Source organism: Physella acuta, unplaced genomic scaffold (genome assembly GCF_028476545.2).
Source record: "Physella acuta isolate Inbredline_101_S28 unplaced genomic scaffold, ASM2847654v3 ptg001137l, whole genome shotgun sequence".
NCBI lineage: Eukaryota > Metazoa > Mollusca > Gastropoda > Physidae > Physella > Physella acuta.
Window position 1 is genome coordinate 4,341 of NW_026732654.1, and position 65,301 is coordinate 69,641.

Below are 65,301 nucleotides of genomic sequence, written 5' to 3' on the forward strand. Positions count from 1 at the left end.
ACACTATATACACATTTAAAAATGAAATATTTGTTGATTTATTGAAAGAAACTCTCATAACAAGGAAACTTGATATGTATTTTATTATTTTGTTAAGGGGTGGTGGTGATTGTCCGAGGGGTGGGAGGGGCAGACACCTATCAAAAGCCACGCCCCTGAGTAAAAATAAACAGCTGACGTTTTAATTTATTTTAAACTTTCATTAAAAAAAAAACGAAACCCCAACCCAACACAACCCAGTTAAATGACAGCATTGAAATAGACCACCACATCGGCGAGGCTATTTTTAGAACCCTGCTCAGCCAATAAACTCAGCTTAAATGTCAGCCAGCCGAGCCGCAGCCCGTCGCTTCATTAGCCTCGACGTAACATTTTATTTAAATGCTGGGGGCTGCATATCAACCCCCCACCCACCCCTCGCCTTCCCACATACTTTCACTCCCTACCTTTCCCCATACCTACCCTCCACATACTATCCATGTAATCCCCTACCCCACCCTCACATCTCCCCCTTCATACCCCCGTCCCACTCCCACCCCTCTTCCCGTTACAATCCCCCTCCAAAACTCACCAACTACTCCACTAACCCTCTTATCCCCTCAGCCACCCACCTACTTATCCATAATATATCCACCAACTTCCTTAGTAAAGCCAAATTCATCCACTAACATCTTCCACCTACCATCCATCCACCTGTCCACCTTCCATCCACACATCCACCTACCATCCACCCAACTATCCACCTACCATCCACCCACCTATCCCCCTACCATCCACCCACCTATCCTCCTACCATCCACCCACCTATCCACCTACCATCCACCCTACTATCCTCCTACCATCCACACACATATCCACCTACCATCCACCCACCTATCCACCTACCATCCACCCACCTATCCTCCTACCATCCACCCACCTATCCTCCTACCATCCACCCACCTATCCTCCTACCATCCACACACCTATCCACCTACCATCCACCCACCTATCCTCCTACCATCCACCCACCTATCCACCTACCATCCACCCACCTATCCACCTACCATCCACCCACCTATCCTCCTACCATCCACCCACCTATCCTCCTACCATCCACCCACCTATCCACCTACCATCCACCCACCTATCCACCTACCATCCACCCACCTATCCTCCTACCATCCACCCACCTATCCTCCTACCATCCACCCACCTATCCACCTACCATCCACCCACCTATCCACCTACCATCCACCCACCTATCCACCTACCATCCACCCACCTATCCACCTACCATCCACCCACCTATCCACCTACCATCCACCCACCTATCCTCCTACCATCCACCCACCTATCCACCTACCATCCACCCACCTATCCACCTATCATCCACCCACCTATCCTCCTACCATCCACCCACCTATCCACCTACCATCCACCCACCTATCCACCTACCATCCACCCACCTATCCTCCTACCATCCACCCACCTATCCACCTACCATCCACCCACCTATCCTCCTACCATCCACCCACCTATCCTCCTACCATCCACCCACCTATCCTCCTACCATCCACCCACCTATCCACCTACCATCCACCCACCTATCCACCTACCATCCACCCACCTATCCACCTACCATCCACCCACCTATCCACCTACCATCCACCCACCTATCCACCTACCATCCACCCACCTATCCTCCTACCATCCACCCACCTATCCTCCTACCATCCACCCACCTATCCACCTACCATCCACCCACCTATCCTCCTACCATCCACCCACCTATCCTCCTACCATCCACACATCTATCCACCTACCATCCACCCACCTATCCACCTACCATCCACTCACCTATCCACCTACCATTCACTCACCTATCCACCTACCATCCACTCACCTATCCACCTACCATCCACCCACCTATCCTCCTACCATCCTCACATCTAAGCACCCACCACCCATCCACCTACAATCCACATACTTTCCACCGGCATCCACTGACCAATCACCCACTTTTCTCCTTACAATCCACCTACCTATCCACCCAACATCTACCCATTTATCCACCTACCCCCACCCACCTTTCCACCCATATATCCACTCATCAATCACTGACCTATCCATCTACCATGCATCAACCTACAACTCACCCACATATCCACATACCAAATACCCATCTATCAATCTACCATCCAGCCACCTATCCACCGACTTATCTAATCACAATCCACTCCACCACTCATCACTAAATTTAAATCCCCACAAAGCGGATGCAAAAAAAAAAATTAATTAAAAAAAAAAAAACGAAAATAATGTATACCCCCCCCCCCCGGGGGCTGAGACTATATGTTGCAGGCAGAAGCAATGATTGGATATGAGTTTTTTCCTTTGTGTCGAAGTCTCGCGACAGACTACACTACACCTACGTGTCTAATGGTGTCTGGAGCGGTGTCCCAACAATAACGTCGACAGTCTAATGAAAAAATAGAAGTTATCTAACAGGGGAGATTGTCTTTAAGATTACATGTGTTATTTACTCTTTAAATAGGGGGGTGGGGCGAATATTATATATATATATATATATATATCGTTATATATAACGTCCAAACAATACTCATGAACAATATTCCCGTCCATGATCCGTTACAAATATTGTTCATTTCTATGTTCCCCAAATGACGACCCTAAAGAGTAGTGCCTATAACTAACCAATATATCTAACAATATTCCCGAATAATATGGCCGAACAATGTTCCTGAGCATTGAAACCAACTTATGTTCCGGAACATCGAACCTAAATTATGTTCCCGAATAATGTTCCTGAACCTAAATTATGTTCCCGAATATGTTCCCGAACAATGTTCCCGAACCTGATTTTTTCCCCGAACATTGTTTCAGAACCTAAATTTTTTCCCCGAACAATGTTCCTGAACATTGAACCTAAATTATGTTCTCGAATAATGTTCCTGAACATTGAACCTAAACTATGTTCCCGAATAATGTTCCTGAACATTGAACCTAAATTATGTTCCCGAAGAATGTTCCTGAACCTAATTATGTTCCCCAACAATGTTCCCGAACAATGTTGCTGAACCTAAATATGTTCCCGAACAATGTTCCCGAACAATGTTGCCGTACAATGTTGCTGAACCTAATTTTTTCCCCGAACAATGTTCCCGCACATTGAACCTAAATTATGTTCCCGAACAATGTTCCAGAACAATGTTCCCCCGGGGGTTATGACGGCGACGAGGCGGAGGAATGTTCCCTCGAGTTCTGACACTTCCGCCGTGCCGGTGCCAGCGACATAGTGCATGTCATAGCGCGAGACAGCCTGTCAGATTTACTCATCATAGAGAGACTGGAACTTTTTTTCTTAGGGGCGGGGCGGTGGGGGGGGGGGGGGGGAGAGTATCTGCTTAATAGGGAGTGGAGGGGGAGTTACTAGTAGATGAAGTGTAGAGGCGGAGGAGGGATAGTTGCATTATATCGGGGGGGGGGGGGGGGGGGGGGGGGGGAAGGGCAATGGGCGGCGTTGTGGATCACGTAGGGAAAGTTTGGGCAAGGTGGATCACGTAGGGAAAGTTTGGGAAAGGCGGATCACGTAGGGAAAGTTTGGGAAAGGTGGATCACGTAGGGAAAGTTTGGGAAAGGTGGATCACGTAGGGAAAGTTTGGAAAAGGTGGATCACGTAGGGAAAGTTTGGGAAAGGTGGATCACGTAAGGAAAGTTTGGGAAAGGTGGATCACGTAGGGAAAGTTTGGGAAAGGTGGATCACGTAGGGAAAGTTTGGGAAAGGTGGATCACGTAGGGAAAGCTTGGGCAAGGTGTATCACGTAGGGAAAATTTGGGAAAGGGGGATCACGTAGGGAAAGTTTGGGCAAGGTGGATCACGTAGGGAAAGTTTGGAAAAGGTGGATCACGTAGGGAAAGTTTGGGCAAGGTGGATCACGTAGGGAAAGTAGGGGAAAGGTAGATCACGCAAGGAAAGTTTGGGAAAGGGGGATCACGTAGGGAAAGTTTGGGCAAGGTGGATCACGTAGGGAAAGTTTGGGAAAGGTGGATCACGTAGGGAAAGTAGGGGAAAGGTGGATCACGTAGGGAAAGTTTGGGCAAGGTGGATCACGTAGGGAAACTTTGGGAAAGGGGGAACACGTAGGGAAAGTTTGGGTGAGGTGGATCACGTAGGGAAAGTTAGGATAAGGTGGATCACGTAGGGAAAGTTTGGGAAAGGTGGATCACGTAGGGAAAGTTAGGATAAGGTGGATCACGTAGGGAAAGTTTGGGAAAGGTGGATCACGTAGGGAAAGTTTGGGAAAGGTGGATCACGTAGGGAAAGTTAGGATAAGGTGGATCACGTAGGGAAAGTTTGGGAAAGGTGGATCACGTAGGGAAAGTTTGGGAAAGGTGGATCACGTAGGGAAAGTTTGGGAAAGGTGGATCACGTAGGGAAAGTTTGGGAAAGGGGGATCACGTAGGGAAAGTTTGGGCAAGGTGGATCACGTAGGGAAAGTTTGGGAAAGGTGGATCACGTAGGGAAAGTTTGGGCAAGGTGGATCACGTAGGGAAAGTTAGGATAAGGTGGATCACGTAGGGAAAGTTTGGGATAAGGTGGATCACGCAGGGAAAGTTTGGGAAAGGTGGATCACGTAGAGAAAGTTTGGGCAAGGTGGATCACGTAGGGAAAGTTTGGGCAAGGTGGATCACGTAGGGAAAGTTTGGGAAAGGTGGATCACGTAGGGAAAGTTTGGGAAAGGTGGATCACGTAGGGAAAGTTTGGGAACGGTGGATCACGTAGGGAAAGTTTGGGAAAGGGGGATCACGTAGGGAAAGTTTGGGAAAGGGGGATCACGTAGGGAAAGTTTGGGCAATGGGTGGCGTTGTGGATCACGAGGCTGAATCTTAAAACCAACAATATTTTCTTCTGTGCGAAAATTATGGTCAAACATTTCAAATGTTGTTTTCGCTTGTAAAAATAGGCGTATTCACAATCACCGATTTACATTTCAAGTAGGCTGTGTCTATCATATGGGCGGCGTTGTGGATCACGTAGGGAAAGTTTGGGCAAGGTGGATCACGTAGGGAAAGTTTGGGAAAGGCGGATCACGTAGGGAAAGTTTGGGAAAGGTGGATCACGTAGGGAAAGTTTGGGAAAGGTGGATCACGTAGGGAAAGTTTGGGCAATGGGTGGCGTTGTGGATCACGAGGCTGAATCTTAAAACCAACAATATTTTCTTCTGTGCGAAAATTATGGTCAAACATTTCAAATGTTGTTTTCGCTTGTAAAAATAGGCGTATTCACAATCACCGATTTACATTTCAAGTAGGCTATGTCTATCTTCGGCATTGTAATAATACTCTGTTTACAGTTGTAATGTGTATGTGTGTTGGAGGGGGGGGGGTGGACTTCGACCAACGAAACACGCGCAGCACATCCCGTCTAGACCTCAAGTCTTCGTTAGAAAACCATGTTACTGAAGTGATACATTTGAGGTGGAATTGTCTGTGTAAGACAGAGGTAGAAATTTTATTTCGTCAGATGTGTGTAGCTTTATGAACATGATTCTAGCATTCACCCCTCTCCCCTTTCTCCCCCCCCCCCCCCTGGCCACACTAACACACACACACACACACGCACGCACACCTCTTTTGGATTTAGTAAAAACAAATAAACAACTACGTTTTTAGCGCAATTTCCATTCTGGAGAATTGCGTTTATTAACTCGTCATTTCTGGGAATGGATGGATGAATGTATGGATGAATGTGTGTCCGGGCTTTAAGTCGTATCTCCTCCTCAACGAAGCAATATAGATGACTAGTTCCAAAAGCAATTATGTTAAGCAAGTTACGAGAATGAGCATAGGCCATAAAAATTCCGGGTTTCTTTCATGTATTTCCCGGAAAAGCCAAAAAACCTCGAAAAAATTCAGTTTTTGGCCCATATCTCGGCAACCAGACCACTTAGCGACTTGAAACATGTACCAATCGATTCCTGCCATAATTTAGAATAATGTTGCCGAAGAAAGTTTTCAAAAATATCCTCTCGTTCGGTCACAAATTTTAAAATTACATAAACACCTACAAACCGATCGTTTTTCTAGCTTGAACGCACCTCAGCATTATACGTCAGAGCTATTTTTAGATAACATAAGGAAATTGCGCATAAATGTCACTAGACTTTTTTAATTAACTTGTTTTTTTCAGTTTTCAATAAGGAGCGAATCACTATAGTTTGACAAAATCGAAGTTGATCCGAGTATGATTGGCTGGTTTAGAAGTGGGGGGTGGGTGGGGGGGGGGGGGTGAAGATGGGACGACATGGAAGACACCAGCAGTCACCACCGGGGACCGGACGACCCCGCGCAACTTCCCGACGATACCCGTCTAGTGCAGCTCCGAATACCGGAGATTCCCGGAGCGTTTGTTTAGGTTTCACGTCTTCATCAGTTACATCTTTGGCGCCGCCTCGCGCGCACAGCGCCCTCTAGTATCCGTAACGTTGGACGCTGGAGCTCTTCTTTAAAAAAAAATACAGGAAACTTGTTATGAAAATAAGCGGGGAGGAGGGAGGGGGCTGTGGGATTGCTAGATAATTAGCAACATAATTCTTGTTTAGCGGAAGAAAAACGGAAGCGTAGGTTCAGTGAGGGTTGATCAGCCAGAACGACGACGTCAAGTACGGTTACAAAACAAACATTAAGATCTAGACTATACACAGTGGTGTTTGTATGGGGCTCAGGATGATAGAGTTGATTGTCTAGTATGAGTTAAAAAGAAAAATTAAGATCTTGACTATACACAGCGGGGTTTATACGGAGCTAAGGATGATAGAGAGGGACGGAGTGGTCTAGCGGTAGAGAGCTTGTCAGTAGACCGTCCCTGAGTCCGAACAACTCTGATGGGTACCTAACTCACGTTAGGAAAAGTAAAGGCGGCTGGGCATAGTGCTGACCACACTATCTCTTCATATACCGAGGTCACAGAAACAAGTGAACTCTACTTCACCTGCCCCATAGACCTTCATGGTTTGAAAGGGAAACTTTACTTTTACTTTACTAAGGATGATAGAGTTGATGGTGTTTGTATGGAGCTAAGGATGATAAATTGATAGGTAATGGATTTGTATGAGTTAAAAAAACCCATTAAGGTCTAGACTCTAGACTATACACAGCGGTGTTTGTATGGAGCTAATGGTGTTAGGGTTGATGGTCTAGTATGAGTTAAAAACAAGCATTAAGATCTAGATTCTAGATTATACACAGCGTTGTTTATATGGAGCTAAGGATGATACAGGCTATAGTGAGTTAAAAAATATTCCTAACAATCTAAACTGCATAGTAATGCAGTTCAGAATGTCATTTATAATCTTTTCCTATTTCGTTTGACGCCCTCGCAGAGTCGGCACCCATGGTGGCGGACCCACCTACACCGTCCCATTGCTACGCTTATGCTGTATTTTACCTTTTCGAAACTTAACATTTAATAAAACACTGGTTAAAAATATATTTTATATATAAATTACTTATTTTCCTATTGTGTTGATGCTTGCAATCTACGCTCTAAAATATGTATGTCTCTGCATTTGTATTTTCCTCCTCAAATATATTTAAATATTTAAAATTTTGTGTCAAACCACAATTTTATTTATAATATTTTTTTTTTACATATTCTTAAGGTTTTAGTATTTAAGAAACGGTTTCTTTTATTATAATGAATTTCAAGCTGCTCAATTTAATAATATTTACTTTCTCGTATATACGAAGTATAGAGAAAGTATTGTAATCGTGCACAAAAATCACTTGAAATTTTAACAATTTTCACCGTATTACACCTCAGTCCTTCATCACATCCGAAGTATAGAGGACTTATTTTAATCGGGCAAAAATTATCAATCCAGATTTATCAAAATTTAGAGGTTTTATGCGTAATCCAGTTTGAAAAACTGGGCTTTGCAATTCTGTCCGTATGTCTGTGTGTCTGTGTGTGTGTGTGTCCGTGTGTAAACACGATAACTTGAGTACCGTTACAGCTAGGTTGATGAAATTTCATATATAAGTATTATATCAAAATCGTAGATCCGTATCAACTTTTGAGCGATTTCCGACAACCGGAAGTGGTACTTTTTCTACTTTGAATTTTTCAAAAGCCTATAACTTGAGTACTATTTCAGATAGATAAATGAAATTTCACATGTAAGTAAAAGATCTAATTCTCTACCTTCTGTTAAATTTTGAGTTATTTCCGTTGACCGGAAGTAGTAATTTACGCTACTTCCGATTTCTCAAAAACTAATGTAAATTTATTAAGTACTAATACTATTGCGCACTATTATACACACCTTTATTAGGCGTTCGCTTGGTGCGCAATTGTTTTTTACTGAGATTCTATTCTATTTTTAAAAGTTTCAGTATTTAAAATGGATTAAAAATCATAACTATATCCCCAGTTACCATCCCCTGTTGTTTTATATAAGAATATTCGAGAAAGTTTAGGGGAGATCACTACCGGTTTATTTTATATGGTGGGGGGTTTGTATTGACCCCAAACCTGAAAAAAATACGGAAAAAAAATTCTAAGGGAGACAACGAGTTTTTAACACAGTTGATTAACAAGGTTATTTCCCTTCTATTTGGTTTCAGATAGCGAGGACGACAAAAAGAGCGACAGTGAGAGTAGGCGTAAAAGGAAACAGAGGCGAAACAGGACGACGTTCAATAGCACGCAGCTGGCCGCCCTCGAGAGGGTGTTTGAGAGGACGCACTACCCGGATGCCTTCGTCAGGGAGGAACTGGCCAGGAGGGTGAGCCTCAGTGAGGCTAGAGTACAGGTGAGGTGGACAGGTGTTGGTTAGGTGAGGTGGACAGGTGAGGTGGACAGGTGTTGGTTAGGTGAGGTGGACAGGTGAGGTGGACAGGTGTTGGTTAGGTGAGGTGGACAGGTGAGGTGGACAGGTGTTGGTTAGGTGAGGTGGACAGGTGATGTGAACATGTGTTTGGTTAGAGTACAGGTGAGGTGGGCAGTGTTTGGTTAGGTGAGGTGGACAGGTGGTTGGTTAGAGTTCAGGTGAGGTGGACAGGTTTTTGGTTAGAGTACAGGTGAGGTAGACAGGTGTTTGGTTAGGTGAGATGGACAGGTGTTTGGTTAGAGTACAGGTGAGGTGGACAGATGAGATGCCGTTAGAGAAATAGGTCTCAAACATAGACAGCACAAAAACTATCAGATCGAGCGTACACTGCAGACTTGTAGATCTAGCCACTAATGGAAATTGGTAGAAATGAAACACACCAGGTAGCCACTAAATGCTACCTGTTTATTATCTGGATATGGCAAAGTAATTTGGTAATTTCCCGACATAGCTACAATCATGGGGCAGCATTTTCCCTCCCCCCCCCCTGAATTATGTTGATCAAAATTTGCTTATTGATGCCATTCTTTTCTTTTACCTTTAAAGGTTTGGTTTCAAAACCGGCGAGCGAAATTTAGAAGAAACGAAAGAAATCTGATGGCACAGCGTCAGACGATCTACGGACGTAGCAGCGTGGAGGGCACCCCCATCGAACAACCAATCACCCCCAGGGCCACGCCCATGTCATCCGATTACATCCCCTGGGCCGGCACATCCGGTTATTCCGGTCAGCCGTCGGGGCCCGGCTCGAGCTGCGCCCTGGCCTCCCCGCACTCGTTCCCGGGCTCGGCGTCAGTGGGGTCGAGCCTGGCGTGTTTGAGACTCAAGGCCCACGAGTACAACTCCAGCCTGCAGCCGTCGCCATACTCGCATCACCAGATGCCTCAGTGACACGTTGACCAGGTTTTTGTGGTGCGATAAGTCAAAATGGATTTTCTTGTACGTGTGTTAAATTTTTTTTCCAGATGATAATTTGTAAAAAAAATTTGCTTGGTTAGCAAAGTTTAAAAGTAAAAGTTGATTCATCCGAAGTTTTAAAAATCATTTCATTGTTCATGAAATTATCTATCTGTGTTTCTCATATGTGTTTTTAAAACACTACAAGGCAAGCAGTTCTCAAACTGTTCAATAAAACTTATCAGCATTTATAAAATGTCCATTAATGGAATTCAAACCAAGAGACCGGATTCCTTAAAAAGTTAAACTGTTGAGATCCGCATTCTTAAACTGTTCATTAGTTGCGTTCTCAGCCAGTTTAAAGAGTCCAGCCTTCTCACGCAGTTTATCGTCTGCATTCTCAGACAGTTCAAATCGAGACCAACATTCTCAAACTATTCGGAGACGAAGACCATCATTTTTAACAGTTTACATAATGATGACTTAAATTTTCGCTTTAACTGACTGGAATTGGTGACCCCATTACCTGTGGTGTGTCCACTCTTGTTATGTGCCGACAGTGTGTAGGCTTCGGCAACACAGCAACATATTACCAGAGGAGCACAATTTGAAGCCACCGGTCAAAGAGCTGTTCTAAAATTTTATTTTGAAAAAAAAAACAACGGAATAACGTTTGTATAATTTTTTTCATAGAAATTGCTTTTATTTTTTCCCACGTTTTCTTTAACTTGCTTTCTCTGTTTGTTTGTTTGTTTTTCTAATCAAATCTTGCGATCGAAATTTCTGGCACTTCCCAGTTAGCTAGCGCGCTGAAATTTTCAGGGAAGCTTTCTTTTGGATGACCATAGAATATTCAATTGTTATTATTACTAAATTGATCAATGGAAACATTTTATTGAGCATTTTAGACCGCTATATAATCTATATATATAATTCTCCTCTGCGAGCCATTAGAAAAAAAAAACGAGCGACGCGTAGCTCGCCTCTCTCTTGCCGCGCGCAGTGAAGCGAACGATCCCACGTCGCGACAGGCTTAGGGGCAGATAATTTAGTTTGAACCGACTTTAAACTTACAGGAGGTAACTATTACCACTGGTGGCCAGTTTGGGGGAGACGATATGGTCGAGTGGTTGGGCACACGATTGCTATCCCACTCGACACGGGTTCAAATCTATGTGTTCTAGTCAGTAACCAGCCCTCGTCCTAACCGCTATCAACTAACCTCTGACAATCATTCACTTGCGATTGAGACCGAAGAAGAAAGGGTCTCTCGTTTTTTACGAGTTGTCTTTTTACGAGTTGTCTTCGTTTACCCAAAAAAAAGTGAAAAGATAAAATCGATAGCAAGATTTCAATGCAAACAAACAGACAAAGACTAAAAAGTAGAAAATAATAATCATTAAAAAAGTTTTAAAAAACCCACGTTTTCTGATTGAACTAAAAAGTAGAAAATAAATACTATACATCACAATAATGCAAGCGATCACTCTACTATAAGCGATGAAAAACGTGGGGCGCCGTGATTTTCTTACAGTTTCTAATACTGTTGACTCTCTACAAGCTCCCTAATAAAAGTCAATAGTATTATCTAATCCAGGGGTCTCCAAACTACGGCCCGCGGGCCGGATGCGGCCCGCGAGGTCCTCTCATCCGGCCCGCGGAGTTCTTTTTGTCCACGGAAAAAAACGTTTGTTGGTGATGGCTGAGGAACTTTGCCCAGAAAAATCAAAGACATGCCTGGAAGAAACTGGCCCCCGAACTGAAATTTGATAGTTAATGCGGCCCTCGGACTGAAAAGTTTGGAGACCCCTGATCTAATCAATAGTAATATAACTTTTACTTCGGCGCCCCACGTTTTTCATCGCTTATAGTAGAGTGATCGCTTGCATTATTGTGATGTATAGTATTTATTTTCTACTTTTTAGTTCAATCAGAAAACGTGGGTTTTTTAAAACTTTTTTAATGATTATTATTAAAGTGTAGGTTTATTCATTATTGCAATCAGGTTGGTGTCTTCGCTGAAATATTTTTAACCAATCAAAGGGAGATTAATGAAAATTTTTGTGCTTGGTTGTGTCCCTTTGTTGTTTCCTAAGCGCCTTTGAAAAATATGCAAAAAAATGTTACGGAAAATGATAGCATTATAATGTAAAAATGTCGGTCTGTTAATCTATTAAAAAAACGAAAGTTTTATCAATGTTGTTACATTATGGTGTCATGAAGATTCCATTTACCTGTATAGAAATTTACAATGTCAACGTTTTAATTCGCATGCCTCGTATTACAAAGTTTTCCCGTCCATATTTTTTAAACAAAATGTACAGTTATGCCTTATGTCCCACTACACATCGTCACGTCTGCTTACTTAAGCAACTCAAGTTTTCGGTAAGAATGTAAACAAGTGTATGGTTGTCTGTCTCAGTACACCATCCAGAATTTTAAAAAGCGAACATATATATATATATATATATATATATATATATATATATATATATATATATATATATATATATGTATATATATGTATATATATGTATATATATGTATATATATATATATATATATATATATATATATATACATATATATATATATATATATATATATATATATATATATATATATATATATATATATATATATATATATATATATATGAAGCTTATTTATCTACATACCTGCATTTTACTCATTTGTCTGTGTGTTGCACATATGTACATGCTAATGCAAATATGTGTGTGTAAATAGGTTTATATATTTTTGTGCTAGTGCTAGCCTGGAGGACATGTTTCATCAATATGATTTTTTGGTCTTTTAATAACTATCTTTCATATGTTAAGTTAAACAGATTTTATTTTCCATGTAAAAGGAATTTTTAAAATGTATTCGTTTACCAGCTTAACAATAGACCTGAAATTATTGTACTACATCGTTGTGTGCAATGGAACTTAATCTTTTTCATCAGATCTTTTGACATCAATGATGAAAATTATTAATGATGTATTGGTGTGTTGTGAGGTGAGATAAGCATTTAGTGCCAACAGACAAGAGGAAGGAATTTTTAACATGAATGTTTTTATATCAGTAAAAGTGTTAACATTTTTTACACTCTCAATCATGCAAAAGTTTAAAGGCTTGAAACAGTTTGGGAATAAATTTGAGATGTTAAAAAAATATTTGAAGCGCCAGTGCCTATTCACCCCACCTTCCAAAAAAGAATGGTTTCAATTGATCAAATGTATTTATATAAAAGACATAAATTTAGAGAAAATTTAAAAGCGTAATTTTAGTATTTTCTCGATCTACTTTAAAACAGTGATTTTCATGCTTTTATAAAAATCCTTGTTCTTTTTTAACATTTGAAGGAACAATTATGTATATTGGCTACTAAATGAACATGTTTAATTATGCCATCATATTCAGCATTTTGTGTGTGTGTGTATATTTATAGAACTTTTCCAAGAACTGTCTGTGGTGAAGCCTAAAGGAAAAAACAAGGGCTTTTTTAAAAAAAAAAAAAATAAGATCACAGAAAATCCGAACAGCTCAAATAATTTATTTGTAACTTTAAAACAAACCGTTTTTAGTTTTTATAGTTGTGTATTTGTTTTAATTTTTACTATCTTTATTAAAAAAATTATGGTTTCAATTTAAAGAGAACATATTGATAAAAAGCTAGAACTTACTGTATTTCTTATTTTAAAAGCAAACAAATTTGTGATTATTTTTTTAAGAATTTTATTTACAGAAATATTAGTCAGAAGTTTTAATTTTTCTTCATATTTTTAATGAATTAAATTGTTTTGTGCATTTGGTCTATTATTTATTTTTTGAAATTTTCAGCAATTATTTTCCAAATGCCAGTTTTGTCTAGGTCATTTAAACAGTAGATATGTTCTTGAATGACCACAACATTTCTTCAAGGTTTAGAATTTTTAAAACAATCCTAGCAAATCCTCATAAAGTTGAACTATCAAAACTCACCTAATGTTGTGTAATAATTAAATTAAAGGCAAATTCTTGTGGCTACATCCCACATAATAAACAAGACGGTGAGACAACATTAATGCAGACATCGACACACACATATAAATAAAATCCAGAAACTATTGGTTCATCAAAATTATATATATTTATATATACGATGTCAATCTTTTAACATCATAATGTCAAATGAATTTAATTAGATTTACATTTCTTAAAAGAAAATAACAGATTTCTTTCTTAATCTCTGAGATATTTTTTTTTAACTGACCAATGTCTTTTGGTCAGCTTAACAACATACACATTTAAATATTTTAAAACTGCATGTATCTGAAAGAGAAAACATAGCAAACCTTTTTCTGATCAGAAAAACAATTTAAAAAAAAATTAAAAACAAAAATAACTTAAGTACAACAATGTGGTTTGGTTGTAGTGAATTATTTAAATAATTTTTTTTTTCAAATTACAGGAACAAAACAAAACTAACATACCAGATTAACTAGACCCAATAATATAAAATAAGCAATTGAAAATATTAAATGACATTAATAATAATTTTTGTGTGAATTTTTAAAAAAAAGTCAGAACAGCTAGGCCACATCTGTCTAGTTTTACTGCAAGAGTTAAGTCTATTTATATAACCAGCTGTGTATACTTATAAAACATCAGACACAGATGGTGCTCTAGACTGACTGAAACAAGATTGGTAAGTGACAAGGGGAAAAAAAAACATGCATAAATTACACATGTATTTACAGAGTGAAAGACAGAACCTTGAGAGTAAAAAATTTGATCATTTGGCTCATTAGAAGTAATTGTACAGTAACAGATAATACAGTTGCGGAATTTTTCATTTTGGGGAAATATAAGAAAAAAAAACATGAATTATTAAAGGCACATTTTAAAAAGTATTTTTTAAAATGAATATAAATAAGATAAAACTAGTTTTTAAAGAATAATACATTTGGTCAAAACATGTGAAAACAGTAACAAGTGAATATCAACAGAAATGTTTGATAAAGCCTGATACATTGTATCTAGTTAAAGTTAAATATATTTGTTGAATGCATTAAAAAATTTAACTTCAGTTTGTGTGTATTCCCTCCAATACATTTAGTTACATTACTTGATTAATTAGGTACACGACCGGGCAAGCTCAACAGGACAAGAACAAGAATTAGAACTGAGGAATAGTGACTTAGGAACACATTAGTTTATAATACATTACACAATCTATATTAGTAAAAGTCACTTGGCATGAGGAAATAACTTTGGTAAAAACACAAAATGATTTGAGGTGGATAAACAGCCACCAAAGTTGTTGAAATCTGGCCAAAATGTGACTAAGGTAAAATGCAACAGGTGAAGTGGATAAATAAATGGCAACCAGACTGTTTAAATCTGGCCAAATAAATGTATTGCCTTTTGATAGCAAAAGTTATCAAAAGTAAAATAAGCAAGGAAATATTAAATAGACCTAAACAAGTGCAATATTTACAGTTGTGCTATGGTAAAACAAGAACATACAAATGTTTATTCTTATAAATAAAAACAATGTGATATAAAATATAATATTGTAATACAAGATGGCAATGACTACCTTCTACTGCATGATATGATCTTTTCCTTAGACATAAACATCAAATGGCATTCCACCAAATACTTTGCAAGCTGTATCTAACACCTCAACAACAAAAACGAACACATACTTTCTTTAAAAATATATGAACTCAGGTAAAAAACAAAACAAATATCCAGTGCTTAAATGGGAAAATAATTTAACCAGATCACCAAATTAATTTATTACTAACACTAGACCAACCCATCTTGAGACAGAGCTATTTGGGTAGCTGAAAAAAATACATAAATATCTAATTTTCCATTTTAACAAAAATAATCCAGCCACCACAGTGAAACAGTAAAAATAACATTTTTATTCCAAACAAAACCTATCCTACCTAAACACATTACTTTACAAAATATCCGATTAGGTCTCAAGACCTTAATTTTTACTTTGGATACTAAGGAAAACTTCTCATAACTCTGAGACACGAACGAAAAAGTTGCTTTACAAACTTAATAAAGACAAGTTAAAGACAATCACTATTTTTCAAAAAATAAAATACTAATTATAATTCCCTATTCCCTCTATAAATATATGTGCTAAAACATTTGCTTTCGTACAGGAATTACCGGTAGCAAACTAATAATTAAAAATTGTCCATAAACTACAAACTGATCTGGCAGTAAGTACTATTTTTGTGATTCAGCAAGCTTTAATATTCTCTTTGAATTCAACTTACTCATGTGCGCAGTGCTCAAAGCTGGGGTAACCACCATTTTTTCCAGAGACTGGGATCGCTTTGAGTGAGGGGTCGCTGCCTCCTGGCTCCAGGTTTTGTTTAGGTATTCTGTAAATAAAGCCATCGCCATGGAAACCTCCTGGGCAGCAGAGTCCAGCTGTCCAAGCTGGGATTCTGACAGCAGGGTGACGTCAGTCAGGTCGGATATGTTGGTGGAGTTGTCGACATTTTGGGATGCCGTGGACGACAGGTCACTCTGGGAGGGGTCTGATGAAACCGAGGACTGAGAGGTGGTGGACGATGAGGTAGACAGGGTAGAGGTGAGGCTGGACTCCTTCAAGGGCTGAGATATGCTTGACATGAAGGCTGGGGGTATGGTGTAGGTCAGCGAGGAGACCGCCAGGAGGTTGTGACAGCTCTGACGAATTATGTCAACAACTTTCTCTAAACGTTTTCCATTCTGAACTTTGACTGAAATTAAAAATGTTCCTGTTAGTTGTTATTGAACAAAAAATTTGTCTTTGAAGAGATGGAGACCTACAAGGATTATAGAGTTATAGTAATATAAATATAATTTATTTCAAATGTAAAAAAATAAAAATAATTACAATACAATAAGAAATAAAAAGAAGTTACAAGATAAATTAAAATTATTTTTGTCAAAGCAAAAAATTAAAGCAATTTTAGCTAAGAAATTAAAGGATTATACAAAAAAAAAAAACACTACATTTTAAAGTATAGTTTTTAGACTCCATCTGCTCAAATTTAAAAAAATCAAGTGTTAAAAACAAAGTGCATCATTGTTAGATAAAATTGTGAAGATTCAAAACCAAACAAGCAGAACTAAGATGCTATGTAAGCTGGTTGGACTTACCATGAACTAGGGACTCTGCTAGCTCAACTAAGAGTGTGCTGGAGTCTACCACAGACGACACGCTAGACACAATTCCCTGCAGACGTTTGTAGTTGGCACTGTAGTACTGGGGAGGCCTGGTCCCACTGGTCAGTCCCTCGTCCATGGCAATCTGTTGCTGGACAAGCAAGGTTTTCTCAACCAGGGCACGCACACAGGATAAGACATGCTTTACTCTCTGGGACATGTTGCAGGAACTCTGAAATAATGGAAATATTAGAACATGTTACTAAAGTTACATAAACATTGCATTTATAACTATGGCACATGTTGCAAGAACTCTGAAATAACTTGAATGTTAGGACATGTTACTGTAGTTAGATAACTATTGGGACATATATAAAATTTGGAACAATGGGACATGGTTAATATAATAACTATATAAATTAAATATAACTATAAAGTTACTTAAAATGTTATAGGTCAACATTTAAGTTTTTAAAAGAAGGTACTATGATTATTTTTAATGAAACGGGCCACACTTGCTTTAATAAGATTAAACCACTAACCCACTTGTAAAATTTCTGTAAAAATCACAACTTACAATTTTGTCAGAGTCTGACCAGGCCGAGCACCTGGTCTCACACTTGGTGAGGGAGCCTAGACCACCTTCTAACGCAAGGTTGACAAAACTGTTGCAGCCACTTAAAAACTGTTGGTTGATCTCTGAGCTTATCTGTCAAGTAGGGTTAGATAATGTGAAATTGAACAAAGTGAAACTTATCCGAGGGTCAACTTTTTAAATAAAAATTTAGCATGACTATTTATTAGTTGTAAAACTATTTATTTACTTAGAAAAAAAAATGAGGGAAATGTATTTTATGGATACTTTCCACATCTTTTTTAAGGACGTCTTTTTAAATAAAAATTAAGCATGCTCATTTATAATTTGGAAAACAATTTATTTCCAAATATTATTTGGAAAAGAAAGTATTTTATCGATATGCTCCACATCTTTAAAATAAAAACAAACAAACATGGCTATTGAAGGTGGGTGTAAAACTGTTTCTTAAGGAAAAATGTTTTACCTTGAGTTGTTCACTATCCATGGCTTGTTGGTCAAGCTGAATGACCTGTGAGTTAGTGGCCATGGCCAGCTCACCACTTGTGACACAAAAAGACAACAGTGCCGTGGTCAGCTTGTGTCCACTCTCTGACACCAAACTTGTTAGTTTACCTTCACAGCCCTGGATAGAAAATTTAAATTTCAATGCACAACACAATTTGTTTACCATTAGTTTGACATCAAGTTCAATTATCTAAGTAAATATGTAGCCTATAAAAGGCTTGTTTTAAAACATAGGCTACCATACTAGGTGTTGTAATGTTGTGCTCTCCCCCATCCCCTCCCCACAGCCAACAAAATAAGTCGTCTGCTCAAGTTTATATGGTAGACTTTAAGTGTGGCTTATTTAGAAAGATTATTTTTTTATGAATCTATATTAAACTTTCCTATATTTTTTTATTGATCAAAATTAGATGGAAATCAAGAGACAACTTTTTGTAAACATAAAATGTTTTGGTTGAATGCATAAATTAATGTTTAGAGTATTTAATATGTAATTTTTTTTAACAAACACTAAATATCCATTATTATAATCCTATAAGAATTATTTGAAGATTTAGAAAATACATCTAATTGAAGTAGATCTATATCTTGATGAAATGACCTTGAAAATTCTTAAATAAATTCTTAGTTTAAAAAGCAAACAAAGAATAAAGGCAGAATAAAGGCAGAATAGAGCAATTCACACCAGGCTATAATTTTGCAAGGGAGATAACAAACCTAACAAATCTCTAACCTACCTGCAGCAGTGAAGTAGCAAGCAGCCCTATAGTTTTGACCTGTTCTGTTGATCTGTCCACGAGGTCCAGCAGTAAACTAGAGCCCAGGTCACCACATATACTTGGCCACAGGGTAGTGTGTGAGGCCAGCAGATACACATCAGTCACCAGTTGAAGCATGGGGCGGGACCAGCCAGTGTCCATTGCTGAAGGAAGTTTCAGTTTATAAATACTGACATTTGTCTTTCTTTTAATTGGACTTTTTTCTTTAATATAACATAATGATTAATTGGACTTTGACAATACTTTGGACCAGCCAGTGTCCATTGCTGAAGGAAGTTTCAGTTTATAAATACTGACATTTGTCTTTCTTTTAATTGGGCTTTTTTCTTTTATATAACATGACAACAATGAGGATATATTGACTTATGACTATACTATGGCAATTTGACTTAGGAATAAGGAACAAAACAACTATACAAAACAGAATCTCTAAATTATGATACATGAATAATAGTTTAAAGTAAAGTACTTTTGCTAGGAGAGATTTGTCATTTTATATTAGGGAGATTAAACGATTAATTTAGTGCTAGAAGTGATTTGTAATTAATTGTTTGGCTGTTTGCTCGTTTGGCTCTTGGTACAGACTTGTGACTGTAGGATGTCCTGGAGTCCACCCAACTGTGATGGGTACCTGACTCATGTTAGTAAGGGAAAGTAAAGGCGGGCGGACATAGTGCTGACCACACCATCCCTTCATCTTTACTTTTTTTTTTTAATCGCAATGATAACAGAATTAATTACAGCTAAAACAAATTGTTATTCCCAAACTAATTAATTAAAAGATCCACTTACTGCTAGAAGAAGTCTTCTTGTCAGTTCCTATCACACTTATTAAAGATTCTTTGATTCTGTAACAAGTGGACAACACTTTGTCAACAACAGTTTCTTCAAAACTTCGAGCTGAAATAAAAATGATTTGAAACAATGTTATAAAAACGATTATTGTTACAAAAACATTAAAGCAACAGAACCCTTATGGGTGAAAACTATTTTTGAAGGACATGAGACAAAGCAGACACCTCTCCCTCATCAGCATGGAATATATAGAGTTATAAATTGCAATACCACAACATAAAATGGTAAGAAGTTGATTCAGCACATATTCTACACTACTAAAAAACCAGTTAGAACACAATGCCACAAACACCAGATTGACCCACCTGTGAGTTGGTCTCCAATGGAGGACAACAAATTCTTACAAGCCCTCACCATGGAGATGTCAACATCTTGACAGGACCTGGGGCTGTACATGTTGAACGAGCCCACTGGGAGAAGGATTTAAAAAATAACACAATTTAGTCGCGCACTCATTGGTGACTCAACTTGAAACATTTTCTCGATAAATTAATAACTAATATTTTTATCAATTTGTGGTGGCACCTTGGCTAATGGTTAATAACCCAGCTTGATAAAATTATGTTGGTTTATTAAGCAGCTAAATTACATGTTTAATATTTCAGTCTACCTCTTCTTAATCCAGACAAGGGAGTACGACACAGCACACTTTGTTTTAAAACATCTGCATCTCTGGGGAAATTATTTTTTTTTTTTTAAATTGCAAATTTAATTAACAACAAACCAGTAAATTCAGGTTTGAGATATAAATATAAAAGGATAACACTTTGTTGACAGAAATACATATATCAGCAAAATATAGAGGCTTGTGAACTAAGATATGTTACCTATTTTTAAACACAACAGTCTCATACACATTACATTCTGCACAACAAAGCCCCTTGCACTAAATTACCATTTTGAACTTAGTTCACTTGTTCCTGTGATGGTATATGGCAGAATATTGTGGTCAGCACTAGGCCTTTACTTTCCCTTATGTGAGTCAGGTACCCATCAGAGCTAGGTGGACTCAGGGACATTCTATTGACTCAAGCTCAAGATTTAAACTTGTGACTTTCGGGTTAGCAACCACACGCTCTAACATCCAACCACACCTTCCCCAACAACCACTAAAACATGTTACCTATTGAGATTGACAGCTGGAGAGCTGAGTGATAAATCTTTCTCCCAAACATCATCTGGGTCAGTGAACACCTCATCATCAGCAGGCTTCTCCCCTTCATTCTTAAAGAGAAAGATGAACAATATGATTTGAAAGGTACCTTACAGATAAGTATGCCCTTGCTCATAGTAGATAATCATGTATGAATTGATTATGTCAAGTAAGTTATCTAACAGCATACTAGATAAAACTACAGTTCAGTTTCAGATTAGCAACATGATTCAAATTATTTTTTAAACACAAATTTTTTTTTTGAAAGTGCCTCTATCCATACTGTAATGAGTCAATAAAGATACACAACTCTCTCTATCTCACACCATTTGAAGTCAATGTTTTGATATTTTTCTCAACAGTGAAAAAAATATTCTAAAATGCCTTTCACAGTACATCTGTTAGTAGTGTGCAATGTCAGCCTACCTGGTACAAATCTCTCATCTGAACCAGCTTCTCTTCAAACTTTGGCACAGACCACAAGGTGTACATTCTGTGGTGAGCGTTGACCACACGAATAAGGGTTGTCACAGAGCCACTTCCATCCTCTGTAGTGTGGTCATCTCTTGTAAAGACCTAATCAAGGGGAAATTAAATTAAATTTATTGTAAAAAAAAAAAGATGGATAATAAAAAAAATTGTATTGTCATAATAAAATAAATGTTTCTTAAATTCATAATCCAATAATCAAACTTTTAAAAGTATATCAATACACACAATTTAAAAAAAAAAAAAAGGAACATCTATGGTAATATACACACGATATGGTAGTTAGTAGTAATAAAACAAAAGTTGATAATTTTATTCATATTCATGCCTGAGACACAGGGAGCAGATGAATTAGTGTTCAACTATTTCAATCACCTCAGCCGCCTTTGTTTCCCCTAACTCCAGTCAGATTACCTCTGCATACAACAGGATAGCTAGCATAGTCAGCATTATGACCAGCCACTTTTGTTTCCCCTAACGCCAGTCAGATTGCCTCAGCTTACAAGGGGATAGCGTAGTCAGCACTATGACCCGCCGCCTTTGTGTCCCCTAATGCCAGTCAGGTCCCAATCATTGCATGCTGGGTGGACTCATGGACCATTCAGTCCCCAAAACAAAAGCTAGTGGTCTAAAATCATAAGATGAGATTGTACATCTTCCAGAAAACAACCTACCAGATTAGTCTTCAAGTCATGGTTTATCTTGCTGGCCTCTCTAAGCAGCAAAACCTACCAGATTAGTCTTCAAGTCATGGTTTATCTTGTTGGCCTCTCTAAGCAGCAAAACCTACCAGATTAGTCTTCAAGTCATGGTTTATCTTGTTGGCCTCTCTAAGCAGCAAAACCTACCAGATTAGTCTTCAAGTCATGGTTTATCTCAGCACAACCTACCAGATTAGTCTTCAAGTCATGGTTTATCTTGGCCTCTCTAAGCAGCACAACCTACCAGATTAGTCTTCAAGTCATGGTTTATCTCAGCACAACCTACCAGATTAGTCTTCAAGTCATGGTTTATCTTGTTGGCCTCTCTAAGCAGCAGCTCCACCTTGTAGAGATCTCTCCGTGTCCCTGGACTCCCCAACAGCCCAGGCTGGTCTTGTGCAGCACCCCGCAGCTTCTTTGTCAGGGACTTGCTTTCTGTTTTCCATTGTCTCAGCTTCTCAAGCTGTGCTATTATTTTTTTACTCTCCGCCTCACCCTGTGCTAGTACCTTCTCTAGTATAGCATTGCTCGGACAAGGCGCCTATCAATTTATGGGGGAAAACAAACTTATTAGCATTTTTATAATGCTGATAATACCTCTTAACTTATTTAAAGATTTTTTTAGACCTGAAATATTTTTTTCTCTACTTAAGATGTCATTTATAATCCTTTAAAAAGTATCCTTGTTCTAGGATCAAAGTTCTTATATATAATATTTATTATTTATGTGTAAATATAGCTAAAAGGTAAAAAGGTAATTGAAGTAGCTTAAAAAAGTCCTCACCACTATATCAGACTTGTCCTCATATTTTTTTCGGTTTCTACCTGCATTTACTTCCTCTTCCAGGATCTGTTAAAAAAATTGTAATAATGATTTAAAAACAAAACAATTTTCAAGTTGTAAGCTAAGTATCTGTAAGGACTAGGCGGCTAGTCTGTCATTTTAATTTGTAGTAGTTTTAAAAATTGAATATGTTTAAGATAATTGGATTTTCAGAATAAACAGGTTCTAAACCACCTTTATAATAATAATAATAAAAAAAAATCAAACACTCTTCAACTTTGTTCACAGGACACTCATTTAGGGATGAAGAACCTCATGGAAGTATAAACCAATTATGTATATAAATATATATAAATGTGGGGATAGATATAAATACTCACCATATTTTGTTGTTTGAGATTTTTTATGGTACTTTGTGCCTCTTTCTGTGACAACTCTGCTTGGGTCTGGTCAGAAAGACATTTGAATATTGGAATTAGAACAAAGGGGAATTACTCAGTGATACTTGGTGAGTATGCTAATTCCTGTGTTCTTGAGTAGTTTCAGGCTATTAATTATTTCATTTTATTGAAATAGAATTCAAATAATTGTAAACTTTAAAGCTTTTTCTGAATAACACACATTGCGAAAATATATTTGCTTAGGCAGTATGTTGGAAAAATAAAAATTAGTAATAGACTTACCAATTCTTTTTCCAACCCCTTTAATTTATTCTCATATCCATTTTTCTGTTGGTTGAGTTCTTGCCTAGTTTTTTCTAACTCCACTTCCAAAAGAGCTTGTAACCTATAAGTAAATTAAATGTTTTACTATAAGAATGAGCTTTGACTTTACTGAGGAAAATAGCATTGTTTAAAACATTTAAACCAACAGAGGTGCTTGCTGCAACAAACCTAGATGCAATTATTGCTCACACACGATGAGAAAAATAAAGGGGTAATTCTGGGATAACAAAAACTTTTAAGGCAACTTACCTCGCCTCCTGCACTTTGTGCAGTTCTTGCTTGGCAAATTCATAATCTTTAACAACATCTGAGTGACGTATATCACCACTTTTGTTTTTTTGCACTTGCATGGGATGATTGAACCTGTAATTTGCGCCTAAAAGTTAACATTACAAATTCAAAACACACAAAAAAAAGATAAATGAAAAGAATGAGCACACAAAATTAGTTCTTTTATGCCACATAAAACCCCTTAATAAATTACCTGAAATAATGGTCGCCACCTAAAATTACTCTGTCACCCTAAAAGAAAAAAAAAAAGAAGAAATTTATAACAGAAGAAATATTTATTTAATTTTTATTGACAATGTGATCATGCTTATAAAACAAGGTCCTATGCAAATAACTAATTAATAAAAGTATAAAACTAATTTAATTCAAAATGTTGGTTTCGATATGAATATTCAACACCAAATGTGATTTTTAAAAAGAGAAAAAAACTTACATGATAAAGCATAGTTTTCTCAGAGATTAGATTTCCATTAACATAAGTGGGAGCATCACCAATTGGTTTGATTTCCACTATTCCCTTTTTGCTATTGATAACACTGTAGATAAGTATTTGTAATTAATGGAAATTTCAATAGTCCCATCAAGCAAGGAAAATGAAGAATTGTATGAGTTTCATTTATGTAAAGTAGAAAACAAAAACTGCACATAAATATTGTCAGAAAAATAAAAATCCTATAATCTTCATTGCCTTGTAGAATAAAACAGGGTTCGTACTGCTTTTTGAAAATGAAATTCCAGACTTTTTCCAGACATTTTTCAGACTTTTTTGGAAAAATTCCAGACTTTAGACAGATAATGTGTTAGAAAATAATTTTTTTAAAATGATGCACTATTTGTACTCTCATTATAATTACTTATACTAAATTGACATTTATTTTAGGCAATTGAGCTATATTTGCATTGAACTTTCTCTAGCCTAATTGACAGAAAATCATTTTTCTAAGTTTGCCTACTCCACCCTATCTAAAATTTTAACAATTAAAATAATGGATTAAAATGATGCAACTATTTTGTTTCCAACATTAGACTTATGTAATCTGTTCCTGATCTAATTGCTTATGTTTTCAATTAAACTATCATTAAAATGGTATTGCATAATAGTGAGAGTTAATTACTTTAAAGAATAATAATGTAATGTATTAACTTAGGTCTGCTCTTGTTAAGTAGCCTATAGGCTACTTGTAAAAAAAAAATGTGGAGCAAAAAAAAAAAAAAAAAAACATCATTCACTGTTTGTGCTTATAGTAATAGCTGAGAAACGGGTCTGCAATAAAAAAAAAATTGCAGGTATTCTCCCCCCCCCCCCCCTCACACACACAAGACACGGTGAAAGGGTCACTGTGAGTTCATAGAAGTCTAGACTTCAGTATGCCTGTTAAATACGCCATAGCATGAACTGTGATGTGACTTATACCCCACCACCCCCACCCTCCTTACCCAGCAGTACCATCTACGTACTTGGGGTCACGGTGAGTTCACACAAGTGACCGTAGTTACAAGGAGGGGCGGGGTAGTCTAGCTTTAATCGTTAGCATTTGCAAAGATTTCATAAACAGTTTAATGGAAGGTGGATTAAAATTAAAGGGGTCATCCATTTATGACGTACACATGGAGGGGGGAAGGGGTCGGAAGATTTTGTGATTACATTCTAAAACAAACATAAAACTTGTATCCTGCGAGTAGAAAGTAAAATTAAGATGACTGTGCTAGTGTTTTAAAAACCTCCACAGCGTGTAAACAAAACACGGTATTTATATCTGCCCTAACATTATTGCAAAAGCGTGTCGTCACACTTTATTTTTATAAAACCATCCTCGAGATTTTCCGGAATGCGACGTCATTTATGGACGACTCCTAAATAAAAATAGTACCTCTTTGGTAAGCGACCGCTGAAGAAAAAAAGACTTATTAATCTTATAAATGCTAATACTAATCCAAAGTACGTGAACGCGCGCGGACAGAGGGAGGGGGGGGGTCTAAAATCCGAAAAAATGTGTAAGTCATAAACGGATGACCCCTTACAGTAAGTTTACAGACGGATAAATTATATTTTAACTACCACTCACACATCTCCCCCATAATTTTTTGTTATGACTGCCTGCATGCAAACTCAAACGAGGAAAAAATAGCGGGTAAAATCGAGAGCCTAACAATTCTGAGGGCGATCATTCTTTCATTAAATGGCAATTTTAAATACTCGTAACACATTCACACGGTCAGTCGCGCCACAAAATATCTCTGCCCTCCCCTTCCCCGCCCAATGACGCAGTAACCGAGCATCCGTTTTTTTTTCTACGAACCAGCGAAAAAAGTCAGAACACAGTGTAAACCCGCGCGATAGCTCGTGGAAAAAAATGGAGTAAATTCACTTTAAAATAGCAATTTTTTATTTGGAAAATATGGACTTCGAAGTTTTGTTTCTAAAACTAGATTCCAGACTTTTTCCAGACTTTAAAAAAATCCAGCCCAAATTCGAAGTTTTGTTTCTAAAACTAGATTCCAGCCTTTTTCCAGACTTTTAAAAAATCCAGCCCAAAATCTAGCGATTTTCCAGACTTTTTTAAGTCTTAAATTCACTTTTCTAAATTCAAGACTTTTTCCAGACTTTCCAAACTGCGTACGAACCCTGATAAAAGCATCATTACATTATCTTAACATAAAAATTAATTTTCAACTTTTAAAAAAATGTTGAAATAATGATTAAAAGTATGATCTAAATTTCCCCAACCAATGATTCTCCTGAATGTATGACTAAACATGATCCAAGTTTCACCTACCAATGATTGTCTGCTATCAAAGCTCCAATCAGCTTTATGTCATGCTTGGACTCATCAATCTTCCTCCCCACTCTTGTCTCCCCTTCTTTGATAACATACAGCAACATTTCAGACAGCTGGGGGTCTTCATTCAAGTTCACCAGGTTTGGGAGGGTGTTGTCAATTTTGAATGTAATTCCAGTGCTCTGGAAAATATCACACAAAAAATAATAAAGAAACTGAGAAAGTAAATCAGAAAGAAAAATAAAGCGAATATGGTTAAAAAGCTAAAACAAAAGACGACAAAAACAAAACAACAACCAATTACTCTTATAGGTAACCACAAACTGAGGATGGAGATTTGGGTGATTAAATTTATAAAAGATTTGAACAGTGACAAGGTATTCTGATAAGCATGGAATGAGAGGGAATTCTAGGCAGCATAGTAAAATCAAAGATTCTTTTCCAATCAAATACCAGAGACAGGTCTACCACACAAGGCATGAAAGAGTTTAAAGGAGACAATTAAGGTAGCTATAAAATAGTTCCCCTAAAATTCAATAAAGGATAAAAAAAATTTGGACACAGAATAATCATATCAAAGGTATTTTCAAAATTTTTAAGGTGAAAAGTAATATCACTGCACATATAAAATTTAAAACTAATTCTTTAACATTTTAAGTGGAAATATTTTTTCCCTCAAAGTGGAAAAATAGTTTTTCCTCCAAAATAAAAAAAAACTGCAGTTCTGTTTATTAATTTAATTTAAAACCCATGTTTATCAAGCTCATTCAGAAAAAAGGATAGCAAAAGTAAATACCTCCATCTGCTGCAGCTCCTCAGCCTTCTTGGCCTCGGCCTGTTTAAGACGCTCCTGCCAAGATCGACTCAAATCCTCCATCTCTGCCTTCAGGCGAGCGATCTCAGCTAAACTCACAGCCAAAGCTTCTTCATTCATGGTGCCTCCTTGCTCTGCTCTAAGCCGATCAATTTCTGCACGAAGCTCTAAAAAAAATATAATAGAACAATAAAGAGAAATTTGATGAAAACAATACATGTCTTTATCTTATAAAAACAAATGTACAATATATATATATATATATATTTAATAGAACAATAAAGAGAAATTTGATGAAAATACATAAGCAAAGATTGTAAGATACATCATAAAAAAAATAGACACTCACGTCTGATAATCTTAGCCTTAGGATCTTCATTAATTCTGACAATATTTACAATAGATCGAGCTTGCTGTGCATATCGTAAAGTACTCAGTGTTTCTTCAATGTGAGCATTAGATGGGGAAACTGTTGCTATCATGGCTGTTTTAGAATTGCCACCTAGTGACTCTTTTAGAAGCCTGTGAAGAAAAAATGGGTTTAAATTATTCATGATGGCATTAAAAATGACAGCGATATTGTGAGGAGATTGTTAGAGTACAAGTCTTGAGTTTGTTGATTGACCTGTCAAAATAACCCTGCATACACTCAGACCTTGAATAGACGAATGCATGGTTATTTTGATATTCAAGTGGCTAGCTTAGAATTCCTTTCATATGTTTCAACACAGATTAAATCTACTTCATCTTTGGTATTGACACTCAGGCAAAAACAGCATTAAACTTTCCCTTCATAATACCCAGTTTAACAAGAGCTATACATCTTAACATTAAAACAGGAAAATTTACCATGTAAGTACAGAGTCTCTATAAGGGATGAATATTTTCCTCTTCTTGCTAACTTGGGACCTCTCAGACAGAAGGGCAATAACTTTACCCAATGTCAATAGAGATTTATTAATATTTGCCCCTTCCTGAAACAACAACAAAAAAGATTATAATATAATTCTGTAGAACAACAGAAACCTTTCCTAAATGATACTAAATTAAAAAAAAACAACAAACGTTTGCAAGTTATTTAAATACAACAATACTGTGAGAAAATTAATGGAACAGAATTTAAATGACTAAATTATAGATGAAACTAAATCATCTAAAACTGCTCCTTGATGATGAGCGTGTGGCCTGGATACTCACTCGCAGTCTCTCTCCTGTAGTATTAGCCAGGGACTGTCTTTCACTTCCTGCTAGGTCAACAAGGTTAATCTTACTGTTGACACTGTGGTCATGGTCATGGCCTTCAACATGTTCTGTCTGAATAAAGTATTGTATCTTGGTTAAAACACACAACTATTAGAGAACACTCCAAAAATCAAACAACTGCTGCCTTGTAGTCTTTTCTTGGGTCAGAAAAAGGCTATTGGAGTCAACTGCCTATATGACACATAACAAACTGACACGTAATATTTAATTGTGTTGGAGTAAATCTCATTCAACATTACATTAAGAACGAAGAAGACACAACTATTCACATTTGTGTTTCTTGATGATATTAAGGCAAGGTAAATTGCGGCTAAGTGTACTGATAAATAACTAAATCCAGTTCTTTAACTATTCAAGATGATTTGACATCACACGAGAGTGAAAAATTCATTGCTTGGTGAAAATGTTCTACGCATATTGGAATGAATGAGAAAAAATGCAACATCAACAACACAAAAAGAACATACCTTGGTTTGTGTCAGCACAATTGTAAATACTGAATGAGAACGGCTGCTCTTATCATTCATGCCTGTTGCAGCAGTTGCTCTGTTCTTGTTTCCTAGAGTTATCCAGCTCTACAACAGAAAACATTTTAAACTACAATAAATTTAGCTTACCATAGTGGTTTAAAATAAAAATATGTATAAAAATACCAACACTTGTCTGCCTTTCTTTGCTTAATGATTTTATTTCTATTCTTACTTCTAGTTTTAATCAGTGTTAATCATGTTACAACAAATGCAAGTCGATGAAACTCACAGTACAACATATAGAAAAACTAAGAGAAAAAAATATGTTACAAATAAATTTTTGAGGAGAAAAAACAAAACAATGTGCAAAAAAAAAATTATGGTGCCCTCACCTCTACATCTTCAAAAGAGTTGACAACAAAGGTAGATAATCCTTCAACATAAGGGCCAAGAACTGGGTGTTCTCTCACTTTGAGCTAAATGATGAAGAAATAAAGAATTTATGTAAAATTCACAATTTTTATACGTTTGTTATACAATTCTAAATGCAAAACATTGTTTAACATTTTAATCACTGACTTCCAAAAAAAAAACAAAAAAAAAAAAAACAACATTCAAATAAAACATGTAACTATATAGTTTTGACAAATGCAATTTTTATAATAAAAATATTTTTTATTATTTTGACTGTATATTTAAAATAGATTGAAAACAGCATATTCCACATTTACTAAACTAACTAATAACTATAGTGTAGTACATATGTATTTAGTTCAAAGTCACTTTTGTTCATAATAAAGCATAGTTTGCTAAGTGATTCTGCCTTGGAATGAACTACTGCTCTAGTTCTATTTTTAGGAAATGCCACCATTAGACTCAATATTCCTGAAACAAACATACATTACAGAACCAACAAACTGTCTTGTATGAGTGAGAACTTTAAAGGGATATAATACTTACAGTGACCTTTTTAGCTCCCTTCTCTTTAGTGCTGGCCAGCAAGTCATGGATCTTCTCATTGTAGATTTCAAAGAAGCTGATCTCAACATTCACCTTCACCTTGATACCACAATAAAAGTTGACAAAATTCTGATCTTACTAATGCAATGTAACACAAAAAAAAATTACAACAGCTAATATAATTTCAAGGTTGATTTTAAATAATTCTTCAGTTTAAAATTATATATTAAATTTAAATTATATATAAAATTGTTATTTTAGTTTGCATGGGGAAAACCACCTAAACATCATGTGGCTATGCCACTCATATACACTTAAAGACAAAAAATAGATTTCTAAGATTTGTAACATAATAAAAACAAAATATAGGGAAATCAAAAGTTAAAAAAAATAATTTAAAACTGTTTAGTATGGTTTAACAAAAATACAAGGTTTTTATTATTTGTGTGAAATCAACTAAATAAAACCCTAACTTAATTATGCCTACCTGTTTCTTTCTTGTCAAATTTTCAGCTCTAGAAAATAAGTCAGCACAAAATCTTGGGATGATTCCTACATCATTTGTGTGTCCCATTATACTGAAGATTGAAAAAAATATAATAATGTATACATATTTTTTTGACTAACACTGTACATTTAAAGTTGAATTATAAATTATAATCAAATTTGTATTGAGAAATTTTGATGAGGTCTTATTTTGTCATAAAGCTTTAATATGAACTGACAACAATTGGAATTCTTATACTTGTAGTTTTGATTTACAAATGCTATCTATTTATGCATAATACCTTCACTTACCTGTAACTTTTACCACTTCCTGTTTGACCATAGGCAAAGAGACAGGTGTTGTAGCCTTCAAAAGCTTTACCTAATAGAGGCTGCGCAAGTCGGGAATAAACATTTTCCTGATCGCAGAAATCAGAGGAAGAGTTGTCATGTGACCAGAATGAAAAGTCATAGGCAAACTGATGTTTGGCACCATTATCTGATGTTACAGTTGTTTCATTTCCTTGCATGGAGACAGCACATCTTGCATTGGAGTCTGCCAGTTCTCTGAGATTCAAAGGTGAAAGTAGATAAGGAAAACTTTTTTGTGTCACAATATTTTTTAAGGCAATGCATTTGTAACCCACCGCCAAGATACTTTCATTTCACTATCATTAAGTGTAATTAATTCATATATTTGCTTCTTCCTATTCTTCCAGAAAGGAATGTGTCAATGTTAAAGAATGTAAATTAATCAAAGTGCCTTTGAACTTGAATATTAACTATTATTAAAAAAGAGAAAATTTTAAGTTTAGGCCTAATAAATTATTTAAAATAATTGAATTCCCATTGACAAAAGCAAACATGAAAATTAAAATGTAATTTGTGCTACACATGAAATGGCATCTAGTAGATTCAACGTTGAGAACTTAGCATTATATACAGAATAAATAGTTTCATTGTACACCAAACAGATCACACAAATTCCTTTACCTTTGATTGAATGGCCTTACTCTAACAGCCACCATGATACTGCAGCTGTCTTGTCCATCTTCAACTGCATCAGTGGACTCATCGTGATCTGTTATAGTAGGTAGCATACGTCTCGGGGTTCCGAAGTTGACATCCCTGTAGCAGTCTGGGGTAGCATACAACTTGCTTTCCAGGGTGTGCCTGCGTGCTTGTCTATTGTCTGGTGTGCGGAATGGACTTTGGGAAACAGATTCTATGAGCTCTACAGACGAAGACGACACCTTTTTGTTACTAGTGATATCGAATGACACCTTCAAACTTTCACCCTTGACATTTGAGTTATCATTTTTCACTGGAGTCTGGGGTGTAATTGATGGTCGGGAATCTTCCTTGCATATTTTTATTGAAACAGTATTACTGTTACTATTATTTGAATCTGAAGATATAGTCAAAGTATTCTCAGTATGTATTTCAGTGCTGGATCTTTGAGACTGAGTTTCTTGCTTGTTTTCTTTACCGTTACCACCAGGTGTTAACGCACTAGATTTCCCGTTACTTAACGGTGTGCCCGTGGTCGAGCCACTGCTTCTATTTTTATTTGATAACTTTGATGAGATGCTGCTAATGGTCACTGGAGTATCAAAATGTAGAAGAACATCTCTTTTGATTTTACCCACCCGCTGTGTGCCACCAATGGATGTTTCAATTATTTCATCATTGAACGTGACCGACTTTAAGAGGGGGCTCTCTGGTTGTGAGTTTGGTAGAATTCGCTTTGCTCTCACAACTTTCCGGGGAGAAAGGTTTGCCATGCTTGATTCTGAAATTTATTTAAAAAAAAAGATAGCTTGTGTCACTTAGGCCCTAGTTAGTAGTTAGGCCTTAGCCCTTAGGCTACTCAGTACTCATTCAGAAATTCATGCATGAGTCATTACTACTGAAAGAATGAAGAATGAGTGAGTATGAATGAGGATTGAATGTGTTAGATTCTAGATCTAGACCAAGATTCGTAAATTTAGATTTTTAAGTATTAGATCTAATACTATTAGGGTACTTATTAAAAAACTTTCTTCTCGGTGTAGTCTACAATCTCTAGACCTCTAGTTAGGCAGATCTAGACTAGAAATCTAGATTTTCTACGTACCGCATCTACTTTAGTGTATTATCTTGTTAAGCCTAGTGTTACAAAAGCGCTCCTGGGTTATTCGAAGAATCACGCCTTTTGATTTCATTGGTTGTTTTTAATAACGATTCTATTTTTAGCACTACATTTTTAAAAAGTAACAATATTAAGGAAATAAATATGATACAGTAAATATTATAGATGGGAATAAATTAACCTTTAGTTCATTTTTTATTTTATTCACTGGATTTTTTCTCTTAATATTATCTTTAATTCGTATACATTTTTGGGTCAAACATGGGGTATTCTTGCATCAAAATTAAAGCAGGGGAGGTCATTATTAAAATGTTAATTTTTATAAATTGCTAAAGTTATCTGCTCTTATCTGCCTACACTTTGTTTCAAAAAATCAATAACATAACCTTTCAACTTTAAGAAACGTGCGATTTCATTGGTTAGCTACTTTGCGTTGACACAGACGTAAGGTCTGTAGGCCCTACAGTACACACATCATATTCACTTCGTTGTGTAAAGTTGTACAATCAAAGGCCGACCCGGCGACATCTTTTACTTTTTTAACGTTGAGTGTGCTCATTATTTGTCATTATAAAGCAACATTAGATCCTACCTTTCAAATGTCTGGGCTTAAACTCGGAATTCTTAGACTTGGCAGAGTTGCAGGAAAGGTTGGAATAATTTTGTAGTTTTTACGGTAAAAAAAATATTCTGTTACTGTTCTAACAGACTGGACGGGAACGATGATTTCATTACAAATATGAAATAATGAACACTGATGTGGGGAGAACAGCCTCAATTATTCAATTAAATCTGTTTATAGAGTGTACACTCTATGATCTGGATTCTATTAAAATCTAGTTCTAGAATTAAGAATAGAGTTTTTACACGTAGATCTAGATTCTAGTAGATCTATGTGACTTTAGTTTAGGTAGGTACTCATTTAATTTAACACTCAGCAGCCCCATTTTCAATTAATTTGACTAGATCTAGAAATCTAGATAGATCTACTAGAGTCTAGTAGATAAGAGATAAAAGAAAGTAGGCCTAACTAAAGATAATAAAGAAAGGTCATAAAACTTTAAATATTAAATCTAGATGGGGGGGGGGGGGGGGTCAGCGTGGTAGAGTCGGTAAAGCTCACGGTTGCGAAACCGAAAAGTCTCGAGTTCGAACCCTCGGGCAGATGAGGCTCGTTAGCTGGGGACAGCCACTCTTCTAGGAGAGACATCTCTAAAATCAAACAACTGCTGCCTTGTAGTTTGTTCTTGGTTGGACAAAGGCTGGAAGCAAATCCAAAAAGAAAAGCAGGCTGAAACCTGAGTCAATGGCCTCAATGCCGCATAACCAGTTGACATGTATACTTATTTGTGTTAGAGGCGTGGTCGAGTCAGCAAAAAGCTCATGGTTGTTAAAATTCGAAAAAGTCTCGAGTTCGAACCCTCTGGCAGATAAGGCTCGATCCCTTCCAACACTAAAAATTAAGAACGAAGAAGAAGAAATCTAGATCTATCTATGTATGTGTATTCTATCTAGCTAGATCTAGAATATAGATAAAAATCTTTCTAGTGTATCTAGAGTAGAGATTCTAGGCCTCTCCTAGATTGCTAGAAGAGTCTTTTTCTATTCTAGATCTAGATTATCTTCATTTAGCCTAGTGAGTATAATGATTCTAGATCTAGAATCTATATTTTTCATCATTTCTTACTAAGAATTCTTCATTGTCCTACCATCCAATCCTGTCATATAGGCCAATATAATCTGTAGGCCCTGCCCTATTATAGGCCTATTTAAAAAAAATGTTTTTATTTTACAGCCCCTATAATATAAATGCAAAATACTTTGAAAATTCACAATTGATTTTTATCATTGTCAACAATTATGATGGAAGGATTCTTATTAACTCGTTGATGTCCAATAGACTAAATTATTAGACTAGAATCTAGTTGCAAAATTAGATTCTATCAAGGCCCTAGGCCTAACTGTCTAATTAACCAACCTAATGTAAGTTTCCACTACCACCATCTTGCCTCCTTTGTCAATTTTACCTTCACAGCAGTTGTAAAAAATAAACTAACTCAAGCTTGAAAAATTTCAGAATTGTAATATTTGAAGAATCAATGATGTAAGCTAGATCTAAAAGTTGCAAATGTAGAGAACTTGAAAATAATTTGTTGTGTTTAAGGCTACATTTCTATTTATTTTCATCAAGCCTAAATTATAACAGAAGTTTCACTTTTGTAAGACAAGCAATTATTGGCTGTATGGAATCTCTGTGGTTGATCTTCTAAAACCCCGCTTTCTAGTAATTTGTACTCAAAACCTTGCAGATTTTCAGTGACAAATTGAAAACACCCAAATTTGTTTAGGCTTTTTTTTTGTTCAAATTTTGTATTGTTATCAAAAATACTAAAAACATAAATACATCCAATCTTTAGTAAAGTCTGATAAAAACCAAATAGTCAGGTTTTTATATGTATCATATTTTAATAACATCGTACATGATTTTAAAAATATTTAATGATCAGCTTTTCGACTAATTTTGAGACTAGACTCATTGGTGTAGATTGGATAGATGAAAAAACACACTGTGCATTGTTACAATCTAGAGTCTAGTAGAATCTGGTCGTAGTGACTGAAAAATAACTACTTCAACAATTCATTCATAATCACAAATACAAATAAAGAAGTTAATTTAGTACTGGCAGCATTCATATTTAAAGCTTGGGCATTGCATTCTGCTTAATTAACCTTTCAGTATATGTTAAGGGAAGTAACCCAAAATATTTTCTCATTCCCTTGTTTTCCACACAAAATTACTTTTTCTCTCTTTCAATATTGATTTAGTCGAAGTATGCCTTGTTGGATGAGAGGGATATTAGCATTGTTCAACAACATGCCATTGAGGTATATGCATTTTTAGTGTAACTGTCCATAACATTTTAGTTTTAAAAAAAAACATAGACAAATAAAAAGTTTAAGATTGTTTAATTATTAATGTTCCTGAAACCTATTATAACCATTTTGAAAAATCCTTCTTTATTAAAAAGTTTTGATATTTGTTACAAAAATATATTTTTAAACACATCACAGAAAAATATATTTTATAGAATAAAATTTAAATTCCTTTTTTTCTGCTACAAATTTCTTCTAGCCAAGAGTAGAAGTGGACAAAAATGGCAATGGAGCACGGATATATGCCATTGCACATGATATTGGAAAGAGTCGAAACTACGGGAAATATCTTCACGAGCTGCTTTGGTAAGTGTTTATCAATTCTGAATAGCATTAGCTAGCATGCTGGCTTCTGAAATAATGTATACATTTTCAATGGCTGACTTTCTGTTTTTTTTTTATTTTTTAAATATACTGTAAGTAATTTGGTATACAGGAGTTTTAAAAAAAATCCATTTGGCTTTCTGCTGAGCCTAGGGGTTGAGATGACGCTTTGCCAACAACTCAATAGGTGTCTCTTTTCTAACCCCCAGCTCTGAAAATCCATCTTCCATCTTGTTTCTTTTGAAAGATCTTCATGACTTTTGTGACCTCCCTTGCATCCTCTTGACCCTTGAATTCCACTCCTACTCCTATCTATTCTAGTAGCTTTTGACAGTTTAAATTTACTAGTAACCAGTATTATCTGGTTTTATAAAAAAAAAACAGCATATTAATGCTGCTTTGTTGGTTCTTTTTAAAACCTTTTGTTATAGCTATAATATTCACAATTATGGAGGGAAAGTCAATGAATAATTTTGTTGTCACTGTTGAGTGTACAAAAGTTATCTATTCAAACATTCCTAAGCCTCTACAAACCATAGTGTTAGAGGGCTTTACCACATTCTTTCACTTAGACTTATCTGTTTTGCTCTTCTGTGTCTAGAATCCAAGCTACTTTAAATATGTCTCTATACTAACTTCTATCTATTTGATGTCCACTGTTATGTTAAATGTTTCAAATTTTCAGGGAGAGGCATAAAGGTGGGATCGCACCAGGTTGGAGGGTGGTCCACAAAAATCATGTCACAGTGGATAACCGCCTGGATAACTTGGAGCTGGTGAAAGAGGATGGGATGGATATGTCGTCCCATCACCAGGACGAGGGGTCGGGTGGTCAGACCAAAAACCGGGAAAACAGTTTGTACTGGATTACTGTAACACAGCTGCTTGGTGACCCACTGGAAATGGTGAGTTGTTTCGATATCACCAGTTGTGTAGAATTTTTAAACTTGTTTTAATCGTTTAAATATGACCAATTGTGTCACATTTTAAAAATATTTAATCGTTTTGATATAATCAGTTGCTTAGAATTTCTATATTATGTCAGTTGGTCAGAATTTCTGTGTTTGGTAATTGTAATTATCTACATGTGGTCAGATGTTAAAATTGTCATCCGATCATAAATGGTTTAGAATTTTTAGATGGTCATTTACTTTTAAAAAATTGACCTTTTATTATATTCTTTTATATTTTTGTTATCTTTTATGAAAAAATGTGTATTTGTTAAATAATATAAAAATAATAGCTGGTTCTATTTACAGTTCTAATAAGTTTTTTTTTAAATTTATTTTTTTAGAACTACCACCATTTGAACAAGTGGTATGATTTCAATGGAGACATTGTAGATCCTGCAGGTAAATTAAAATTTAGAACACTAGAGCCAAATACTAAGATACACGAGCAACAACTTTAGTGCCTTAGTATGGTGGGTGGTTAGGCAGTTTTTTTCTACCTCTTCCCAGGTGAGAGCTACATCTATTATGAGTGTCACTACCCACCATGCACTAGGATGGAGAGAGAGCTGCGAGAGTTCAGTATATGTGGGCGGTGCCAGGAAGTTAGGTTGGTCACTTACAGTTTTCATTAGAAATTAACTGTGACTTAATTATCTTTAACCATTAATGTCCCATACATTCTACCAAAACTCCACCCGTGACGGCCCAATGTAAGGAGCATAACTCTGTATGATCAAGTGAATAGTTTCACAAAATATTTGTTTTTGTCTAAATGAAATTGAAAATTAAGATAAAAAGTACTGCTTAATAATGGGAATAAACCTGGCTTTCCAACAGTATTAAATAGAATATATTATATTCGGTACAAGTACAGTATAAAAATAAAAAATGTCGGAGAAAATTCAAAACAGGTCATTTTCGGTAGTCAACTATTTATTTTTGTCTAAACAACTATGCATCGAATTTAACAGTTAAATATCAATTTGGTTATGTTTAAGATATATAATTCATAAAATACATGCCTAGATATGTTTAGAGGCATTATTTTATTTTATTTTTAATATTAAATCTACTAAAAATAGGACAGATGAGTCTAAAATTTCGAGATATTATTATTTTTTATCTTTCAAAAGCGCCATTGAAATTAGAAGACCGGAAAAGGATGCTGAAACTATCCGACTTCCTGTTTAGTTAAAAATTAGGATTTGTAGGCCAAATTTTAATGAAACAAATTTAATTTTTCTATGCGTATTGTAAGCGGGCGGCAGCGGGCGTTACGGGACATGAACGGTGTCGGGCGGCAGCGGGCGTTACGGGACATTAATGGTTAATTATATAATTATCTTTAATTATATAATACAATTTTGAATAATTTTTTTTTTTTGGTGCTGTTTACATCGAGGCTAGAATCATGGGATTAGGATACTGATTTTAAAAAAACGTTACCTTTAATTAGCACAGCTTAAATACAATGAAGTACTGTTTAATATTTTAATCATAAGTTGTCAGACACTTTAGTACTTATCCAATATGATTTTGTAATAATTTAAAATACAAGTAGAGTAGTAATCATTCATATACATTATAAATATTATGGAGTTAAATATTGTATTACTTATCCAATATGATTTGTAAAAATTAAGATATTTGTAGAATAAAAATCATATAAAATATAACAGGCTTCCAACCCCCAAATATCCAGAGAGACAGGTTTAGATTATTGTGTAGCCACTTCATATAAAGGGGTTTGTATACAAAAATAGTCATCCTTTTTAGCCCAGGGCAGTTGATCTAGAGTTCACCTTCGGTAACCTGAGCTGATAAATGGATAGTTTGATCAACTCTAAACCCCTAAACTTGTCAGGTATCCATAAGTGCCGGGTGTACAGGGATATCTTATATTAGTCATTGAACCAAATTTAAAGTTTTGGAGAGAGGTGTTATGTGTCAAACATACTCTCCCTTGAAGAGTTGTTGTGGTCAGGACCTCTAAGGGAAAAAAACTAGTGTACAACATGTATTTTATGTGGTCAGTGTTCTTAAAGTCTTTACAATATAAGCGTTTTACAAAATGACTGCGGCATAGTTTTAAACTACTCTGCAACTGAGCAGCGTAAAGAGAACATTGGTCAGGACAAAGCCTGGTTGTATTAATTGTTTCTGGAGACCTATCAGATCTAGACACTACTGTCACAATCACTTGACAAGTTCATTCCTTTTTCTTATAGTGCTATCAAAAAGGTCGCATAAATTTTAAAAAAACAACTTGTGCCTCAACAGATACTGTGGTACTTCTTGCCAAGAAAGAGATTGGCCCTCCCACAAAAGATTCTGCTGTTCATTCCTTTTTCTTATAGTGCTATTAAAAGGTTTCGTAAATTAAAAAAAACAACTTTTGCCTCAACAGATACTGTGGTACTTCTTGCCAAGAAAGAGATTGGCCCTCCCACAAAAGATTCTGCAGAGAGCGCAGAAGACACACAAGGGAGAGTACACCGGATCGGTGATAGCCAGCCATTGGATAACATGTGAAAACGATCCTTCCATTTGACATCCTGTCTAGTCTTTTAATATATTCATTGGTTGAGTCTTAGTCCCACTTTGCCCCAAGTTAACCTAGTCATTTCATCCACCCAGATCATTTTAATCTACTACCATCTGTTTTTATGCATTTTTGATCATATGTCATAATACAGTTCATAAATCAGAAGGATTAGAATATGTGATATAATTGTGATATAATATGAAGCGACGACAGTCACAACGCCTACATTTCTCAAAATTAAGGGATAGGAAAACATTTGTGATAACTTTAACTTGTAAGTTAAATCCATCTGTACTATATTTTTAGAAAAAATTTGTGACTAACGTTGAAATTGAATATGGTAGCATTACTAAACTACACATAGGCCTACTTGGTTGTATACTGACGTTTATTATTTCCCTTTTTTTGTTAGTGCAATTATGTAAGACTGTCATTTTCCCCCTCAAGTATAATGAAATGCATTCCAATGTTTTTTTTTAAATAATTTTTTTTAATGATCCAAATCCTAACAAGATGGGTTATGGTTTAGCTAGCTTTAATTACCTTTGTATTACTGCTTACTGTTCTGATATTAGAATCTCGTATTGAACCTGTCTCATCTTTAACTGTTATGTTGTATTGATTGACTTTTTAAAATCAATAACTGACACCAGATCAGATTGCTTGCAGGTGAACCCATTGTTCTGTTTACTTTATTGACAGTATCTAGTCTGAGTTGTAAAGGGAGATAAGATGTATGACATAATATCAACAATTGTACATTTTTTATAGTAATAGATCTTACCTAAACCCTGAGTTATGCAAGTTCATAATTTGGCTGGCCACTCCACGCTACCTGATTTATGATACAACTTTTTGTACTTAATTAAGGAAAATACCTGATCAAAATGATGTAAAGTTAATTAAGAAATATAATTATTTACTATAGTAGGTAACATAATGATGGTAAGGCAAACTGTAAAGTACATTCGATTTATTCCAAAGAAAATAATTCATTTTAATATTGCATGAAACTAAATTAAATTGCTTATGAATAAATTCTGCACTTGCATGATGAACTTATTTAAAACCATGATTATGACAGTTTGTCTGGTTATTTATCTAATGTAAACTTATTTTAATATATTCCTGTATGAAAGCTGTTTTCTATTTAAATTTTCATATTTTTAATTGATCATTTATCTCACCAATCAATAAGCATTTAAACATGAAGTTCAGTTATTTAGTACTTGAATATTGTATTATCTATTTACGGCTCATCTTGGTTGGGAGATGTTCGTGCCCCTACCAAAGCTTTGGATGCATGATTAGATATTTTTAGATGTGCCATAAAGGCTGCCATTAGAGATTTTTAGGAGTGCCTCTGAGGCTGCCATTAGCTATTTTTAGAGGTCTTTAGAAATACCATACATTAAATAATTATGACCTGGCTAAATTTAAACAGTACGTGTGTAATGTTATTTTTTTTTTCAACTAAAAAATGTCTACTGTTTTTAAATGACTGTTGTGTCAAGATAGTTTTAGATCATTTTTAAAACCTTCCTGTGTTTGATTTGTGTGCAATATTCAATGGCTGATTACAATATTTGTAATTTTTTAAACACATTTTTAAATCTGCTTTAAAAGAAGTCATTTTGACTGATTAAAATCTTTTCTCGTATTAGTTTTATTTCATACTAAATCCACTAATGTGCTGTGGTGTTGTCCATTCCATAACTAACATCATACAGTTCAGGTCCCTTTTCAACTTCAACAGCGCTCCTCCCCCAGTATTGTCATGTCAAAAAGTCAGACTCCGCCTCTCAGGTGCTCTATGTCATTATAAAAATCTATGTATAAAATATACATATGGAATTTTGCAATTGATTCTAAGTAAACAATACTTCATTCTCTAAAACGTATTGTAGATATTGTCTACTTTGCAGGTGTTAATAAGATAACTTTATGTACATAATACATGTTTCCAATCAGAATTCCTAAATTTGCTTTATCATGTTCTATAATCCTGTCACAATTTTTTGTTTATCACATTCCTGTAAGTTGAATCCCTAGGATTAAATATGTTTATTAATAAATTGCTACAAAGAACTGAAGCATAAACACAAATTATTTCAACAATGATGTGTGATCAACTTTATGACAAGTTAGAAAAAAATGTGCAAATATTTCAGAACTACTCATTATATTTCCTTTTGAATATATATGTAGTTAACTACCAATACTTGCAACTGATTTTTTGTTATTGTTTGTTAACCTTTTAACATGGAGAGCATTCCATTTGTAATCATAATTTTTAAATTTACGTACTAATTTTGTAATGAGAGTATTTTTTTTTATTAACACAAATTATTTATAAATGGTGTCATCATTAATTTTATTATGGTATTCAATTTAAAAAAATTGGTTTCAGCATATTTGTCCATATTAAAAAAGAATTTTAAATGTTTTAATCATTTGTTAATTGTGTGTATTTTAAAAAATGTTAATCTGAATTTTTTTTTTATCATGCATTTACATACACTTTCCTTTATAATTGGCAAACCAGACACAATGAATCTTCTTAAAAAATCAACAAATAAAAAAATACTCTTAACTACAAGAAAATTTAAAATGTTTTATTTTTTTTTATGCAATGAATAAATAAAAAAAAAAATACAGATAAAAGAAAAAAAACAGTAGGCCTACATTCATAAAGGTGAAATAATATTTAAAAGAACAAAACAAAATATGGTAAAAATAATGTTACAGTAAAAACTTGGAATTCTTAAGGTGGTAGATGATTAAAAAGAACTTTCACTCCCAAAGAAAAAAATTACTGAGTCACACCATAGAAATTAATTTAGTTAATGTAGATCCTGAAATATTTACAATTTTTCAATTGCGGTAATTGCAAAGTTAAAAACAAAATTATCATGCATGCACATTGGTTTATTTTAAAAAAGAGAAAATGCTGTCACATGATACATGATTTTGGCTTTATAACAAAAGTGAAATGAGTATGATGTAAATTGAGTATCATTTCTGTTGCTTTTAGTATATATAAAAAAAACTAAAAAAAAACAAACAACAAGCACTTGTTTGACTGAGCTGAGGTTCCATATAGCGAGCAGAAAAATTATTTCGGAATTTACCAATGTGTCATGTCCACAACACACATATTGTGCAAGAAAAAAATATTTGTAAGTTATAAAAAATTAATAATTTTTCTAAATATAAAAAAAAATGACCCACTAAATATTATAATTATAATTTAATGGCTACTGCCAAATTACATGTTAGGTGAAGGAAAAAAAAAAGTTTTTATATGTTGGTTGTTATAGGTCTGAAACATCTATAAAAAGACACAAATACTATTTAGAAGAGATCATATCTTTAATCTCATGAATAAATAAAATTGTTTATAACGAAAGGAAAATTAAAAACATGTCAAATCACAAAAAATTGTGGAATGAGAAATAGTAAGAATAACAATTACTTCCAAGAAAACATTTCAAACAGATTGAGTGATTAGTCCACAGCTGAAGAGACAACTCTTGACAAGGGAGAAAATCATAAAAAAAGCAAGGCAAGAACATAAAATAAACATAACTTATCAGTTTGGAAGTATGTTTTCAGTATTTAATCTACATAACTGTTTTATGCACAGTGTACATGAACAAAACAAGTTTAGAAACCTATGTAATTAATTAAATACTAGTATGCCATTTTTTTGCACTGAGCAACAAGTAAAACAAAAGGCACTAGGTGATACCATTCTCTAGGAACAAAGGAAAAGTTAATAAATTTTTAAAATATCAAAACAACTCATTTTTATGCTCATGTATTTTTAAAACAGAATTTTTTGAGGTAATCAAATCACAATGGAAAAAAAAAAATATAAATAGTGCACTACAAGTTAAAGCTGGTGAACACCCAATAAATAAATAGCAGCATGAATGTAAGAAAGTCAAAACTCTTAATCCTGTTGTAGAACGGCTGGCTTATGAACATTACTTAGATGGTTATGCCCATATAGAGAAAGAGAAAAATTTAATTATCTACAAAATAATTTGTTTGAAAGGTGGTTGAAACATTTAAAATAAATTAGTTTTACATAATAAGTTCAACAGTATCAGAATCACAGAATGTTGTCAATTACAGAAATAAATAATGATTTCAAAGAACTAATAGATCAAAATCACGGAAATCTCACTCACTGAGCATCACAGACCTTTGCCATTTGATTGCAAATATCTATATCAACATTGCTACTTGTTAAAAAAAATTTTAAACCCGGCTTTTCAATGTATGCATGGCCAGCCATGAAGACATACAATGTGTGTGAGTAAAGCTGTAATATCAATTTGCATTTATTATGTCAAGTTTAATAAAGAAATATTTTTAAGGATTTTTTTCATTTATTTTCACATGCAAGAAAAATTATGCAACCTTTTGTATTTGTTGAATTAGTTTAAAAGTGTAGGACATTATAAAAAAAGTGAATAGCCATTTCAGTTTTTAAAGATTTTATTATAAACTGACTTTTTAAATTGAAAATTCATTGAACTATCATGAGAGGGCCCATACCTAGGCAGCATATACTACAATTCTTTAGGTTAAGATTTTTTTCAAATTCAAGACTATAACACTTTAATTTGTATCTTAACTCTTTAATTACTTAAATGAAATTTTAAAAATAATATTTCAGAAAGAAAGCATAAAAAATTTAAGAGTTTACTTCATTAAAATTTTCTATTAAATCTACACAACATTTAAAAGCTTACATCTAGCAAGCTTGTTAAAATGCTTAGAAACAGCTGAAAAGTTCTGGAATTTAAAGTAAAGACCAAGTTGTAACTTTGTAAAGATAATTTGGAGTAAAAAAATTTACAATAAATTTGTGCACAATTGCCCAAGTAAAAAAACACCAATCAAAATTACAAATCTATCTACTTGTATTTGAATTGAATAAAACAATACACATCTATTATCACATTTTTGTAATAACAAAAAAACAGATAAAATAAAAGTATAATTTATAACAAAAAGAAACACCAATAAAATAAGATGGATTAAAAGAAATATTATTTGATGACACAGAAACAGTTATATCAATAGTAAAAAATATGAGATAAGCTGGTACCTAAAGAGGATGGCTAAGACAAAGTTACATAGTATACTGTTAAATAATTAAAAATCGATGTAGACCTATAACAGTTTCTTATTTCGAAGAGTTAATTATCTTTTGTTTTATTGTATATTTTTAACAAGCAACAAACAAGGTCCATTTTAAATTATGAATCAGAAAAAAAAGGTGGTAAATGAGAAGATGCTGACAACAGCTGACAACATGCAAACCAGTGAGGTGTAGAACAGATCCTACTACAGACCTGGCCATTCATGCAAGTTAACCCTTTAACAGATGACTTCACCCACACATTTTATGACTTCACATATACAGTAATCAAACAAAACACATGACACAGAATGCACACACCAACCTGAATTAATTTTATCTAGATTTATAAATATTTTAATGATATGATCTTTATGGTCTGGTAGGGTTTGATCAGCCATACCTTGAAAAGAGCCAGTTTTAAAAAATCAGCTATAAGTGACAGCTAGTCCCACTTACCTCAGATCCTGTTTAGTCTTACAAGTGTATTTGGGCTATTTTTGTATTTCAAGCAATCAACATTCAAACTTGTTAGTTTTCAAGCAATCAACCTTTCAGTATTTTGCTTACAAGCCATCATCAGACCTATCATACATCTACTTATCATTACAGTTCTATTTGTTTAAAACACTAGTTATGAACTACCTTTAATTTCAAACCATTAAGAACGTATCTATAAACAATAGTATTTATATAAACTGCCAGTAATATTGGATATTAGCCTATAATAAATTTAAGAAAATATACTGAATATAAAATGATGATGATATACAGATCATATCTCTAAGGTATAATGTCTGAATTGTTTTATAACATTTATGTTAATCTTCCTAATGAAAAACCCCTAAATTTTTAAATGCTCCAAGTGAAACATGTTTCAAGACAATGCTACAGCTAAAATGCCAGCCTGATCAGGATGTAGTACACCCAATTCATACATATATAATGATAAATATAGGAAATGTATACATCTATTTTTGTGGTAATCATATCTGAAAAAAACATATTACTAGAAATGGAATATTAAAATGGAATTAGTTGCGGCAAAAGGGGATATATTTTTTTTTAATCAGAATTGGAATTTACAAAAAAAAAAAAGATTCAAATTTTGTAAAAGGAAATAATGAACTTGCTGATAATAATTGTTTTTATTAGTTTACTCATTTGTGCATATCAATTTATGAAATTTATCATGTATTAAAATTATTTCATTTAAAAAGAGATTCTATACAATGCAAAAAATACAGCTTTTTAAAAAGATGTTTTTTTTACACAGTTTACTAACAACAGACATTCAGGACAAATGCAAGTTATTTTTTTAAAATAAAAATAATCAAACACAAGATAAAAGGGGGATAATTAAAAATAAACATGTTGGTTACATCTAAGTGAATGAAATATTAATTATCACAAGAATTGGAAGGGTATTATGTACAGTTATTAATATTGCAGTTATGGAAATTAAATGGTATGGTTTCATTGTCTTAAATGAAACATTAAAGACAAGAGGTTTACATTTTAGCACAAAAGACAATATGAAACAGATTACATTTTAATAACGGTGATGTTAGCTCATGTATGCTAATTTATTCTTAATTACAGTTTTTGAAATTACCTTGAAGTTGCTTTTTTTAAAATTTGTCTGAACGTGTTTTTTTTTTGCTTAGCTTTCAGTTTAGATCCAAACACCTGGCTAGAGTATAATTAAAAATTATCAATAAAAAATGTAACAAATATCATTTTTTAAAAACAGTTTGCCTAGTTTAGTCAAACTCTCTTTAATGTAATGTATATCAAATCATCAGAATAAGTTGTTAAAATGAATTTCATATAATTTATTTATAGATTCAAATGCTTTGGTCTACAAATAGACATTATAAATATTCATTTTAATAAACCTAACTACACAATAACTAGAATAATATTTATGACACCTCGTTTTAAAAACAAAACCCAAATATTTTTATAAAGATTAACAATTTAGCTACCTATTAATGAATTTTGAGTTCATATCAAATACTTTTTAGAATGGTTTAAAAATAATTACAGACTTTTTTAAGTAAGCTGTCTCTTATTCCAAAATTATTAAAAACCTCGAGTAACAAAATAAACATATATCTTTATCACAAAACAATCCACTCTTATTCCACAATAAATTTAGTTAAATACATACAAATCACAATATGTTTTAACACCCCATGCGTATTGTCTCAACGACAAAAACGTTGAGTTTCTCTCCAATAGTGTTGATGAGAATAAGACCCTTCCAATCGTTCTCAAACGAGACTGTCGTAGAGAATTAATAAAAAACTCAAAACTCCGAAGACTCTATATTTTATGGTTAAAAAAAAGAAACGAAACGAGAAATGTAGCTGAAGATTCCAGCCATTTTGTTTTGACGAGAGCAAGTCCAGATCTAGATCCTCTAGATCTACTGGATCAACGATTTACACTGATGTATAACCTACGTAAATCTGCAAGATCTAGATTTAAATTTAGATCTAGAAATCTACATTATTGACTAGAGAGAAAAGTTAAAAGTATGCCTAGTGCCTCGTAAGTAAATGATAGATCTGGCTAGATCTAGAATCTAGTTCTAGATCTAGATCTAGTAATTTTTCAGTAACACTAGAGATCTAGATCTAATAGATTCTAGATCTAGAATAGAAAGATAATTATTTCCGTGGCATAGCTGTCCTTTTGGATCTATTCAATTTTAAATCTCTTCTATTTCAAATTGTTTGTAGATCTAGATCTAGACCTGTATCATGTATGTACAAGCTTAGGCTTAGGTCTAAAAATTACTAAAGCTACACATTAGGCCTACACATTATTCCTAAACTTAATGGAACATGGCTAAAATTCACTGAGCATTGTTGCACTTGGCGCTTAAGACTTAACACGTAAGGCCTAAATACTAATACTAAATAAAATTATTACGTCTACGTTAGCTTAAGTAAGACCTAGATTCTCTAATTTTCGTGACAGCTTTTTCTTCTTTTTTTGCCCTGCTTTATTTAAGTCACTTTTATGTGCTGGTAGCTTAAAATAAAACTTGTTCAGGAAGTTAATTTCTTTCTCCCTTTCATAATGCTGCAAATATGAGTAAGACGCATATTATTAAAATTAAATAGCTGCGATGAATAATCATTTGCATCTTTTTGGGGGTATTTCTTTTCCATGAACTGTGAAAGCCACAGAATTTGGTATCTCAAATTTTGCTTGTAACTCAAAGCGATTACTCACTCAACTGCGCGTATTTAAAAAATCTCGTATGTCGAGGCACTAGAATGTTGATGTACCACAGGATCTACTATATATTGAAAGAAAATATAAATTAATTATAGAATAATAGGCCTATAATATAGGCCAATATAGTAATAAAGGATAGCTTTAGATTTTATTCAGCCTACTAATAAATAATTAAATAGGCCTAAAGTAGTACTAGATATTAGATAAATCACTAGTTCAGACTGAGAATCATGAGCAATGAACAAAAATGTAATGTGTGTATTGTATAGGCTTATTTTTATTAAAAAAACAGATCATATCTTATACATTAAGGGCTCAATAAAATAAAAATAATTTATTTAGGACCTAGGCCTATGTATTGGAGATCTAAAATTCTAAATGAAAAATAAATTATTAATTAGACCAACAATATGCATAGTAGTATGATAGTAGGCTAAATCTATTTTAGTATTTAAATTTAAGGCTCAGCCATCTACTAAAAATATTATAATTGTCATAAGTTAAAACTAGACCAAGCCTATTTTATTAGTAGAAATAGTATTAGTATTAGCCATTAGAGTTAAGATGTTATAGCCTTATGTAAATTAATGTAATCAGTGTTAGATATTATGATATCGAGAGCATATATTATATAATATATAATATCGGATAGGGGCCTGCACTCTCTTAGTCATTAGTCTATTAGGTCTTACAAGTAGTTTAGCTTACTTATATATTATATAGGCTAAGTTATTAAATTAGGCCAAAGGCTTATTAGGAAAAGGCTTAATAGGCTTTAGTTTTTAATTAGGCAACAAGGCAGAGGCTTAATGTTGCGTATAGATTTAATTTTAAATTATGATTATATGCTACTCTGCGGTTATCACTATATAGAGTATATTATAGCCTAGGCCTATCTAAATAAAATAATTCAACTCACTTAGCTTACCATAATTTTTAAAAATGTTTTGTTAAGTATTCAGCTCTCTATGTCAGCTAAGGCCCATAATTGTAATTATCCTACTGTTAGATATATTAATTATTTAATAGTTAGTAGGCCTAATTATAGGAATTAGGTCTGATACATTGTCCTATACATTGGTCGTAGAGTAATACTATTGGGCTAGTAATTATATACAATATCTATACAAGCCTACTTATCGTTAATTTGGAAGTCTTTGCATTGACCTTAGTTTTTATAAAGGTATTTTTTTTTTATTTCAACTGGAGGTAGTTTTGATAACTATTAGTATTCTGAAAATTAAAATAGGTAGACTTAACATAAATTTGTTCTGAAAACATATTTAGAAATTGGTTTTAAAAAAATGAGGTTAGGATTGGGGTGATAACTAGTTGAGGATTAGATATGAAATTCATTGTGTTTATGCATGTTGTAATTTCTCTTTTACAGGTTCACCCAAAAAAAAGGGAAGATCTGATTTTTACCAGTAATAAGACTACAGCATACTAAATGACACAAGATGTTCTTTCTCTATTACCTCTTACATTTGACATAAAAGCAGGAAAAGGTATGACACTTATTAATAAGCTGCTTTAAATTTTATAATTTGTTTTTTTTTTATAACTTTATTGTACCACTTTTATTTCCAATGATGATAAATATAATTTAGTGTCATTTATTTTTTAAATATTTATATTATACTTATACTAGATATAACAGTCTATGCCTACAACATGGATCTCCAGGACTAAAACTGAAAAAATTTGCAATCAGTATATCACAAGGGTTTTAATACAAGCATCTAATCTGCTTTAGTGGCCAGAAGTGGGTGAATCCTCTCAAACTTGAATCAGGTAAGTTATCACAAGTTTACTTTGGTTTATTTTGAACATGTTGATTGAGATAGATTTTTATTTGTATAAATATTGTATTTAAAAAAATATTTTACCTAGTAAGACCAAGTCATTTGTGATGATTGATACAATATGTATTTTTATAAATAATTCTATATCTTTTTAAATATTTGTTTTGCAAAATATGATATATATATATATATATATATATATATATATATATATATATATATATATATATATATATATATATATATATATATATATCTTACATTATCATTTAGTGGTTGGTCTTACAAATTTGAATTATTTACTTAATTTGTCTTAACTGCTCAACAGGAACTAGGCATACCTAATGAGCGTCAAGCTGATACACTAGATCGAGGTCTCCAAACTTTTCAGTCCGAGGGCCGCATTAACTATCAAATTTCAGTTCGGGGGCCAGTTTCTTCCAGGCATGTCTTTGATTTTTCTGGGCAAAGTTCCTCAGCCATCACCAACAAACGTTTTTTCCGTGGAAAAAAGATCTCCGCGGGCCGGTTGAGAGGACCTCGCGGGCCGCATCCGGCCCGCGGGCCGTAGTTTGGAGACCCCTGCACTAGATCTACAGAAGAGTTTATACACAAGATAAATATTGATACATTTTAAGTTTTCCTTTTTTTAGGGATACATGTAGTGTTTTGGGAGAAAGGAATTAAATTATTTAAATTAGGCCTAATAGTTTATTTCTCTAGCTTATGTTTCACTTAAAAGAACTTACATTTTTCCCCCTTTATCACTAAAGCAAAAAATTTATAGATATCTATGCCATGATTCATCCCATTCAATCACTTTTTTCTTGTTTTGTTTTGATGTATTAAACTAAAGATTTTTTTTTGCTAATGTTATTATTTCAGATGGATTTTTAAGAAAATCATTTTGTTTTGTTTCAGGAAGTGAAAAGTGATGTGAAAGGCAACTAATACTTCCATCTACCATAGTTAAACAAGAATCTGCAAATGGCGATAATTGCAATAATCCTGATATATTCATTTTTGGCTTTATTGTCAGGTTTGATAAATAAATTATTTCGCAAAATTTGATGTATTTGGTTTTCTTACTGTGTACATAAGATGCGAGTGATTGAAAGCTGAAAAGTGTAGTATGTAGTTATAGTATTCCCAGCACAATTTGACATTAAAACAGTTGAAGCCTTTTAAAAAAACAAAAAAACTAAAAATAAAACAATCTAGGAATGCTGTTTCTATTAGCTGAGCACATATTTGGAAAATAACATAATTGTTTACCAGAGAATACTGTGACCCAGTTTGTACTCCAGGCAAAAAGTGCCTATGTTTATTATTATTAAGTTAAAGAAAAGTATCAAACAAACAGGATAATATTAATAATAAAGACCTCCACACTAGAGAAGTATGGATGGAATGAGTGTTGCATGGAATCCAAATCAACTTTGATGTTGCTTATTGCTACACTGGCCATAATTGGCCTACATTGACTTTTGCTGAGGTAGGCAACTGTTTTTGTTTAACTTTAGATGTCGACTAAATAAAGAAGAAAACTGACACGCCAATACCAAAATCAAGAACTTGTAAAATTTGTGGTTGCTAAACCGAGAAGTCCTGAGTTCAATCTCCCGTGTAGATGAGGCTCTATAGTTGGGGATAGCAACCTATCTTGGGGATACAACACTTGTTCTTGGATTTAAAAAGGATAAGAAAAGAAATCCAGAAAGAAAAGCAGCTGAACGAAGAAGAAAAAGGCTGGATATATTCGGTATCAACTGCACAATTTTAACAGACACACATTTCAAACTACACATGCATTTCAATGACAAAGTTCAGTGAAGCCATAATGTTGAGTTTGACTGAATGAAGAACGATATTGTTATTTCAAGCAAAGTTAAGGTTTATTGTCTTAAAGACATTGTCGTGGATTGATTTAGACTAAGACTTCCCTGTTAAATAAGCCGACAACGATGGCTCTTCTTATTTCTCGTCTTTGATGTTGCTTTCAAGAACTTGTATGAGATTAGATTACCTACATAAGGCTACAAAGTTTGGAATCTTGGCTTTCTAATAGTGGACCTGGCTACATGACATTGCCCCCACCCCGTTAATTACCCCCCCCCCCCCCGGAGGAGACCCCCCTCCCGTATTTACCCCCCCGGGGCAATTACCCCTTGTCAATAACCCCCCTGGAGAATCCCCCCCCCACCCCCCCCCCCCCCCCGGCCTCAAGTTATGATCCTAACTCTAACTCTATACCTATGTATGTCCTTAATCCTAATCGATAAAAAAAATGACCAAACCCTAAGCATTCACCTCAGCCTAAAACTTAACACATAACCAAAACCAACTCTAGACTTAGGTTTCAGCCTAACCTTGACCATAACACTAACCCTAATCCTAGCCTTAATCCTAACCCTGACCATAACACTAACTCTAATTCTGAACCTAACCCTAACCTTAGCCCGAACGCTAACCCTAACCTTAGCTCGAACGCTAACCCTAACTCTAGCCCTAACTCTAACCCTAGCCCTAACGCTAACCATAACCCTAACCTTAGCACGAACGCTAGCCCTAGCCCAAACTCTAACTCTAGCCCTAACTCTAACCCTAGCCCTATTAACGCTAACCCTAGCCGTAACCCTAACCATAATCCTAACCTTGGCCAGAAATCTAACCCTAACTTTAACCCTAGCCCTAACGCTAACCCTAACCCTAGCCATAACCATAACCCTAACCCCAGCTGTACCTTAAGAGGTGTGTCCGTGGGGGGGGGGGATGTCCTTCTTGGCGGGGGGTAAATGACAGGGGATAATTGCTTCAGGGGGGGGGGGGAGAGAACTAATAATCTGTACGGCCTACTATTCAACACATTTGGTTAACACAATGTCGTCACACATGTAAAACAAAATAAGCAGTGTTTTTATTATTTGTATCCTTAAAAAATGCAAAATAAATGCTACGCCATTAACTCAACCCTCTTTTTTCTCGTTACATATCGTCACATAAAGCCACCGCCCAAAATGACGGTGACGTCAATATACAATCATAAAGTGGTCACCCATTAACGACGACTCACTCTTCAGACGATTTTGCACCCAACCCCCCTTCTCTAATTGTAACACATTTTCACAAAAAGCCAGATCTTCGCTTCCCCCCCCCCCCCCCCCCACCACCACTCTCTTTAAAAACACCACACCTCAACACATAACCCCCTCCGCCGTTCCCCTGAAACTGCATTTTTACTTTCTCGTATATACGAAGTATAGAGAAAGTCTTGCAATCGTGCAAAAAAATCGAGATTTTTTTTACAAATCTCGACGTTTTACACCTCACTGATACGGAAAAACATAATTGTGCAATCTTGTCCGTATGTCTGTGTGTCTGTGTGTGTCTGTGTGTAAACACGATTACTTGAGTACCGTTACAGCTAGGTTGATGAAATTTCATATATAAGTATTTTATCAAAATCGTAGATCCGTATAAACTTTTGAGCGATTTCCGATAACCGAAAGTAGTACTTTTTCTACTTTGAATTTTTCAAAAGACTATAACTTGAGTACTATTTCAGATAGATAAATGAAATTTCACATGTAAGTAAAAAATCTAATTCTCTGCCTTCTGTCAAATTTTGAGTAATTTCCGTTGACAGGAAGTACTAATTTACGCTATTTCCGATATCTCCCAAAAAAACGCACGTAAATTTATAAAGTACTAATAATGTTGCGCACTATTATGCACATCTTTATTTGGCGTTCACTTGGTGTGCAATTCTTTTTTCTACGAGGTTTTATTCTATTTTAAAAAGTTTAAGTATTTAAAGTGGATTAAAAATCATGTCTATTTCCCGAGTTGCCATTCCCCGTAGTGTTATATTAGAATATTCGAGAAAGTTTAGGGGAGATCACTCCCGGTTTATTATAATATGTACTGACCTCGATAAACATTAATTAATAAATGAATTAATACCAAAAGCAACCTTTTAAAGCCCGAAATAACGGATGAAAGCAAAAATGTGTCGTCACACTTTCCGATCACCCCTTCCCATAAATGAAAAAAAAAAAAGCCTGAACATACTAAAGGAGAGTATGGATGTTGATGGAGGATCCCAACGTTAAAAATTAAAACAGGGCAAAATTTCAGGAATCCATGTTACATATTATTATTTTCCATAGGTATAACAAAGGTATTTACATTGTGTTTTATATCTTACGAGCCGCTATCATACGCCGCTATTTAGTTGTTTCATTTTCTACTTTTCAGTAATTCATAATTTGTGAATTCGACAGTAACAATACTGCCACTGAAAATATTTGCTTTAAAACACTATCAGTAGCTCGTTAAGGACGATAACCTCCCCTCCCCACCCTCCTTTCCCACAAACCCTACCCCCCCTCCCAGTGAAAGCAGCCCCCTCTGAGTTACCTACATTAAGTTTAAAATAGTTTCAAACTAAATTATCTGCCCCTAATAGCTGTCACTAAACCCGGCTCTACGATTGTAAACATTTAGCTTGAACCACAGCTCACCAGACCATGTAGGGATGGGGGTGGTAGGGATAGAGAGAAAGAGAGGGGGCTGCTAGGGGCGCTTACCGCTTGGTGTTTTCTATGGTATCCATGAAGAGAATTATTTCTATAGAAGAAATATATATTAAACCAGCGTACCCGTCCCGCGCGTTGCTGCGGTCTCAGAAGACAGACTGACGCAATATTTTAAGAGGATTCCATAATTACATTAGCAATCACGTATTTTTTTACGCTTGACATTGATTTCTAAATCTAAACAATTTAAATGTAATCAAAGCCGGTGTTATATTGCTTTCATCATAGTTGTTGAGGCGCAAATTCTACCGCACACAGTAGCCCATTGTATCCATAATGTATCGCACTCTTTAAGACGAACGTAGGCGCAATACTGTTTATGAGGGACCCACACAGAGGCGCTAGACCACACGCCAGTGGTGCAGTAGACACAAGTTTCCCTACTGTAGGGCGCTCTTTTAAAACTCATAGTGTTCCTCCCGAAGCCAGGGGCGCACCGGGTCAAACGAATTGTCATCGAATGTCGTGTGCCACAGAGTCAATACTGTAGAGTGCTCTTTAACACAACCTTAGGATATCCCAGGGCGCCAAATCGCATCCTGCCGGGGCGCCGGCAGACGCGCCTGATTCCATATAGTCAACAATTATTGTTGCCCATCGTGTCTTTAGTGTATAAATTAAAAAAAAAAAACGAACGTAGGCGTCATAGTGTTCACATGGTAGCACCGGGCGCTTCGGGTTACGTAATATCCGGGGCGCCGGCGGCTGCGCCTGTTGTTGTTTTTTTACCTTAGCCCCCATGCAGAAGGCTCAAGTTTTAATATCGCCGCCCTGGATTTTCGGGCGCCAAGCCGTTTATTAACAAAAATCGCACCCTTCAGGGAAACGCCCATAATAAATTTTAATTTTTGTTTTCGCAGAAACCTTCTCGTGAGTGTTTTCATTAACTCTCGAAAGTTTAACGGCACTCAGATGAACGATTTAAAACAGCATCCGTTTTGTTTTTTACAAACTGTGTAGAGAAAAATTGCACCCTCCAGGAGCGCCGCCCTGTTAAAATAAAAAAAAAGAATTTTATACTCTAACCTCCCCTGAAGTTTTATGGCGAGCGGATGAACGGGATTAAACCGCAATCTACTTTTTCGTATATATACCCTATATAGGGAAGAATCGATTCGCGCCCTGCTGGGGCACCGTGCTTGTGAAATATATCCAGTGGTATTCTTAACTTAAGTTGCATGGCCATAGGATGAAAGGTGTAGTGCTGCATAGAGGACATAAACAAACCCACAAACAAACAAGCAAAACTTCATTATATATATACATAGAGAGAAATATACATAATTCTACATATGCATATATGCATATATATATATATATATATATATATATATATATATATATATATATATATATATATATATATATATATATATATATATATATATATATAAAACTAGATTTGGTGACTTCCCATTTTCCCCAATGGCGTCAAATTTTGCACATAATCCACCTATTAATTCATGTGAAAAAAAGCATCGTTTTCATCGTAAATTATTAGATTTTGGTATCAGCCTCTCTCTGGTCGTCGCTTAGCAAATCTGTTATCCAAAAATTCAACAAGCATGTATTCACCTGTACATTTTGCCGTTTGTGTCATCTCCCCTCACCCCCCCCCCCCCTGGGTGATAGTTTTTAAACGTGCATAGTTAATTGTATATATTTTTTTATCTGCAGTCAGTTATTAGTACAGTTAACTCTCATTAGTCATTTATTGAACTGGCAAAATGCATACTTCTTCAATATATTTTGCTATTTTTCGCCATGGTGTCACCCCCGAAATGTTGCCACCTTGCGCAGTCCACAGCCCCGCCCCCCACCTTGTGACGCCTCTGGTTAGGGGTACTACTTGAGTACAGTAAATATGTATATATATATATATATATATATATATATATATATATATATATATATATATATATATATATATATATATATATATATATATATATCGGGGGGGGGGGGGTATAGCCCCTTGGCACACCTTGTACCTACGCCACTACATAATCATGTTCTTAAGATTATATGGCACATTCTATGTATAAATTCGATAAAAATAGCTATTACTTATTCTACAATTTTATATTTGTAATAACATATTGTAAACGAAATGAGTCTTAAATTCGATTACAAAATGGGCCTTTATATTATGTATTTTTTCTATTTTGCAATCATATCATGTATTACTTGTTGTATAGCCTAGAATCTAGATTCTATAATAATATACTAATATATTCTATATTACATAATCCTATATTATATCGTTTAGTAATCTCTACCCTAATGTTTTCTATACCGAATAATCAATATTCTGTAATATAAATTAATCATATAATCTCTAAAATTAATCATAACTATGATCACAATTAAATTCAGCAATCCACTGTATTAATTTATATTGCTAAAAATAATTTAATTTTCAATTTTAAAGATAGAAGATACATTTTTTATAATATTAATTATTATTAGCTCTGTAAAATGAATGGTTGTTTAATTTTTCTTATATTAAATATTTTAAGCGATTAATTAATCGAAATGGTTTTATTCCGTTAGCTAGTTTTTACAGTTTATAACTATAATTAGAGTCTCAACGACAGAATCAAATGAGAAAAAATCTATAGCGTTATTATATACCGACACTGTTGATAAGCCACTCAACGACAGTGTCGTTGAGAATAGTGTCAGTGGCGGAACTAGAAAAAAATGGCCACCCCGCAAATTTTTTTTTAGCCCCCCCCCATATATATATATATATATATATATATATATATATATATATATATATATATATATATATATATATATATATATATATATATATATACACACACACACACAAACAGAAAATACGAACAGAGCATAGGTGGCCTGTTCGAGTTTTGAGAAAAATGTTTTTTTTTTCAATTAAAACAAATTACTACAAAACGTCATGTGTGTAAGTGCATTAGTGCAGGGGTCGGCAACCTGCGGCTAGCGAGCCACATGCGGTTCTTTTGATGTCAAGATGCGGCTCTCCAGCTCTTTTCACAAATACTGATAATCTTGATCAAAATATAAAATACTTGAAATAAAACATTGTTAGTGGCTCTTTAACACCAGGGACATTTTGAAAATTGTAACTTTTGGCTCTTCCGCTTCAAAAGGTTGCCGACCCCTGCATTAGTGTGTTTTGAGACAATCAGTTTCATTTTATCTGCTATGGGTTCTCGTAACATTTATATGGCCAAAAGAATATAAAACATGAAATCTTTGTAGAAGTAATGGTGTCTCGTGTTATGATTATTTTATGTTTTTTTTTGTATTTATATTATTAATTTTAAATGCATTTCCTATTTATACAAGGTCATTCTTTAGTAAGAACTTTATGAAAAAATATTTAGTAAGAGAAATAATTGCTTTTTAATTTGTTTAGTACAAATGTATTAAAAGGAGCTTATGAGCACCCCAATTTGACTATTTAAAAAAGGGAAATAAGTCATGGAAATGGTTTGAACGTTTGCTTATCTTTGTTAAGTTTAATTGTAGAAGAGAGAGGACTTGGCTTTCACAGTGGTTTAAAAAGAAAGGGAAAAAGAATATACAAGAGCGTGGGGATGGCGTCTATAGAATAAACATAATCAAACCGCAGCTATGGTAATCGTTTTACAAAACGAACATCAAGTCAAAAATTGCAACAACATTAGATTTTTTTAAACTATAATAAAAACTATTAGGGTCGGCCGTGGGCCCCTAAATGGCGTGGGCCCCCCCGCATTGCGGGGTCTGGCGGCACTGTAGTTCCGCCCCTGAATAGTGTATGATCGGCTGATCTAGTAGTTGTTGTGTGGGGTACTGAATGACCATAGATAAGAATGAGGAAGCATGACATGTCGGCAACTTTTGCTGTGTTTGAGGCCTAAGATGTGTGTTCCGACAGAAAATACAATAAAAATCGTACTCAAAATATAATTTTTGTGCTGTATTTATGTGTGAAAATTACAAAAAAGGACTGTTATAAATTGCCATGTTATTAGTTAATACATTTTATCCAGAGGCGTATCCAGGTTTTCGTTGTAGGGGGAGCGAAAAGAGCAAAAAAGGCGCCGAATTTTTAACACGTTCTACATAAGTGTATTATATATATATATATATATATATATATATATATATATATAATTACTAGCTGTATGTCATTACTTCGCTATGATGTAAAATAAATTGAAAGAAGCACTCTGAATAAATAAGATAAAACACACAATGTAGGCCGACAAAACAAAAATTGTATTAAACTAAACAAAAAAATATATATACACACTACAACCAAAACCAATGAACGTAACACAATCTGTTTTGTAATTCTTGTAAAAAAATTTCTTACATAATAATTCCTGGGAAATTATTTAAGACAAGTGAAATAGGGGAAATAATCACTCTCTTAATATAAATATGTATATATCTACACATCTATATACTACTAAAAGTCAACTTTGTTTACATGTTTGAATATTTATTTGTTTGCCTGATCGAAAATTGTGATATGTTCGACTCTATCTGGAAAGCTGTAAAATGGTATGCAGGTAGAGAATAATTTTTTAATGCAGACAGACTGTTAATCACAAATTTATTTAAAGACGTTAATTAATTTATTGATTTATTCCTACGCAGAATAACCCATTTTTTTTTAAAATGTTAAAACCTTGACTAAACTTTGTGGGAATAGTGACGTCACAGGTTTTTGTTTACTCTTTAGTACAATAAAATGGCGGCGTCTTTTGAAGAAAATTGTGTTCCCATTCAAAAGTTTAACGCGTTCTAAATCTAATTTTCTGTCGGTCATAACTTTAACAATACGTCCGTTTGCTGTATTTATTACGTTCCAACACTTATATCAATTTTAAACTGTCTTTTTTCATTTAGTTTTACAATAAATTTCTCTAGATCTAAAGATCTCTAGATCTATGCGCGGAGACTCAAAAGTATAGTATAAAAATTCATTTGTGACGTCACGAGAAAATAGCTAAGTTGGTAGCGTAGCCCGCTCTCATGTGGGTGGCACAGGTTCTAGACCAATATGTCAATGATATTTTTTTTCAATTTTTTTTTTTAGATGTGAATGATAAAGTTGCCTATCTGAACTTGGCAGGATACAGGGCAGGTGAAGTAGAGTTCATCTGTTTCTTTGTCCTAAGCATATGAAAGGATAGTGTGGTCAGAGACATGCTCGGCTGGAATCGTTATTTAAACGATAAAAACATGTTGTCTGAGACTTGGCGGGACACTGGGCAGGTGAAGTAGAGTTGAGTAGGTCACATGTGACGTCAGTATATGAAGGGATAGGCCGAAATCGGTGTTTTCGGTGTTTTTAAAAGATAAGAAACATATTTTTGAATGTGGGGTCTGTTTTTTGTGACGATAAGTGACACTGCAGTAGCGTACCGAGGAGGGGTGGGGACGGTAGGGGAGGGGAGGCGGGGGGGTGGGGAGGGGAGGCGGGGGGGTGGGGAGGGGAGGCGGGGGGTGGGGAGGGGAGGCGGGGGGGGGGAAGGGGGGGTGGGGAGGTGGAGGGGTGAAGGGGGGGGACATATGTTGTGGCGCCAAAATGGTTTGGAAAAATAAATTGATAGGTTGAGGGGGGTTCAAATCGAAAGTTTGAGTGGGGGGGGGGGGGTGCACATCAAAAGTTTGAGGGGGGGGGGGTTCAAATCGAAAACTTTGTCCCCGGGCGCCGGGAAGGGTCGCTACGCCTCTGAGTGACAGACGTGATGTTTTTTGATGGATGACCCCCGAAACCCACAGTTATCCAACGGATGACGGGTATTCTAGTTTAATTATAAATGTCAAAACAAATAAATAATTACTTTAGAATATAATGAAATTGTTTAACAATATTCGTGTTTACAAAATGTTTTTGTCTATAATCAGAATTTAATAAATCGTCATCATAAATGCTAAAGTATTACAGCATAATGAACGTTTTTAAAATCAGAGTTGGTATAAAACCACGCTTTTAGATTCTAAAGAAAACCATTCGGAATAAAAGCCTACATTTAACTAAAAGCGGTCTTTTAGTTCAGATCATATATTTTTAAATAACTACTGCTTCTTTGTGTTCTTTAAATATGTATATATCTACACATTTAATTATAAATGTCAAAACAAATAAATAATTACTTTAGAATATAATGAAATTGTTTAACAATATTCGTGTTTACAAAATGTTTTTGTCTATAATCAGAATTTAATAAATCGTCATCATAAATGCTAAAGTATTACAGCATAATGAAAGTTTTAAAAATCAGAGTTGGTATAAAACCACGCTTTTAGATTCTAAAGAAAACCATTCGGAATAAAAGCCTACATTTAACTAAAAGCGGTCTTTTAGTTCAGATCATATATTTTTAAATAACTACTGCTTCTTTGTGTTCTTTAAAGATCATTTTTAACATAGTGATAGGTAAGCGTTAGATCACTGTATTGCTCACACACCCTTTTACTGGTAATTGCAAAAACAATATTCACAGTTTTACGTTTAAAAAGCAAATTTTCTGGCGGCATGGTACTTTGGTACATCATTACGCGTTTTTCTACATGTACTTAATAGATCAGTTCTGGGTGGGTTGGGGGGGGGGGGGTGGTTTCAACTTCATTCACCACTGTCCGGTCACTTTAGGTTAATTATCCGACCCATTGTATACCTAGGTGTGACATTAATGTCGCTCTACACAATTGTAGTGGTGAGGTGTGGGGAGGGGGGAGGAGATAACCAACTCAGAGTGAACATAACGTCAGTTTTTAGATGACTGTTCTTCCTTCCTTCCTTATACGGAAACCGGCTCAGAAGGTTCACTTCCATTAGCCAGGCAGGCCTCAGTGTGGCAAACCCCGAGAGAGTTTCCCACACCTTGGTCGCTACTTCCGTGGGCTCTCAACGGGCTTTCCTTCCCCACCCACCAGACGCGGGACGTCGTCCTACCGCCTGGTACCCAGCTTGATCGTGGGGGGCCTTCCGCCAGATCAAAACCCTCTAGCTGCTGTTATCTGCCACTGGCCATTCCGCACCCACTAGGGGGGACATGAGTTTGGTCGGACCAGTGGCATTATTCCGAAGCCCCGTTAAGGCCGCCGCCTTAATGACTGTTCTAAACATACATATATATTACACAAATATATATTACACAAATATATATTACAGAAATAGATTTAAATAAGTAGCAGTGGTATTATGACAATATTTTTTTTACAGAGGGGTCCATGGGGGAGGGGGGTTGTAACTGTTTCATATAATTTTGAATCGTAATCACTATCGCCCAAACTGTAAGAATACTACTACTTCATCGTGATGACGTTTAAAAAGAGGTGCCACATCAGTTGTATTTGTTTCTGTATTGTATTTTTTTTTAAATTAATCACACGATTCAAACTGTATATATATATAAAGTAATTATTTTTGAAGTTTTATGTATAAAAATTTCTATTTTCAATTATTCGTAAACAAATACATTATACAGTTGCTTTAAACTTAACACCCCTCTTGCCAAATGGTACTACCCGTAGAGGCTATTTAAACGTTGCAATGCGTCGTAATGGTTATTTTTAGAATGGCAAACTGATGCAGCTGTTAATACGTGTTGTAAACGTAGACACTACTAGACTAGTACAACAATGCTTAATTGCTCCATGAAAAGAAATCTTGTGATTTACAGCCGCTCCCCCTGCTCCCCCCCCCTGCGTACGCTACTGATTTTATCGTTTGTTCCTGTTTTGTGAAAACAAAATTTTTTGGAAAAAATGTCCTACATTCCTGACGTAACAACATTCTGTGATTCTGATACTTGAACTTATTATGTAAAACTAATTTTATTTTAAATTACTATTTCTCAAATAAAATTGTTTTTGCAAATAATTTTGTGATTTTACATGTTTTAAATTTCCTTTTAAAGAAGTTGGTTAAAAACAATTTTATTTATTCATGAGAGATATGATCTCTTCTTCTAAATAGTATTTGTCTTTTTATAGATGTTTCAGTTTTCCCCTTCACCTAACATGTAATTTGGCCGTAGCCATTATTAAATTTATAATAGTGGGTCGTTCTTTTTTTTTATTCATAAAAATGATTCATTTTTTTAACATATTTTTTTAAATATTTAATAGTAGTTCTTATTAACTCTAAAGGAAAAGGAATGATTCTCAATTGACATCATACTCTCAATTTTGTCATGAAGCCAAAATATACCAGATCTGTTAAGTGTGACAGCATTTTCTCTTTCTTAAAATATACCAATGTTTGTCTTTAAACGTTGCAAATTACTGCAATTGAAATACTGTAAATATTTCAGGATCTACATTACTACATTACTTTCTATGGTGTGACTCAGTATTTTTTTCTTGGGATTTTCGTGATTTTGAACTATTAGTTCTTTTAAAACATTATTTATTTATGAGTGACAGACGTGATATGTTTTTTGATGGATGACCCCCGAAACCCACAGTTATCCAACGGATGACGGGTAGTCTAGTTTAAATATGCCCGGTGTGTGCAACGACGCCATTTGTGGCCCGCCATGGTCTGTGGGTGTTCTACTCACAAGCTTACACGCCCGTTATTGAATCTTTGCGAGATGTACAATACCAAGGACCTCAACTGGTATCGTGTACACCATACCTTTGTACACGATACAGCGGAAGATGCTTGGCAGCCATCATTTACCCGTTACAATAACGATCGTCGTAAACCTGTAAGTACTATAAAAGTGAAACACCCACAGCGAACCGTTCATGACGTAGTTTCATCTCCGGGGTTAGTGCCCAATGGGACACTCAAGAACTAATCAAACATAGCGGACGTTAAGGGAGCATAACTCTGTTCAAATTTTATTACTATCAGTAACAGAGTAGAGTTTGTTTATATAACGGCATAAGGTTATTTTATAAATGCCACTGTTTTTTCTCTTTCGCATAACTCAAAGAAAATATTAAAAACACGCAAACTGCTAAAACATATTAGAAAGATTAATGCCAAATATTATTTTCTTTTTTATGCTTTGAAAAGGTGGAAACATTTTAATAACGTAATAACAGTAGGGTAGAAAAATCAAATTAATTTAACTCTTTTTCTAACTTTGACAAGGGAGATAATTTAGAAATAAATTAAACTTACACTAATAAAAAACACGTGAATGCAAACCTACGGAACTCCTAGAAGGAATTAGTGTTGCAATAATATAATTAGCAAAATGTGAATACAAATTGTGCGGATGCGGATTGTTAGGTATATTATTTATTAGTATTCTATCTTTCAGTTTGCGGACAAGCTGGGGGTTTTATAGGAGAGGCGTAGCGAGGGACGGATATATGTCCCCGGGTGCCGACCTTAGGGGGCGCCAAAGTGGGTTGGAAATAAATTTGCGGGGGGGGGGGGGGTGGAAATCGAAAGTCCTAGGTAGGGGCATGCAAATCAAAAGCTTAAGGGGGTGGGGTGGAAATTGAAATTTTGACGGGAGGGGGTGCAAATCGTAAGTTTGTCCCCGGGCGCCGGAAAGGGTCGCTACGCCTCTGTTTTGTAGTCATTCACTGTGTCAGACGCGTCCGCCGGTGCTCGGAAAGGGCGCAATTTAGAACTACGGGCTAGACTGTGAGCAATACGCCTTTATGATTGCATTTAAACTGTGTTTATGTTATGAGTGTTGTGTTTGTTAGATTCTAGACCAAGATTCGTAAATTTAGATTTTTAAGTATTAATAAATTAGGCTACTTATTAAAAAACTTCCTTCTTGGTGGAGTCTAGATTCTCTAGACCTCTAGTTAGGCAGATCTAGACTAGAAATCTAGATTTTCTACGTACCGCATAGATTCTATGTCTAGTTTAGTGCAGAGTTTCTTCCAGGCATCTCTTCGGGGGGGGGGGGGCGAAGCCCCCCCGAAATTTTTTTACCGCCCCCCCCCCCCCCCGAACGAAATGAAATTTATATAATTTATATAGAAAATATATACTTTTAACAGTGTCCGCCCCCCCCCCCCCCGAAGAAAGTTTACCGCCCCCCCCCCCCCCGAAGATTTCAAGTGCCCCCCCCCCCCCCGGAGAAAAAAGTCTGGAAGAAACACTGGTTTAGTGTATTATCTTGTTAAGCCTAGTGTTACAAAAGCGCTCCTGGGTTATTTGAAGAATCACTCCTTTTGATTTCATTGGTTGTTTTTAATACTGATTCTATTTATAGCGCTACATTTTTAAAAAGTAACAATATTAAGGAAATAAATATGATACAGTAAATATTATAGATGGGAATAAATTAACCTTTAGTTAATTTTTTATTTTATTCATTGGATTTTTTCTCTTAATATTATCTTTAATTCGTATACATTTTTGGGTCATACATGGGGTATTCTTCTTGCATCAAAATTAAAGCAGGGGAGGTCATTATTAATTAAAATGTTAATTTTTATAAATTGCTAAAGTTATATATTATTTAGACTTAAGTTTAGAGAGAGTACTCATTACACGACATTTAACACTCAGCAGCCCCATTTTCAATTTGACTAGAAATCTAGATAGCTGATATTCTAGATCTAGTTAGGAGATAAAAGAAAGTAGGCCTAAAGAAAGATCTTTAAATATTAAATCTAGATCTGGGGGTCAGCGTGGTTGAGTCGGAAAAGTCTCGAGTTCTAACAATCGGGTAGATGAGGCTCGTTAGCTGGGGACAGCCACTCTTCTAGGAGAGACATCTCTAAAATCAAACAACTGCTGCCTTGTAGTTTGTTCTTGGTTGGACAAAGGCTTTGGAAGCAAATCCAAATAGAGTCCTTGCAAACACGTGACCTTATACTTATACTGTTATTGACAGTTTCGTGTATAATAATATATTAGTAGTGTGGGTTTTGTAGGAGATAAAAGAAAGTAGGCCTAAAGAAAGATCTTTAAATATTAAATCTAGATCTGGGGGTCAGCGTGGTTGAGTCGGAAAAGTCTCGAGTTCTAACAATCGGGTAGATGAGGCTCGTTAGCTGGGGACAGCCAC

General features: G+C 34.9%; 3 protein-coding genes and 1 long non-coding RNA gene across 7 annotated transcripts; 3 read left to right on the top strand and 1 right to left on the bottom strand.

Moving 5' to 3' along the window:
- Positions 1–8,507: 8,507 nt before the first annotated feature.
- On the top strand, positions 8,508–10,245 carry LOC131956224 (paired mesoderm homeobox protein 2-like). Its single transcript, XM_059320642.1, has 3 exons — positions 8,508–8,517; positions 8,629–8,816; positions 9,441–10,245. The coding sequence occupies exons 1-3, from the start codon at positions 8,508–8,510 to the stop codon at positions 9,783–9,785; spliced, it is 543 nt and encodes a 180-aa protein (XP_059176625.1). The 3' UTR covers positions 9,786–10,245.
- Positions 10,246–15,918: 5,673 nt separating this feature from the next.
- On the bottom strand, positions 15,919–32,768 carry LOC131956229 (kinesin-like protein KIF14). The gene is made up of 29 exons (XM_059320647.1): positions 32,727–32,768; positions 31,604–32,402; positions 30,923–31,177; positions 30,612–30,702; positions 30,125–30,223; positions 29,557–29,640; positions 29,162–29,269; positions 28,629–28,745; positions 28,281–28,405; positions 27,781–27,953; positions 27,414–27,598; positions 26,615–26,799; positions 24,271–24,373; positions 24,031–24,068; positions 23,796–23,909; positions 23,505–23,607; positions 23,202–23,267; positions 22,822–22,887; positions 22,324–22,578; positions 21,274–21,423; positions 20,818–20,918; positions 20,305–20,366; positions 20,000–20,104; positions 19,632–19,739; positions 18,798–18,982; positions 18,020–18,178; positions 17,536–17,667; positions 16,953–17,190; positions 15,919–16,549 (listed from the first exon to the last, which is right to left on the bottom strand). Exons 2-29 carry the CDS (start codon positions 32,392–32,394, stop codon positions 16,029–16,031), a joined length of 4,719 nt encoding a protein of 1,572 aa, XP_059176630.1. The 5' UTR covers positions 32,395–32,402; positions 32,727–32,768; the 3' UTR covers positions 15,919–16,028.
- Positions 32,769–33,194: 426 nt separating this feature from the next.
- LOC131956221 (zinc finger MYND domain-containing protein 19) lies at positions 33,195–41,853 on the top strand. 3 transcript variants are annotated; one of them, XM_059320638.1, is made up of 7 exons: positions 33,195–33,391; positions 35,568–35,627; positions 35,875–35,981; positions 36,685–36,904; positions 37,294–37,351; positions 37,460–37,559; positions 39,360–41,853. In XM_059320638.1, the coding sequence occupies exons 1-7, from the start codon at positions 33,341–33,343 to the stop codon at positions 39,457–39,459; spliced, it is 696 nt and encodes a 231-aa protein (XP_059176621.1). In that variant the 5' UTR covers positions 33,195–33,340; the 3' UTR covers positions 39,460–41,853. The 3 variants fall into 3 exon arrangements, with proteins under 3 accessions (XP_059176621.1, XP_059176620.1, XP_059176622.1); XM_059320637.1 differs by lacking the exon at positions 39,360–41,853 and adding an exon at positions 39,233–39,350; XM_059320639.1 differs by lacking the exons at positions 33,195–33,391; positions 39,360–41,853 and adding exons at positions 33,456–33,500; positions 39,233–39,350.
- A 7,441-nt stretch (positions 41,854–49,294) lies between these two features.
- Positions 49,295–50,765, top strand: LOC131956222 (uncharacterized). Of its 2 annotated transcripts, XR_009388947.1 has the most exons (4): positions 49,295–49,412; positions 49,556–49,698; positions 50,038–50,157; positions 50,635–50,765. It is a non-coding gene; the product is annotated as an uncharacterized LOC131956222 (long non-coding RNA). The 2 variants fall into 2 exon arrangements; XR_009388948.1 differs by lacking the exon at positions 50,635–50,765 and having other exon boundaries at positions 50,038–50,215.
- Positions 50,766–65,301: the final 14,536 nt, after the last annotated feature.

What these genes read in the sequence shown, in the direction of transcription:
- LOC131956224 (XM_059320642.1), top strand. An exon ending in TCAGTGAGGCTAGAGTACAG is followed by an intron (nt 8,817 to 9,440) that starts GTGAGGTGGACA and finishes TTACCTTTAAAG; the next exon opens with GTTTGGTTTCAAAACCGGCG.
- LOC131956229 (XM_059320647.1), bottom strand. Translation starts at nt 32,394, where the DNA reads ATGGCAAACCTTTCTCCCCGGAAAGTTGTGAGAGCAAAGCGAATTCTA. An exon ending in ATGACTTGAAGACTAATCTG is followed by an intron (nt 21,424 to 22,323) that starts GTAGGTTGTGCT and finishes CCCCTTGATTAG; the next exon opens with GTCTTTACAAGAGATGACCA. An exon ending in AGCAGAGTCCCTAGTTCATG is followed by an intron (nt 16,550 to 16,952) that starts GTAAGTCCAACC and finishes TTTTAATTTCAG; the next exon opens with TCAAAGTTCAGAATGGAAAA.
- LOC131956221 (XM_059320637.1), top strand. Translation starts at nt 33,341, where the DNA reads ATGTCTGGGCTTAAACTCGGAATTCTTAGACTTGGCAGAGTTGCAGGA. An exon ending in TTCAACAACATGCCATTGAG is followed by an intron (nt 35,628 to 35,874) that starts GTATATGCATTT and finishes AATTTCTTCTAG; the next exon opens with CCAAGAGTAGAAGTGGACAA. An exon ending in TTGGTGACCCACTGGAAATG is followed by an intron (nt 36,905 to 37,293) that starts GTGAGTTGTTTC and finishes TTATTTTTTTAG; the next exon opens with AACTACCACCATTTGAACAA.